We start from the raw sequence: 71,486 nt of genomic DNA, 5'->3' as shown, positions 1-71,486 counted from the left end.
ATTTCCCAACCGGGACAAATCAATATTTTTGTAGTAGTGTTGGTATATATCGATAGATGTTGCTCGATCTGTTTCAAGCTACAAAGGGGTCTTTTGGTCTGGTGCAGGTAGTGAGAGCACTCCACTGCCTAATGAGCTATTCAGATCAGCAGCACTAGAGGATCTTATGGGTTTGGGATGCATTAGGATATGATGTTCGCTAGTATCACCCATGGTGCCGCTGCGCTAGTGCGCCAATGCCACTCGCGTTGCACAGCCTACACTCGCCGAGCCATGTCGCCATTCTCATTGCTGTCCTCCGGGTGGATGCTCTCTGGGATCCCAAAGTATGGGCAAGCTAGCAGGTGGATGCTCAAAAGGAAGGCAGCATTTGAAGACCATGGATGAGACAAAACGGCCAGTTGTCGTCATGGTACAACATTGTCGGTAGCAAAGATATGCCGACGTCCTGATGCATCCCACACCCATACGATTTAGACATGCCAGAGCATCATCAGCTAATACTAACTTCATGGGTTGATTTCTTGTGGCAAACAAAGTAAAAAAATTGCATACCTCCAGGATTGAGTTTATTGTGTAATGTGGAGCCGTGTGAGCCGGTGACTACATATGGTACTGCGTGTGTGTGGCAAAGCTAGTATATGCCTTTTATATAATAACCACATCGACCAGTATTGCACAACAGTCCACCGGTGATTGTAAATTCATCCAGATCAACCACTGCAATAATTACTAATGAAGAGTATGTGTCCTCAGGTACTGCAATAATTCATCGGAGGGCACGCCCAGGTCCACAACATGTGCAGTTTTATCAAGTGGAACCTGAAGACGCGTATCAATTTGAGTAGCAACAGCATGGTTGTGACAACACGGCTGGTCACACTGACGAAACAAAGCTAAATGAAGTAGTAGGCACCATCCTGATGTATCCCATGCCAATGCAAACTTGGTGCAGAGCACGCATTATCAGCTAATATTTTGGTAGATGGATTTTGTTTGCGCTCAGCTCCTCAACTGAGTCTATTGTGTAAACTTGAACGGTTACTGTATATCGTCTCATGGCATGTGCCATTATTGCACATCAGCATTTCACAACAGTTAACCTGCTGTTGTCCTAAATTGTCAACCACTGTAGTTCATAACACTAAACCACGCTTCACCAATCCAGAATGCAGCTTTGGTAGACTTTTTGACGTTGATGTCTTATATATATTCTCTGCATAGATAGTGCTCTGCTTCCGATATGAGTCATCTGAAAATGGACTTAGCCTGATGGCAAGTTGGGCACATTTCTCGCCTCCTGCCTCTGAGCTGTATCTCCACCCTAACATTCCAGATTTCTCCTGAATTCGGTATGTGAAACTGCTGCTGTTGATCACAAAACAATATACCAATCATTTTAGTCTCACAGGTTGGAAGTTGTTATTGATCCCAAAGTATATTAATGGCTAAAATACACCAACAGTCCATAAACTTGTTCTGATATATCATCTAGGTCCCTAAAATTTTAAAATGCATTTTCAGATCCCTAAACTTGTTTAAAGGTGTCACATAGGTCCCTAATGTCTCAGAATGCATTTTAGATCTATAATAAACTTATCCCACAGTGTTATGCGGTCCCTAAACTCTTAGATGCTATTTTTTATTTAATATAAATATTATTTTGCTATTTTAAGTTTTTTTAGGACAACTACTTTAAGTTAATGAAAAAGTCTTTTTGTACTTTAAATTTAATAAATTGCAATTTTGATTTTTACTGAAATGGAAATAATTATCTTAATAAATTTATACAAAGCGCATGCAAAATATAAATAGTTAGTAGAAAATATTTAGGGTTAGCATTGATATCTCCATGTTTAATGAGAAAATTATAATATATATCCACTGATGATATTAAATGATCTAGATTAACTCATGATGTATGATTAATAAGCAGCTAATTTAGAATTAAGATGGTCTTAGTGGTAAGATTTCTAAATGAAGCGGCTGAAAAATTAGTCTAATAATCAATCTGTTTTAAATACAATTAATTAATGACAATGTTTAGGGATATGAAAATGTACTTTAAGAGTTTATGGACCAAAATGACACATTGAGACAAGTTTAGGGACATGTAGATGCATCTTGAGAGAAACAAATATAAATATAGACATGATGAAACCTGAGAAGATCATCAGGATGGTGCTTGAAGTTGGAGCCTAGTGAACCTCAGGGAAGTGTACATCCAAGATGCTCTGGTGCACTACGTGCACCGTCCATTCGTAACACACATGCTGCCTGGAACCGGCCCCAGCCGCCCGGCTACTCATGCAGCTAGCTGTGCAATGCAACATTCTGGGAACTCCTTTTATTTTGATGAGAGTTACAACTACGAGTTTGTGCCATCCAATGATCACGCATCCATAAAAAAAACTTCAAGAAGTAACCATAGCCTTTATTATTTATTTCCATCAGTAAACTCATGACTCCGCAACCTCTGTTAGGCAGAAGAGTTTCATAATGGCTAGAACTGCCTAGGATATATGTAACCTGGCATAGCGGCGTTTGTGGATATACAGTAGATTTTGAATGGCGCCACATCTTGAGAAAGTAGATTATCAGACTTTAGACAGGGTTAGTTAAGGGTGTGCTCTGCATACGGACGCACATCGCTGTCCTACGACATCTAGCCCCGCGTCTGGCCCCCGCGTCAACCCCCCCACCCCGCTCGGGCGACTCGAGTGGCGTCGGAACCCTAGCCGCCGCTGCCCACATCCCCCCTCCTCCCACCCTCGCCGTCGCCGAAGTTGCCGCCGGAAGTCCGCGGGGCCCCTAGGATGGCGGCGGTGGGCCCTTTCGCCGAGAAAGCCACCTGCGTGCGATGGATCTAGGCGGGAGTGGCGCACGGCGGCAGTCACAGAGCTGCCATGCGGCGGCTGCCTTGCGCGCGCGGAGATGGCACCACGGCCGGATCTATGGCCGGGCGGGGAAGCTGTGGCGCCACGGCCGGATCAGCGACCAGAGTGCGGCACGATGGCGTTCGGCGACGGCGGACATGGCGTCCGGTGCAACGTCCTCGGCCGCGCGGCGGAGGTGGTTTGGGCGCACTGCGGCGACCGGCGGACGGCACGGCGGCGGGCTTGCTTGGGCGGATGGCGCCCCTTGTCGTGCCCTTCCTCGGGCAGCAAGCCGCGGGGCCTGCAGAAGAAGGAGGCGTTCTGGCCAGGCGGCGGAGGCCGTGCGGCGTCTAGGGCATCACCGCCGGCGTTCTGCTATGGTTGTGGTCCTGGTATTGCCAGGCTGGGAGAGTGTAGTGGCTTCGGCGGGGATATTCCGGGCAAATGCCTTTGTCGGCATTCTTGCTGGTGGTGATGGCGGCGGCGCCTTTGGGCGTCACTCTCCCCGTTGGGGGCGTCATCCTGGAGCTCCACCTCCACTCTAGATTCTTTAGGTGAAAACCATATCCGATCCTGGATGAGCGACGACGGCGCCATTGTCGTCATGCCCTCCTTGGAGGCGTCGTTTCTTGAGACCCTAACTCTGGCTTGTGGCAATACTGGCGACGTTGATGGGCATGTGGAGGAGGCTTCGCCAACAATCCGAACATCTAGTTTGTAAGCAAACGAGAGATGTGCTGGATCAGTATTGCGTGAAGATATTACAAGATGTATGTGGGAATGAAGAAGAAGATTGAAGTTTATGTTAGAATTAGCCAAACTTAAAACTTCAGAGGCTAATAACCCAAGATCTTTACATAAACTAGGTCATGACAGATCAATGTAATGCGGAAAATGGTAGATCATTATACCAATATTAGTAGTTGAAGCAGCCATTAGCGCCTCCTTAGTTGATGACGCCCGAGCCGTAGAGGAAGTAGGCGTACTTGTTGATGAAGATGCGCGAGCAGGGTAGCGGCGGCCTTTCGGACGCCAACGACACTGCCCTTGAGGGATTGGCCTTCCGAACCCCTCCAGTGCCCTTAGCGATCAGACTATCGTGGCTAGGGTTTAGCTAATGACGTGATTAAAAATGCTAACCACGACCTCATATTTATAGGCACTGTGGGGCTGGGGGCCAGCCTCTGGAAACAGGCCTAATAGGCCTGCTGATCACAACCCATTAGGGTTTTTCATTAAGTTTTCTTAATCATGTTTAGGTGGTTTAAACACTTTCCTTAACAGAAATTTATTTCCAACATTCTCCCACTTGATCGAACGGTTAAGCTAAATGTTCGCATCACACTTAAAGTTCACCCTCAGTATAAAACCGGACCAATGCGTCGTCAGTAGCTTGATGCACTACTGGGACCCCATTACCCACAGTCTCACTGAAACACCTCGGTAGAATGCTTATTCATTATTTGGGAGTTCATAATGGCCCTAAACCAGGACCTAAAGACTATCCACCAAACCCATATTAGTAACGTGCTGCTTAAACACGTTCGGTGGTAAGCCTTTAGTGAGCGGATCCGCTAACATAGCATTAGTTCTTATGTGCTCAATCTTAATGGTTCGATCCTGGCATCTTTCTTTCACAACACGATACTTAAGGTCAATGTGTTTGGAAGCACCACTTGACTTGTCGTTACTCGAAAAGAATACTGCGGACTGATAATCGCAGTATAATGTTATAGGTTCCGTAATGCTGTCAATAACCATAAGGCCCAGAATAAAATTCTTAAGCCACACAGCCTGTCCTGTTGCTTCATAGCATGCCACAAATTCAGCTTGCATCGTCAACGCTGCAACTAAACTTTGCTTAGAGCTTTTCCATGATATTGCTCCACCAGCTAACGTGTAGATATATTCTGATGTAGATTTCATACTATCCACACAACCCGCAAAGTCAGCATCAGTATAACCCACTACTTCAAGGTTATCTGATCTTCTATATGTGAGCATGAAGTCTTTGGTGCCTTGGCAGTAACGTAATGCCTTCTTAACACCTACACAGTGGACCTTTCCGGGATTTTTCTGATATCTTCCAAACATTCCGGTAGCAAATGCCAAGTCAGAACGCGTACAGACTTGTGCATACATCAGGCTTCCGACAGCTGAAGCATAAGGTATGTCCTTCATCTCATTTAATTCCAATTGTTTCTTAGGACATTGGGCTTCACTAAATTTATCACCCTTCGCTAATGGAACAGCTATGGCCTTACACTTATCCATATTAAATCTCTTAAGCATTCTCTCAATATATGCTTTCTGAGATAATCCTAGTACTCCTTTGGTCCTATCTCGGTGTATCTCAATGCCCAGAACATAAGAGGCCTCACCAAGATCTTTCATATCAAAGTTGGATGAAAGAAATCCCTTTGTCTCATGCAGCATACGTTTATCGCTGCTTGCTAATAGGATATCATCCACATAAAGCACTAGAATTATGAATTTACCACCCTTTATCTTAGTGTAGATACAATTATCTACATCATTCTCCTTAAATCCGAATTTCTTAATCACTTGATCGAATTTAAGGTTCCATTGTCTTGACGCTTGCTTAAGTCCGTAAATGGATTTCTTTAGTTTGCATCCCATGTGTTCCTTGCCCTTCACAACAAAGCCTTCCGACTGTACCATGAAGATAGTCTCATCCAAGTCACCATTAAGGAACGCAGTTTTAACATCCATCTGATGTAGCTCTAAATCATAATGAGCCACTAGCGCCATGACAATTCTGAAAGAATCTTTCGTAGACAAGGGGAGAAAGTTTCATTATAATCAACCCCTTCCTTTTGTATAAAACCCTTAGCTACGAGTCTTGCTTTGAATTGTTCGACATTCCCTTTAGAATCACGTTTAGTCTTGTAGACCCATTTACAGCCTACTGGTTTGACTCCATCAGAAATATCTACCAGATCCCAAACATCATTAGAACTCATGGACTTAAGCTCTTCTTCCATGGCCTCAACCCATTTAGAACATGATACTGCCTCCCTGAATGAGTTAGGATCATCAACTTTCCCAATGTCATACATATCTTCACTCAAATATGTCTCATAATCAGGGAAGGTTGTCTGTTTCCTAGCCCGTTGTGATCTTCTTAAGGGCTGAACAGGCTGAGGTTCTGGTTGAGGTGCAGCCTGAGGCTCCTCGACAGGATTTTCAACTTCAGCATTAGGCACCACTTGCTCGGCTTGTGGTTCGCTCGCAGGCTCAGGAGCTACTACAACTAGCGGAGTGGCGCTAGTACTCTGAACAGGAGACGCAATCTAAATAGATGGTGTACTCTAAACGGAAGGAACAAACAGCGGCACTAACTGAGGTGTTACTGTTTCTTGAATAATCAGGATGGGAAGCTCAGCCCGTATTTCTTCAAGATTAATTTCCCTCCTCGGAAAGCTCACACTGATTCCTGAATCCTCAAGGAATACAGCCTGTCTGGTCTCAACAAACTTAGTGAAGCGATCAGGACAGTAGAATCGGTATCCCTTAGACTTATCAGGGTATCCGATAAAATAGCAGCTCACCGTCTTATCATCTAATTTCTTTTACTGTGGATTAAATAACTTAGCTTCGGCTGGGCAGCCCCACACACATAAATAATTAAGCGTTGGTTTCTTTCCAAGCCACAATTCATAAGGTGTCTTAGGAACGGACTTGGAAGGAACCCGATTAAGTATGTGTGTGGCTGTCTTTAGCGCTTCCATCCATAGTTCCACAGGCAAAGTAAAATAACTAAGCATACTACGTACCATGTCCATAAGTGTACGATTGCGACGCTCAGCTACTCCGTTTTGCTGTGGTTCGCCCGGCATACTGTACTGGGCCTTTATACCATTCTCTTCAAGATACTTAGTGAATGGTCCAGGTACTTGGCCGAATGGAGCATGTCTCCCATAATATTCACCACCTCGATCCGATCTCACTAATTTAATAGTGACATTATGCTGATTTTTCACTTCAGCCTTGAATATTTTAAATTTATCTAATGACTCGGATCGATCACGAATGGGGTAAATATAGCCATAACGAGAGAAGTCATCTGTGAAAGTAATGAATGAGTCAAAACCATCAATAGACTTTACTGGGAACGGGCCACAAATGTTAGTATGAATTATTTCTAATAGGCCCAAACTCCGAGTAGCTCCTTTCTTAATCGTCTTAGTGAATTTCCCTTTAATACAATCAATGCATTGTTGATCTAACTCAGAAAGATCTAATGAATGGAGTATCTCTTTTCTAATGAGATGCTCAATTCTCCCCCTTGAAATGTGGCCTGGACGATAGTGCCACAATTTCGAAGAAGTCTCATCATCACGCTTGCGCTTATGCATTACATCATTCACATTCAGTACAGAATAATCATCAAGAGAGAGCAAATAAAGATCGCCTTGCAAATGACCAAGGCCAACACTTATATTATGAAACTTAATGTTGCACTTAGAGTTGCCAAACTCACAAATATGTCCCGACTTATCTAAACGTGAAACAGAAATAAGGTTTCTCTTCAAACTGGGAACATAAAGCACATCTTTTAAATGAAGGTTGAAGCCGCCCGGTAGCTCCAAGTCGAAGCTCCCAATGCCTTCAACCTTGACCTCATTGCCATCAGCCACTCTTAGGCTTCGCTCCCCCTCTCTTATAGTTCGGATCGAACTGAATACCTATAATGAATTGGAAATGTGCAGAGTGGCACCTGAGTCAATCCACCAAGTATTAGGAGAAAAATTTACTAAGAACAATTCATCAATGAAAGATACATAATCAATAATTGTACCTTTGCTCTTCAGCCAGTCCTTAAAACCATGGCAATCTTTCTGCTCATGGTTAGGTGACTTGCACAGCCTCTTCTCAGAAGTCTTCTTATGCTGCACAGCCTTGCCCTTATGGCCCTTAAACTTCTTCTTATGCTGCCTGCTGCTGCCAGACTCAGCCTGATGCTTGGGAGTGTTGCTGACGCTAACACACCCAAAGCGCTCGCTGACCATGTTGACAGCATCCTTCATCCTTTCAGCTTTCTGCCTTTCTTCTTCCTCAACACAGTAGCTAATGAGCTCAGCCATGCTCCAAGTCGCCTTCTAAGTGTTTTAACTTATTTTGAAGGGACTATACTGTGTAGGAAGTGAAGTCATAATGTAGTGCACCAGAAAACCATCAGAGATAGCCATATCCAGTGTCTTCAGCTTATTGGCCACGTCACACATGCTCATAATGTGCTCCCTGATTCCACTTTGCCCATCATACTGTGAAGTCAGCATCTTCATAATGAGAGTGCTAGCATAAGTCTTGGAAGAGATCTTGAAATTCTCTTCCACCTTAGCGAGATATTCCTTGGCTGTTAGATCATTAACAGCCTGGTCCTTATCAAGAATAGCACCACAGATGGCAGGCGTGATCGTTTGCTTAATGATCATAGTTGCCAACCTATTACATCTCTCCCACTTCTCAATGGCAGTCCGATCACCATTGGGATCAGTGGGCGATGCTGGCTTATCCTCACGTAAGGCGAGATCATACTCGCACACAGCAATGGCCACCTGAATATCAATATACCAGCTGGGCTAGTTGGTGCCATTCAGGGGCTCAATGGACTTCAGGTGATCACAGTGTTCACTGAAAATCATGAGAACAATAACATCATTAAATTCACAATTAAGATGCTCATAAGAAGTATGAAATTAACCCTACGATGGTCTGATCAAAATCATACATAAATTTCAATTTGTATCACCGATGGGGAAAACAAACAAAATTTATCATTAAAACTTGTAATTAAAACAACGATGGTCAGAATTAATTACAAGTGCTCTAAATAAACTTCCCGATGGTTCCATTTAAATAGAGTGCATCATAATTGCTCATGGTGGATAAACATAATTTTCAGTGAATAATTAAAAGCATAATTAAAAGTATTTACATAACTCATGGAAAAATAATAAACATAATGCTGGTAATAATAAGTGCAACAGAAAATTAAATAAAGCCTTTAAGCATAAACAGAAATTAAATTAATCTTAAAACATTAAAATAGTAAAGAAAAGGCTTTATAACTCATATTGGGCTCAAGACTCATTAAACAGCCCACAAACTCAATTTGGCCCGTGAACTCCTCCCCCCGCGCGCAGCCCATTAGCGCGCATTGGCCCAGTTCGGCCCGCCCGGCGAAAACCCTAATGCGGACGAATCCGGACCATTCATCAAGATCTGATGGTCCACAACTGATTTGGTCCCGTATATAAAGATGTGGAGGCTGGTCCGAAAACCCTAAAATCCTCCTCACTTTCCTTTTCTCCTCACTCCCTGAGCAGCCGCTGCAAGGGCCTTGCTCACCGGCCGTCTGGTGCTGCACACGCGGACGCCTCCTCTTGCGAGTGCTGTCTGCTGAGGCACCTGCACCGCGTGTCCCGCGCGCCATCCGGCCGCTCCACGCACCACTGCGCGGATGCGCCAGAGCCACGCCGTGTGCCCAGCGCCGCCTCCTCATGGCGCGCACGAGCGCCAGCTCGGCAGCAGTCCGTGTGGGCCACGGGCGCCATGGGCCCACAACTCTGGCCCGCCGCCAGTCAGGGAGCCATGGCTGCCGCCCGCACAGGCAGGCCACGTGCTTCCACATGCGCGCCCGCCGCGTTGATGAGGACTAGGCCCGATCTTCCGAGAGGTAAGGGTACATTCGATTGGTGGAGATCTCGACGTTGATGATCCGTCTTCAAATCAGCAAGATTCAAACCCTACAACCGCTACACTACTGCTCTGTTGGTTATCAACCAAGCACAACTTGATTGACCTCGCCAAGAAGGTTTTTCCTGCAAGCGAATCGAAGAACACAAGCAAGAAGATGTAAACAACGCAATCTGATATAGCAAATATGGATCAAACGAATCAAAGAGGGGTTCAAGAACTCGATTTCAAAGGACTAATCGACACAGTGGAGGAGATCAAGAATGGGGCCCTGGATCAATGTATAAGGACTTGTCGCCACAGATACAATGATGATGTCTATGTTCCTCGAAGGAAAACACAAGAAATAAACAAAATCTGATCATTCTAGGCGGCAGCTACTTAGTTTATACCCTAAGAGACGTCCTAGGGTTGCTGGTGGTGGCCAAGGGGGCATCCACCACTTCGGCCACTTGGGCCGACACGGTACATGGGACAACAGCCCAAAAGATGGCAGCGCAGCGCCCTGGCAGATTCTAGATGTCACATTGTTTTGATTATTCCTGTTGATTCCTAACAAATTTGGGCCTGAAACCAGTGCCATTGGAATATCCTTGAAATTATCTTTCCATCCATATAAAGAACGTCCAAAACGGACTCTGTATACGACCTGGGCGTCATTTTTGGTGCGGGCTGCTCCTGGACTCCGAGGTGGACTCGAACTTGAGTTGTTTTGGGCCTCTACCTTGGGGACTCGAACCGGATAAGCTTTGGGCCTTCTTCTCGACTTGGAAAACCTTGTTGGAATCCTTCATCTTCACACCATTCACCATGTTTGGCCGTATGCATACTTGTCATGTCCTCATCATCCTTCCCTTCTTGAAACAAAAGTCGTCCTCTGCGCCAATTGTACTCGAAGCTGATCCTGCAGGCTCTTTGATCAGAATGCACATGATCTTGGACAAGAAAATCCTTTTCGACTCTATCCTACAAAAGATTAGTACTAACGAAAGTTAGCATAGGAATTGACAGCATATGAATATCAGTAGTATTGGATTCATTTAGTTGATTAGAATCTTGCACAACAAAAGGAAAATTCAGATTTGCACAAATGTAAACCCGATGTATCAAATATTTTCCATTGTTGTCATAATTGCCAATAGCATGATATGTATGTCTAGAGCACCATGGCAACTCAGCATGTTCAAAAAGTTTCTCCTCCAAATCACTAAGATTACACAAAACATCAAATTTAATGTAACCCAAAGTTTTTAAAGAAGATATTAGTTTGACCTCATCGTTTGCACTAGCAATATGAATAACATGTTTAAATTCAGCGCAAGTGTGTGGTTTTAAAACATGTATAGCAGAAGTATTATCACACAAATCATCTTTATCACAAGAAAAATTGAGGAAGTTATCTTGTGACAAAAGAAGATCAAGAGGAGGTTCCACTATCAATTGCTCTATAGAAGCATGATTCGTGGAAAAATTTAGCACATCGAGAGAAGTCTCACCATCCGTGAGTGTAGCTGTCCTCTCATTACCTTTGCTCTCATTTTCAGCGGGAGTACTAGGTGAATTGTGAGATGAAGATTCTGATTTTTCACATGAGGTTGTGAGCTCCTCATTTTATTTCCCATCATCCTTGTCCTCTTGCATTTGTTCAGTTTCCTGCAAAAGGCTAGGCATAGCAGGAGATACAACAATGGACTGATCCTCTAACTAATTCCCCCTCATCATAAGAGTTAACTACATGAGATGGATTAGCAAAAGTTTCTCTCATAAGAAATTTCATGTCATCACATGTTTGAGGTTTATCTAATGGACTTAAGCTCTCCCACCAAGTTAAAGCAGAAAGTCTCAAAAAACTGGATGCATTTTTTACCTTCCTCCTTGGACACATAAAGCGAGTAGCAAATATGTTATCTATGGCAATCTCCCACTCCATGTATTCATCCGCACCTATACCATCATAGGTCGGCGGATATGAACAACCTGTCATTATTAGAAGATAGCAAAAGACAACACAAAAGTTTTATCCCTATCAACTAGCAACTACTGGGTAGTGGTGAAAGTGGAATGCAATATATCAAGCGGCTTACCACCATTTTGCAAGTGTCTTACCAAAGCCAACAGACAGCACAATCAGTTGTCAAGCTTGGGTGTAACAGTTGCAAGGTGAACCTGTGCTGACAGAAGTAATATGTGGAGTTTTGGGAAGCCACAATATGGTAGCAAGGAATATCAATATTTCAATTCAGAATTGCAAGACTGAAAAGTAGTCCCAAGATAGTTTATGTCGCAGGCCTAAACTTGTCTTGGATCTAGTTCAAACGAGCAACGAATGCTACTTGCACAAGGACTCAAACGATGCAAGCTATTCTGAATTTTTTTTTCAATCTTTTGTTCTTTCTTTCTCTATCTTTCTAGGTGCAGCTTTTTTTTCTCTTTTTTCTTTGCACCTCTTTGCCTTTTACTTTTTTTTGGTATTGCTGCAAGACACAAAATTAGAGCTGAAAATATATCTACTTTTGCAAAGACCCTTGTTTCTTTTTCTCCTCACACCAAAAACACTAACCTATAAAATCAAAGTGCACCTCACCTCTTGCTTCTTGCACAAGAGTTGCACAACAAGAGATATATAAATGAAATCTGAATTGTAGTGCACGATGACAAGCACATACCCAAATAGACCACAAACAAGACCTAGACCTAGTGAACACGATGACACAACGAGGGACTAAAATTTAGGAAAGCAAACTGAACTGAAAAAATGTGGGGCACAAAGGGGTTATAGGACAGCAGAAACAAATTTTTTTAGGGATTTTTGTAGACTATAGGTGCTGAACACGAATGAATCTAAAGGAGGAAAACACGATAATACCTCACGGGCAACCTGGAATCTTGATACCACTTGATGAGGACTAGGCCCGATCTTCCGAGAGGTAAGGGTACGTTCGATTGGTGGAGATCTTGACGTTGACGATCCGGCTTCAAATCAGCAAGATTCGAACCCTGCAACCGCTACACCACTGCTCCGTTGGTTATCAACCAAGCACAACTTGATTGACCTCGCCAAGAAGGCTTTTCCTGCAAGCGAATTGAAGAACACAAGCAAGAAGATGTAAACAACGCAATCTGATATTGCAAATATGGATCAAGCGAATTAAAGAGGGGTTCAAGAACTCGATTCCAAAGGACTAATCGACACAGTGGAGGAGATCAAGAACGGGCGCCTGGATCAATTTATAAGGACTTGTCACCACAGATACAACGATGTTGTCTATGTTCCTCGAAGGAAAACACAAGAACTAAACAAAATCCGATCATTCTAGGTGGTGACTACTGAGTTTATATCCTAAGGGACATCATAGGGTTGCTGGTGGTGGCCAAGGGGGCGTCCACCACTTGGGCCACTTGGCCCGACATGGTACATGGAACAACAGCCCAAAAGACGGCAGCACAGCGCCTTGGCAGATTCTGGACGTCACATTGTTTTGACTATTCCCGTTGAAGCTCCTTTAAATTATCTTTCCATCCATATGAAGAACGTCCAAAACGGACTCCGTATGCGACCTGGGCGTTATTTTTGGTACGGGCTGCTCCTGGACTCCGAGGTGGAATCGAACTTGAGTTGTTCTGGGCCTCCACCTTGGGGACTCGAACTGGATAAGCTTTGAGCCTTCTTCTCGACTTGGAAAACCTTGTTGGACTCCTTCATCTTCACACCATTCACTATGTTTGGCCGTATGCATACTCTTGTAATGTCCTCATCACGCGTGATGGGTGTCGGTCGGCCCAGCGCCTCGCAGCCGCCGGATGCACGCGGGAGCAGCGCCGCCTGCGTCATGGCTCCGCCGGCCGCATGTCAATTGCCGCTGCCGCATCTGATGCGCCGCCCGCTCATGGCGTGCGCGCGGCTAGGGGCAAGGCAGCGTGCCTCGGCTGCCGGTCTTGGCCGTGCGCCACGCGGGGTCCCTCGCCGGTGGGTGAGTGTGTACTCATCGCGCGCACGGCCGTCAAGGGTTCCTCGCGGTGCAACTGGTCGGACCAGTGCACTCCTGATGCGCACGACTGGTGAGTTTGAGGTAAGAACTCATCCATTAGGCTTAGGGTTCAACTTGAGATTTGGGGATTTTCTTATGCGATCTGAAAATTTGCCATTCCCCTTCTTCTACATGCTTATTGATGCATCTAGTTTCATGAATCAAGAGCTAATTTGCGGAAATTAACTTAACAATGGGCTAAAATGGGAGAAACTTAGTAGCCGAAAACCCTAGACCCTAATTGCATTACTTAATCATGACATTTAACTTAATCTGATGCATTACTTAGGCATGATTGCATCTAATTCGGCACTTAACTCATAAATAGATCAAGATTTAATTAAAACTTGACATAAACTGAATTAGATTAGATCTAATCTCGTGATCAGGAACATAATTAACCATGATTTAGATCTAATCACGCGCATAAACATCACTGCATGCACAAACATTTCTGCAGAATCATAATAGCAGTAACCAAATGCATCTAAAACTTGAGCCTTTACTTAATGTGCAAACAGATCTAATCTGCACAACTAATATGCATCTAAACCAACAGATCAGAAGCATAACATGGCTTGAAAATGACCGTGCATGACTAGGTTAAGATGGCTCATGATACCGATTGTTAGAATTAGCCAAACTTAAAACTTCAGAGGCTAATAACCCAAGATCTTTACATAACCTAGTTCATGACAGATCAATGTAATGCGGAAAATGGTAGATCATTATACCAGCGTTAGCGGTTGAAGCAGCCATTAGAGCCTCCTTAGTTGATGACGCTCGAGCCATAGAGGAAGTAGGTGTACTTGTTGATGAAGATGCACGAGCAAGGTAGCGGCGGCCTTCCGGACGCCAACGACACTGCCCTTGAGGGATTGGCCTTCCGAACCCCTCCAGTGCTCTTAGCGATCAGACTATGGTGGCTATAGTTTAGCTAATGATGTGATTAAAAATGCTAACCACGACCTCATATTTATGGGCACTGTGGGGCTGGGGGCCAGCCTCTGGAAACAGGCCTAATGAGCCTGCTGATCACAGCCCATTAGGGTTTTTCATTAAGTTTCCTTAATCGTATTTAGGTGGTTTAAACCCTTTTCTTAATAGTGAAGATCACATATTATCTTAACATAAACGTATGCTGCATGAGAGAAAGGGTGGTAAATTTTCTTAACAATGAAGATCACATATTATCTTAACAGTGAAGATCACATAAAGTTTAGCCTTCTAATTTTCTTTCTTTATTTCATAGCTTTCTCTCTTGTTTTTGAAATTCCTTATTTGAGGTTTGGAGTCTAAAAACTCTTGTAACATTTGGCCGTAGACATTTACTATGAATGTTCAAGGCTGGAGTTTTCCTTAATCTAAAAAAATCAAACTTTAGACATGGTGAAAATTTATGAGCTCCTTTAGCATCAAAATTTTGAGTGAGCCTGTGCAATCCCCCCCCCCCCCCCCCCACCCCACCACACACACGCGCACCCACACATCTCTACGTGTAGCTCCGCCCCTGTGTGAGCAGTGTATATCATGTAAAATTGTCACATCAAGCACGACGATAATAAAGAGTGTTTGCTGTGTGCGGCCTCTTGGAAATCATGTGTACACTTATACACCCTCCGTGATAAGTGGAAGAACAACATCTATTTATACTATAAAAAAAGAAAACTTTTGAAAACTTTATTCATTTGGATTGGAACTATCATACCCCTCATGTTGGACCTGCCTATCACGTTGAGGGAGGTGGAAAGCAGCTACAAACCCTTAAAACTAGTGAGTTGGAGGATGTTTCTGGCTAAAATTGATTGTTTTTTCACCAACCACAGTACTACTCACCGCATCCAAAATCACCGCTGCTGCACCCTGCGCCCGAGCTCCCTGTACTACTACTTCATCCGATCCCCAACCACCATGGACCCTACTACTGTAGCTGGCCGTGGCTAACCACTTCCATTACTCGGACGCCATCTAGCTCCAGCTTCCTTATTTGCTCTGGTTGATGAAGCAAAACGGTGCCGTCAAGACAAAAAAAGAAGAAGCAAAAGACCAGCTTTTTATAACTGTGGTCTATTAAGGGCCAATGAGATGTATATACCGTGTTGTTACTAAATTAAAGGTATACAAGCTATCTATCCACCGCAAGGTAGATAGGAACCCCAGCAATAATAATAGCAGTGCAACACCTGGCCAAGGCCATGCACAGGAAGTGTAGCAAGACAGCAAGTAGATCAACAAAATTTTCAGGCCGTCGAATTTGCAACTGGTGCGGCCAATCGTTGCTATATATAGGGAATCACTACCAGAAAAGAGGTCATCGGTCCGGCCTAAAAGTACCAGCTGCAATTACAACCGGTACTGATGTGAGCATCAGTACCGGTTGCAATTGCAGTCGGTGCTTTTAGCTTGGACCGATGGCTCAAGGTTCCTAGAGAGAACTTTTGGTACCGGGTTGTAGCACAATCCGGTACAAATGCTTAAGAATCAGCACCGGTCGGTACCACTACCCGGGACCAATGAAGGAAAGATGATTTGGTACCGGGTGATAGCTTGCACCGGAACTAAAAACATGACTTTTGGCACCGGTTGAAAGAATCACCCGGCACCAAAAAAAAATGGCCGCACACTCACCCTCCTGGATATTTTAAAGTCCCTGGCATCTCATCTCTCGTTCCTCATCTCTCTCATCCTCTCGATCAAATCAGGGGCGGGGCACAGCGGTGGCCGCTGCGCCGGCGCGCGCGCAGCCGTGGCGCGCCGGTGCTGCGGGGCGGCCTGGGGTGGGGCGTGCGGTGCGGTGGGCGGGGCGGCGCGGGCGTGGGGTGCGGCGCCCCCTCCCCCTGCTCGGCGCGGGCGTAGGGCCGGTGCGGGCGTGGGGTGCGGCGGCCCCTCCCCTCCCCTCGCGGCGCCCCCTTGCCGTGCCTCCCTACCGCGCCCCCTCGACACGGCGGCGGACGGGTGCGGTGGTGCGGAGGCCCTCGCCGAATCCACAGCTGCGGTGGGCGGATCCGCACCGGTGGCGGCGCGCCATGGCGGGAGGGCGGCGGCAGCTGGCGGAAGCGCGGGCGTGGCGTGGGCGGAGCGTGGCGGCTCCTCGCCGACGGCGGCGCGGTGGCCTTCCGGCCTCTCTCTTGCTCCTCGTCCGCCCACTGCCCCAAATCCGGTCTCTGTTTTCCCGCATAGCCTGATGCGGAAGCCGCGGCTGCTGGCCAAGGTGCGGGAGGAGCTGGACGCGGTGGTGGGCCGGGACGCCGTCGTGGAGGAGGCGCACCTCCCCCAGCTACCCTACCTGCACCCGGCGCTCAAGGAGACGCTGCGGCTGCACCCGGCGCTGCCACTCATGGTGCCGCACTGCCCCAACGCGGACGCCACCATCGCCGGCTACCGCGTCCCAGCGGGCAGCCGCGTGCTCATGGTGATTTTTTTCTTACTTTTTTGAAATAGAGATGCAATGGATTGTATCTATCTTATGAGATTGTATCTATCTTGTGAACGAGCTCTGAATGCTTTGTGGGATCCATGAGTATTTTGTTTGGGTTGATTCAATATTTTGTGGTTTAGTTTTTCGAATGAATCGTTGATTCTGGTAGTGGAGGATGGCAGTTGATTCTGGTAGTGGAGGATGGCAGGGGAACGGGAGAAACGGAAACAGGAGAGGATGCGAGCGAACAGGCTTAGCGGCCTTTGGCACCGGTACCGGTTGGAAATACCAACCGGTACCAAAGGGCTGCCACCTTACGTCAGCGTGGCAGCCTCTTTGGTACCGGCTGGTCTTTACAACCGGTACCAATGGAAGCCTAAGGCACCGGTTGAAAAACCCGGTGTCTTAAGGCAAGGCCATTGGTCGCGGTTGCGGGGCACCGGTTGGGAAACTGGTGCCTTTGGCCCTTCTTAGCCGGTGCCCAAGGCCTGTTTTCTAGTAGTGAATAAAACGGATTGACAGGAACAAAAATATACAAATATTTATTTTTACACAGATTTGGATTTGGATATGACACGAATAGTCTTTATTTCATAGCTTTCTCTCTTGCATCAATTCTTTCCAATAGGGAACTATGAACCAAATAGATCTTTTAAAAATTACTAATGGCTCCCCCTCCTTGCATCTCTTGCTTGCTGGTTTCTTTCCAGATGGATCCTTCCCAAAAACTGTTACAATATCTTTTGGACACTCTAAAATTTCCTCTCCGGAAAGTGGAGTAGGTGCTGGCCTAAGTTCAGTTGAACCAAATTTATCAACATCAAACTTAAATGGATGATTTTCATGCAAGAACCTATGATGACCCATATAGCAAGCCTTGGTACCATTACCAAGTCGAAATGAACATGTATAGGAGTGGCAATCAGGACATGCTGCTTCACCAGATGTTACACAACCTGATGCATAGCCTAAACCTGGAAAATCAGTGATTGTCCACAATATTGCTGCATGCAGCTGGAAGAACTCCTTCTTGGAAGAATCATAAGTTCTGACTCCATTTTCGAACATATCTCGCAAATCATAGACAAGGGACTCAAAATAAACATCCATATCACTACCAGGAGCGTGCCGACCAGGAATCAACAAAGAGAGGATGAAGTTTGATTGCTTCATGCACATTGATGGTGGAAAATTGTATGGAATACAGATACTAGGCCAAATGCTGTAGCTAACATTCATGCCCCTATATGGATTAAAACCATCGGTGGCAAATGCTAAACGGATATTGCGGCTATCTGAAGCAAATAGTTGATGTTTATCATCCAAGTCTTTCCACAGAGGAGAATCAGCTGGATGCCTAAGTACATCATCCTTTGTTCGCTCCTCATCATGCCATCTTGTTAGCTTTGCTGTTTTGGAAGTCAGGAACAATCTTTGGAGCCTTTTCTTTATTGGAAAGTAGCGGAGAACCTTGCTAGGAACCTTATATACATGTTTCCCATCTAGAGTCTTCCTGACTGATTTCCACCTTGAAACCTTACATTTTGGACATGAATCTGAATCTACATGGTCCTTCCAATACAGAATGCAATCATTTGGACAAGCATGAATACTAATGTACCCAAGTCCTATCGATTTAATCAATTTCTTAGCCTCATAGTAGTTTCTAGGTAGAGATGAAGCCCCAGGTAATGCGTCATTGAGTAGATCAAGTAATAGGTCAAAACTTTTATCAGTCCATCCTCCAAGAAGTTTGATATGAAGCAATCTAATGAGGAAACGAAGATTTGTATAATTCTTGCATGTAGGGTACAGCTCTTGACTATTTGCTTCTACCAACTTATGAATCTCTTGTAGATCATCACTAGGCTGCTGAATAGAAGAGTTGCCTTCAAAATCCCCTCTATCATCTAATCCACAAGCTAGGTCTCTAAGCAATTCAGATATTTCATCTTCTTCACTAGATTCATTGTCACTATAATATCAAGTGCTCACGTACATCACTTGCATCTCTCCAAAATGAGTTAATACACTTTCTGCAAGGGCATAATATTTTGCCTCCTACGGCTGAATTTGTAAATGCGTAAACTAAAAAACTGTTCACCCCTTGCAAATATGCCCTTGTGTGCCTACATGCAATTTATTAAGTTATGTCACATTTTTTAACTTCACACGACTTTCACATATGTCAAATAGTTGTGATGTACCTAGCCTCACTGTTGATCCAAGTTTTATCCATCCATCTTTATGGAGATCAAGCTGCTTCTAAATTATATCTTTTAACACTAAACAATTGCACAATAGATAGCACAACAACATACAAACAGTAAGCATGAAAGGCAATGCAACAAGCGTTAATAGGTACTAGAGAAAAAAACTTACCATTACACACAAGCTCCTTCACCAAATAACTTCTCAGCTACAAAGGTTGGCTGCTATGGGTGTTTTAGATGCTCCAAAACGATGTGCGAGCTGCTGACAATATTGTAGAGGCAATCCAATATAAGTCTACATAAATTTAACCATGAGAAAGAAAGATGAGTACATGGATTAGTATATCTTGCAACCAAGTACCATTTTATATCAAAAAGAATGACATAGCTTTATTACCTTAGTGGGACTTCAGAAGGCAAGCAATGCAGCAGGCACCTCCAGATAGCACCGTTGGGGAGGATATAGGTTCAAATACTGAAATTAGGAAGCAACACATAGATCCATAAGCAGATTCAAAATAAAAGACCTCAGCAGCAAGGATACGACAATATCAACAAACATTGAGCTAATAAGGATGCAGTTACTAATGATACATCTGAAATCAAGTCTTATCACAAAACTGTATAGAAGTGATGGGCTAAATGAGCACACAAAACTGCATTTATGTAACCACCAAATGAATCATCAAATAAATCATAGATAATTATCTGAGATTTTTCCTAAGGTAGTTCAAACCCATGTAATGATCCAATCCACTACAGCCAGTCGATCCAAACCCTTACTAAGTTGTCATTCCACGCACCAAAAAATTACTCCATAGCATAAACATTAGTGAGTGGACACATCCATCCCAAAAGCAAGCTAATTCAAAACCAAAATTACATCATTGGCACGAAGGTTGCTCTATGCAGCCATATGGGTAGGTTCTGTCGAATCTAGATCGACCGATTTCAAAGCCCCACTCGACCATATATGCAATGAAAAACAATCTAAACTACTACAATCGCTCGATTAGACCCAGAGCAATGAATTTACAAGAGAAATCCCATAGATCCTACCAAATCCTAGCACTGAACAAGAGAAATAGAGGGATATACCAGGGATTACGAGAGGATCTGTTGCTGCATGTAGAGTATGAAGCCAACAAGCTGCTCCTTGCCTCCTTCACGATGTCCTGGCTCAGCTGGGGTAGGACAGAGGCGGCGCGCGGCAAGGAGCGGACTGGGGCCTCTGGTCGCGCACGCGAGGGCTGACCGGGGAGCGCGCGTGAGCGGAGGGGGGTGAGCGGAAGGGGCCGCGAGGGTGGATGGGGGTGGCGCACACGAGCGGACGGGGGGAAGGAGCGGCGCGCGTGCGAGTGGACGGAGGGGCGGCACACGCGAGCGGAAGGGGCCGCGAGGGTGGATGGGGGCGGCGCACACAAGCGGCCGGGGGGAAGGAGAACGGCACGCGTGCGAGCGGCGGCGCACGCGAGAGGAAGAGGGACGGCGCAGCGAGCGGACGGGGAAGGGAGCGAACGCGAGGGTTCAGGGCAGCGGCGACGCTGCTTGTGGTGGGGGCGGCGCTCTGTAGGCCAGAGTGAGGAGATAGGGTTTTGGTTGCATGCCGCTCGAGCCCAAAAATAAATCCGTTCCCGCGGGCGGCCGCATGAGCCCCGTGCTCCAAAATTTGTTGCATGCGCGCGGAATCTAAATAAATTGGAAAATGAGTGGCGCTAAAATATATAGTATTACTTTTGCCGACTGACTGCCCGATGTAGTATAGAGATTTAACAACAGACCATTCATGGATAAATACGTACACCTTTGCCGACGAACAGTTTGTCGTTAAAACAGGAATTACCGACGGGTCGTTCATCGATAAGTTTTACCTACGGACTGTCCATCGGTATTATTACACTTTTAACAACTGACTCACGTCGTCGTTAATGTGTGTTGTTGTGTAGTGCATGACGACATGTCGACATCTATGAATTGAACAAAACCACAAATCAACACACTAGCTAGTCTCACCTTTTGGAAGTTCTTATGGATCTCGAGCTAGATTGTAAGAAGTATTGAATAAACAAAACACAAATCAACACACTTATCTGTGTTTTCTTTTTTTCAAAAGGAAAAAGTCCATTTTTGGCCATCCAACTATTGTCCGAGTTTGATTTTGGCAATGTAACTCTAAAACCGGATATCCTTGACCATCCAACTCTCAAAACCGGTCAGATTTGGCCATCTTGGTGGTTTTGAGTGTGGTTTTGCTGACGTGAACGCCACATGGTGGTGGAGCCCACCTGTCTGCCCTCCTCTCCCCCCTCTCTCGGCTACCAGCTAGCTCCTGTGCTTCCTTCGTATCCAACTTGTTTCAGATCCGCATGAAAATAATTGTGACACGATCTTAGTTGGTGGGATCAGTGATGGCATTAGAGTAAAATAGACTCTGTTACCACAGCAGCACATGCTAGAGCGCCGTACTTACGCCGTCTGTTATACCTATATATTATATTTCCAATCCGTTCCATTTCATCTTACTAAACGTCTTATGAGATGGAGAGGGGGAAGAACAGTGAAGAAACTAGATGGGAGTGGGAGGTACCAGGAAATTCATGCATCCAGCTTGGCCAATTCCCCATCTGGGCTGGAGGGTCCAATTCCCGATCTTCCATCAACTGGATCTGAGAACCGAGCTGTCTGCTTCTCCACGGAAGCATGAAGTAGCTTGCTTGTCCTAGCAACTATAGTTGTCAGTTCCATTTGCATTTCTTGAACATTAGGCACATCAGGAACCAAGGGTAAGGGTAGCTCATGAGATCAGAGCACAAAGCACTCTCGTGCACACTCAATTTCAATATGGGATATATGCATGTACGTGCAAGCTCAAATGAATTCAGAATGAGAGGCATCAACAAAACATCTATGGTCAACATGTTTCTACCCGATCAGTTGGGTTGTGTCATCAGCAATGCCACCGGTCGGAGCAGATCAGGTTTTGTTTGTAGCCTTGTGCTAGAGCTCTCAATGCAAATACCATGAGACACTGTTTGAGTGCCCAAACTGTGTTCATCGACTGCAGATCAAAACTGCCCTACCCTGCATGCTCCCTGTGGCTACGTTGACACCATGTTATGCCATGCTTCCTTTTCTCATGGTCCTCGGTCATGCATGGAACTGTAGGTGAATGTTATGCATGTACCAACTACATTGCAGTAAAGGCCTTGTTGATTTGGGTTCTTTGACATGCATGAGTGGTGGAGAAATATCACTTTCAAGTTTTATTTGTGGTGTATTTTTAGAGTTTGTGGTTTGCTCTATGTCTAGAAAAATAATACTCCCTCCATCCCACAAAGAATACAATTTTAGCCTCTAAAATTTGTCCCATAAAGAATGCAGTTCTAGCCTTCAGACCATTAAAAGATTAGAGTTAATTCCATTATAACTACTAGTCCATCAACCTGTGCTCCTGCACGGGCTAGTTAGAGATATCTAATAATTATCTATCTCACGTTCTCTTTAACCAATTAAATATTCTAACCCAATAAAGATACATATTTATCATTATGTAATTGTAATAAATGTGATAGGTTTAGTTACTATTTTTTTTTCTCACTTTGCATCACGCCTCTATATATGTTTGATATGTATTTATCGAACACTTTGTTTGAGCTATGTGAACAATATAAAAATCGGTATTCTTATCTATACATAAATATATGGTGACATACGAACTATAGTTAGTATTTTTATATAAATAATAACATAAGTAATATATTAATAATGATAGAAATAGTGATTTAAAATTTTATATTCATGTGCTTTAAGATGTTATTATAATAATATAATTTTGATTCAGATTTGGGTTATTTTAAGTTTTCATTATGATATCATTGGATAATGTATATAAAATTTTAAAGTGCTATTTGATATTATTTTATAATGGCATAAGTGGGTAATTTTACATGAAGATTAGGGGGTTACTTTAGATTATTTTTTATAATGGCAGAGGTGGGTAATTTAGGCACATGTTTAGGGGGTTATTTTAGTCTATTTTTATAATGACAAAGATGGGTAATTTAATAGAAAAAGATAACGGATCCAATTGCTATAATAATTATTAGAGTTATCGAATTGATGGACGAGTATTTCAAATTTTTGTGAGAATTTATAAGATTTCTCTATTTTTTTAGACTGTCCACCTATGATTCTAGGTGGCTTCACCCGGAGGCTTTAAAAGGAGCCTCCAATTAGTAATAGTAAGATACCGTATTTGAAACGCACCATTACTTCTCGAGAAACTATACAGATGTCATTACAATTTCACATTTGTTCGAAACATGTCATTACGTACCCTTTCGATGTGTTTATGAAAAAATTTGAACTAAAATGCCCTCATCTTCAACCTCCCGGGCTCTCACTCCTATCTCATTTCTCCCCAATCTCGACCTCCGGAGTGGTCGCCAGTCCGCAGCAGCCCCGCCGGCGGCGTTGTTCATCAGCACGTCGATGCGGCTGCCATAGGCGCTGGCGACCTCCTCCACCACACACCGGCAGTTATCCTCATAGCCCAGGTCAGCGGGCGCATCGGGTCGCGGGCGCCCGTGCGGGACTGTCGCGCCCTCCAGCATGAAGCACAGGCCCACGCGGGCCCGATGCTGTAGTCGCCGCCAGTCACCAGCACCACCTTGCCCTTGACCTTCTCCGCTGACTTGTAGTTGTGGCCTCCAGGCGAGGGGTCCATGTGGCCAGGGGCGGCGCCAGGGGTATGCCCCTGTATGCCTAGGCATACCCAAAATTTAGAAAAAAAATATCAACATGTATTCATAGATGTATATACTCCCTTCATTGCACAAAAATTGTAGTTTTAGAAAATTTCAAACACATTACTCATTCAAAAAAATAACTTTGTTACCCATAATTACTTCTACCAATTGTGATTGAAAACTGTATTATTTATTTGGTTTTCTAGATCCTTAATGAATGCATACACATTGAAACTAGAAAAATAATATCTGCTGAATATTGGATTCGATCTATACGTTCTTCTATGCAATGATTTCTTGGTATAATTGGTATTGCTTTAATTAGATGAATCTCATTACAAGCTAAAACTACATTTTTTGTGGGACAAAATTTGGATGCCAAAAACTATACTTATTTTGACACGGAGAGAGTATCATATACAATTTATGGACCCAATTCAACAAAGCATAGCAAGGAAGCCCCAGATGCAAAAGAATCATTCTCTCCGTCTTTGCTCACAGCTCGCCCTGAGCCCCCGTCCCCCCGGCTCCGCGTTCGCCCCAGTGCGCCTCCGGCCCTCGGCTTTGAGCCCTTCGCCTTCGGCCCTCGGCCCTCCGCCTATCCCCTGGATCGGCGTTTGGCAGCACTCCGGCGACTGGCATCCGGCTCTCTCATCCTGATGACCTCCCCAACTCGGCAACGGCAACTCCGGCAGGGGCAGGCCGCAAGCCCCTCGCCGTCCCAGTGTCAGCACCCCAGCATCAGTGCGAAGGAGGCTGCCACCGGTTATTATTCACACCGTTCAACAGCGCTTGGCTGTAGCTACTGCATGTTGAGGCAGCGCAAAATGGCGGTGGCAGCTGTAACAGCAGCCGAACGATGCGATTATGGATTTGTTATGCAACTTATCGTCAACTATATTGCGTATTAGCTTCAATTTTTTTTCTATATTCGGCATACCCAGCCGCAAATTTCTGGCTCCGCCACTGCATGTGGCATGCTCCTTCCTAGGACCCCTACTGCTACAGTGGGAACTGCTGCTGTGACATCATGCGCGAGCCGCCGCCGCCGGCGCCCTCGCTCTACTACCCAAAGGCCTGCTAGCCGCGAGGAATCGAGCGCGGCTCCTCTACTAGCTGTTGGACAAATGCGTGGTGATCTTGGGAGGAGCTGGTGGAAGAGGAGCAGTGCGTGCATGGCATGGTGAGGGAGACACGAGGTGGTGTGGGTTGCACAGGCCGTCGGCGGGGCTGCTACAGTCCGGCGGCCACCCAAGCGGATGAGATGGGGGGAGAATTGAGAGGGGTGGGAGGTTGAAGATGAGGGTATTTTTGTCCAAATTTTTTCATAAACACATCAAAAGGGTACATAATGGCATATTTTGAGTAAGTGTTGAATTGTGATGGCACTGGCGTAGTTTCTCGAGAAGTAATGGCGCGCTTCAAATACGGTAGAGTTATAATGGCACAGATCCAATTAACTCAAAACACTAACACATTATTACGCCTGTTACCAATGATGGTGCACCCTCTCTCCACCCCGAGGAGAATTTATCCTTTCGTCTCCCATCCGCACCCACTTTGCGATTTGGCGCTACTGTGATTTGGCCAGCAGTGGACTAATCTATTTTGGCGCCACGTAAATAGAGGGAAGGCCAGCAGTCTGCCATTTATTGCACTGTAACTTGCGTGTGTGATATTTACTGCTATGCTCAATTACCAATGGATGCACAATTAAATCAACTCGCAAATCCATCCGGCAGCCAGGCTGTCAAAGCAAGTAAATAGAGGGTAACTAGGACATTTTACATCTTCACCATCCTGTCTGAAATTTTCTAAAACTGCACTCTAGGGAGTAGTTCATTACTACCATAGCATAATTAATTTTTTTCACATTTTGATGAATACCCCATCCCATGTCTATTAATGTAAGGTATATTTTTATTTGTAACGTAGTTGGTGGTGTTTTAATTTTGTAGCAATTAATGATAATCATTATAATGCAAAATAATTAAAGGTTAAGATCTAGGTAGAGTGCCTCCTCTGGTGCCATAGCTAATGTCTTTATGTGCTCTAGCTAAAAAGGAACATAACTTGTTGTACATCTTGGTTCGTCCCCTTTTATTATATCTTTCCGTAATCATAACTTGCTGGTACATCTTGGTTCGTCCCAAGGATAGTGGAAAGGTGCCTTATTTCGAGTCACATAGAGTACCGACACCTCTCGATCTTGCCAACTTTTCACTTGTGTCAATATACTAGTGGGAGCAAGACCTGGTCATTTCTTCCCACTTTACGCCTCTTTTCAAGATGAGTCCACATCTACTAGCTTGAGGAGTGTACTCTGCGTGTGTGTGTGTGTGTGTGTGTGTGTTCTGAGGTTGGAATGAGCTGCATAAGGAAAACAAACATGACCGAAAGGTATGATGAATCTACCGAGAGGAGCATGAAGATGGTGCGTTGCGGAGGGAATCTCGCGAGCTGTCTAGTTGATGGAGCTGCATCATGAGGTTTCCAACTGACGCTTAGGGGCTGATTGGTTGCTTGCATGTCGTTCGGCCAGGCTCCGTGGATGCAGGGTCATCGTGTTTGGTTGCCTGCATGGACATGAAAGCCAGGCTGAGTAGATCCAAAAGGCAGGTCAAAGCCTGGCTCGCCGGCAACGAAATTATTACTGGCCATTTCCCGCAAGCCTGGCTCGCACGGTGCATTAATTTACACTGCTAATGATATACTCCCTCCTTCCCCGTTTATAAGGCATGGTGGAACATGACACGGTCTTCTAAACAACACTTTGACCATTTATTTATCATATATTATATCACTTTTGATTATAAACTTATAATCATTGTAAAATATATTTGATTATGAATCCAATCATATGAAATTTGCATTATAAAAATAAAAATTTAATAGTCAAATTATTGGTCAAAGATGACAAGGTTTGAATCTTGATATACGTGTATGCCTTATAAACAGGGAAGGAGGGAGTAATTAGTATGTGATTAATATGTATTAACTGATATTAATATATGTTAAAGAATATTATTAGTCTATGCACTACGGGAGAGCCCTTTTGCCGTGTGCCAGGGGCACACGGCAAAGCCCTAAAAGCCCACGGCAAAAGGTTTGCCGTGTGCCGCACACGGCAAAAGGCACACGACAAACAGCCGTCGGCAAAGGGCCCCTTTGCTGTGTGCCCTGGCTGATCCACGGCAAACTTTCTTGGCCAACTGCGAAGCTGACATGGTGGGGGACGTTTGCCATGTGCCACCTGTGCATGGCACACGACAAAGGCTCAATCTTTGCCGTGTGCCTTGGTCATTGCACACGGCAAAGATTGGTTCCTTTGCCGCGTGCCATTGTATTCGCACACGACAAAGGTCCCTGATTTTTTTTTGTTTATTACGTATATGGTATCCCAAATAATACAAATAGTTCACATATATCATAATAATCATCGCATGCATTTCAAATAAGCATCGGAGGCATTCAATATTATCCATCAGAGGATTCAACAACCACAAGTATCGTTTATCAATAACCACAAGTTCAAGTCAAGTTCATACGGCAAAGTTCATACAAGTCCATACAAGTTCATACGACTAACAGGGCCGATGGCGGCGGTGGCGGTGGCGGGTGATGCGGCCACATCGGCGGGGGCGGCCATGTAGGCGTCTGCGACCAACCTTGTTGCGGTGGTGACGGGTGCTGCTGCTGAAGCCAAGCCACCCATTGAGGCGGTGGCCACACAAACTGCTGAGGCGGCTGAGACGGCTGCACCGGAGGCGAGAAGTCAAGATTCACTGGCCCATCATTGGATGCCGCCGACTGATTCTGCACATAAACGAATATATATATTGCATGTGTTACATAAGAATTAAGTTACGGGCATTCAAATTTAAGCATAACAATTGAGTTACATAAGAATAAAACTACAAGCATTAGCCTAAGTTGTAAGTCATTGTAGATGTATCATAAGACATTATTTTTAAGTAAATCTAGGTTAATGCTAAGTCACTAAGACGAATGAAACCCGATAGGAGTCAAAGCCACTTACGGTAGGAGGAGTTTCTGCCCGACGAACAAGTGAGGCCGGAGGGAAATGTGGAGGCGAAGCACCCATTGCCGAGCCCAGGCTTTGCATAAATGTTAGGGCTTGATCCAATTTTTGCTGCATGTCATCCCGCTCGGTCCTCCACCTCTCCTCTGCCGCCTCCTGCCGTGCTTGGAAGGCTACTTCCATCTGGGCCTAAAGGATTTGATCCCAGGGCTAGAATTCAAAGCGAACATATGTAAAAATGGAGGAACAACGGATGAAACAAAAATAACCTTGACAGCCTCAATCTGAGTCTATGTAGTGTCTGGCCGTGGGCGTATGGCAGGACTTGAGCTGGTACTCCTGGCTCGAATCTGTGAGAGAGTGGGAGTAGTCGCCGTGTTGACTAAGCTGTCGCCAAACCAGTACCGTCCATGCTTCTTGCCTCCTCCCACCCTCATGACGACTTCTCCATCAATGGGCTCATTGATCGCATCAAACTCCGGCCCATGAACTTCTTGTGCCATCGAGGCGTACCCACTGAGGCGGCTGTGGACGCTTGCATTGCTGTACGCTTCGGGTGGATCCTGCGGGTTAAAGGTGACATCGGACGTCGACTTTTCTTTGTGAGCCAAACAGTATGCCTGGACTTGGGTGCAAGGCACATCACCATGTGCCGCCGACTGCGAAAAAAGGAAGATGATTAGAAATTATGCAGAATTGAGTGTTAGAATAATGAAATTAATTCACATGCATATCTAGCCGTGTACGCCTTGAGGTTACGGTTGCCCTGATGGTGCGATGCACCTGGCATCAGCAAACGCTGCTACCGGGCAGCCTTGTGCATCTCAAGCCATTCTTGCGAGCACCACCGGTCCACTATCATTACCCAGCACGGATAATCATTGGCAATCCACCACGGAGGCACATGCACATCATCAATATCTAATACATTTAAGAAGAACAAATGGAACATAGTTGATAACTCCTTAAGATTGAGTATTTACCCGCAAGTATTATTCCCGGGTGAGTCTGATGTCTCTTGCAGGTCCTTTGTAGATCCTCACTTTTTCGATCATGGCCTTGTAGTCGATGACGGCCTGGATGCGCGCCTCATAAAGCATATCGGCCACCAGCTTGTAACATGCTTTGCTAGCCACCTGCATCGCCCTGGGCATCATTCCCTCCTCGCATCTGTAGAAATCCTGCAAAAAACGTGAACAAAGTTATTATTTCAAAACCCGGTGCAATGAATATGATGTATTCGTAAATGTAGTGCCATGAAGACTTACCCATAGTTCGCTCAACACCCGGTGCGCCTTGTTGTCGAATGCCCTGCCTTCCTCATCTAGTCTATCCGGTGTGGCGATGTAGAGCTCCCATGAAGATGCTGGCTAACGTACCCCAGCAATATCCATGATGCCTGGGTAGTGTCGCTTGCAGAGGAGTCCCAGGATGCCATTGGCCATGCGGTTGTGAGCAACACCCGGAACAACTATCGCAAAGTTCCTGCGCAAGTTATTGAGAGATAATATTAGTGTCAATTGTGATTTTGAATATATCAAAAGGAAACGTATTGAAATCTTGTAAACTTACTTACCGTTTCTCGTCAGGTCGGAGGACTGGTCGGTGCTCTAGAGGTATCGGACGATCCGGGAGCCTCGAGGGGCCTCGCTACCAGATGGCAGGTACGCCCAAGTCCTCCTCCTCCTCCTCATCTGCCCCATCCTCCTCCTCCTCCTGCTCCTGCTCCTGCTCGTCCTCCTCAACACCAGCCTCCTCATCCTCCTCCTCCTCCACCTCCTCCTCCACAAGAGGAGCCCCTCTCCTGCTCCTGCTCCTCCTCCCAGCCCTCCTCCCTGCAGCCGTGCCGGAGCCCTCAGCGGCGTCGCGCGTCGATGAACCCGCTCCACTCCTCCGACTTCTCATGCCTGCCCGTCGAGTCCTCTGGGAGGACTCACCTGCCTCAGTAGATCTGCCGCCCAACAGGTCTGTGAGTGACCTCATCAGACCTCTGCCGCACCCCGCCATCGCCGAACAATCTCCTGAAATTAAAATGAGTAAATCAATCAGTAGATGTCATTAAAAGTAGTACAATTAGTATATAAAGTACAATTACTAAAATAAACAAAAATAGTACAAAAAATTAATTAGTACATTTCTTACATGTATTAAAAATAGTCATCATGATCCGGATTAGCCGGATCATATGTCTACCTCAAAAAAAAGCCGGATCATATGTCTCATCATTGCTATCACTTGTGTCGATATAATCACCATCGATCTCCATAGGAGGAACACTGTCATCATCACTGTCATTGCCTAAGCGTAATCGCTCTAGTAATTCTAAGTCATTGACATTGTGAACCTCATCCCCTGTATCGTCGTTATCAATTCTTTCATTGTCCAGTTCCATTCCTATCGCTTCGGTTAAGTCTATCTGATAAGTCCCATCTAGCCCATCTTCTTGAAAGAACTCACCGGCATATGTGTTTGGGTTTATGTTGTAATCTTCATTATTCGGGATAGGTAATTTACCGTGTGGTGATACCTTGTACATAACATCCCAACCCTTGAGACGATTATCGGTTTGGCACGGGTATGAGAGATAATAAACTTGCGTGGCTTGTTGAGCCACAATGTAGACATCGTCTCTGGGATACACGGACGCTTGTTGAACTTCAACTAGCCCAAGATTCGGAGTCCATCTCACAGCATGGGGATCAAACCAATGGCATTTGAATATGACAGGTTTCAGAGGTTTCAACCCATGAAACGTGAGTTCGTATATTTCTTCGATTCTTCCATCAAATCATCACAGATGAGATTTTCTTTGGGCATGGATGTGTCACATGGTTTGATGACAATCATAAGAAGCATAACTACACAACACAAAGAATACACTCACACAAGCTCAAGATCATCATATATTACTCAAACCAAATCTGGGTAAAATTTTATATCCTCACAGGCAACTAGATTAACTAGGTTACGTAATATTCTACAAACATGAGATGGAATGAGGTGACTTTCGAACATCCTCACCTAAGGCTCGACACGCGTGTTGGGGCGGCGGCTCCCGAGTCAGGGCACGGCAGGGCGGCAAGGCGTCGGCGATCGGCGTGACACTAGAGCGGCAAGCCGGTGAAGAGCAGGCAAGACGGTGCGGCACACCGTGGATCTTCAATTGCATGCAAATAACAATTTACAACAAAATTATCGATAAACATTTTTCAAAGTTGTAATGAATTGATGGACATGAAAAACAAATAACTAACCAGCGCGGTGGCACGGTCGAAGGTGGCGGGCGTGAGGTGGACGTGCTGCACCGGGCCAGCCCGGCGGTACCTCCTTGGCCCTGAGTGGGGCTTGCTCGGCGAGGAGGCGGCCCCACTCGTGGGCACCGCGCGGGTGAGCGTGGCTGGCGGCGTCATGAGCACGGCGAGCAGGCTGGGCGGCGTGCCCGCGACGGCGACCAGGGCGGGCAGCGTGGCCGCGGCAGCTTGGGTGCGGCGAGCAGGGCGGGCGGCGTGGACGCGACGGCGAGCAGGGCGGGCGCGCGGCGTCGGCGTGGGCGCCACGGGCTTCGCGTGACCGTGCCCGGCGGGCTACGTGGGCACGGGCCGGGCGAGCGTGACCGGCGGCATCGGCGTGGGCGCTGCCGGCTTGGCGCGACCGTGCCCGGCGGGCAGTGTGGGCGCGGGCGTGGCACCCGCGGCGAGCAGGGCCCGGCGGCGTCGGCGTGGCAGGCGCGGCGAGCAGGCCCCTGCGGGCGGCGTGGGCGCGACCGTGGCAGGCGGCGTGGGCGCGACCGTGGCAGGCGGCGTGGGCGGCGGCCGCTCGACGACTGTGTGTGTGCAGTGAATGGGTGTGTGTGGAGTGTGGAGTGTGTGGAGTGTGCGGCGAGCACAAGGAAAGAGAGGATAAGGGGGGAACCGGTTTGCCGTGAGCCATGATCTGGCTCACGGCAAAGCCCATGCTTTGCCGTGTGCCCCCGATCCGGCACACGGCAAACAAGCACAGCGGGCCTGGCGAGCTTCTGCGCGGCGGCGAGTAGGGCTTGGCGTGCGGGCGCCGTGGGCGCGGCGGCGAGCGCGCCGCCTGAGCCTCGCGGGCGGCGTGTGAGCGGCGGCGAGCGCACGGCCAGCTGAGCCCCGCGGGCGGCGTGGGAGCGGCGGCAAGCGCGCGGCCTCAGCCCCATGGCTGGTGGACATCTTTGACGTGTGCCCCAGGTTCTGGTGCACGGCAAAGACTTTGTCGTGTGCCCTAGGGTCCGGCACACGGCAAAGATTCGTTATTTTATGCTGCCATTTTTAACCAAACCATCTCGAGTTCAACTAAAATTTACTAAATACACTTTAAATATCTTGAAAATCTAACTCAACATTTTCTGTTTGATTATTAGATTGGAAAAATCATTATTTTATGCAGAATTAGCTAAAGTTGAATGTATTTCTCATGATATTATTTAATTGCAAAAAAATTAAAATTATCAAAGAAAATCGAAAAATAGCCAAACTTTGGCAGGGATGATTGTAAGATATGTATTGCATGCATAAAAAGTTTCCAAGTCAACAGCCAAATTGACCGTCACTTTCGCATCAAATCTCGACGGCTCATATTCAACTATATAGATCCTTTATGGAGTTGCTTCGATTTATAAGGAGTACAGGTGATAACTTGTGCGAAACTTTTTCAAATTTTTACCGCAGTGTCCACGTATGAAATCATGATATCATTACAAATTTCATATTTATCAGACTTCATTTGCTTTTTATAGAAATTTAAAACTGTCGGGCCACATGCTCGAGGGCATGGTTCATGATCAAGAACTGCAAATTTTCCATTCATTTTTTGGAAATGGTCTCACATGGGATCTCATGATGTGAATATAATTTTTTTGTTTCATTATTACTCCATGTAAAAGTATTGCAATTCAATCTTCACTTATTCTATGAAATTCTATTTCTTGAAATAAAAAATTTAAATATAGCAAAAGATCAAGAAAAACTACCAAAATATAATTTAGAGTCCCACATAAAATATCAAGTTACCCATAAAAGTTGCAATGGCAGAATCAAGATTTTTGGAGAATATTTTGCCGTGTGCCAACACTTTGCCGTGTGTTTTTGATGTAGCACACGGCAAACATGTAACCTTTGCCGTGTGTTTTTTGTTTGCCGTGTGCTCTTCTGGCGTGTGCACGACATAACTGAAGCTTTGCCGTGTGTCTTTTATTTGCCGTGGGTCAGTCGTCCCGGCACACAGCAAAGATAGGGTTTGCCGTGTGTCCAACTCTTTGCCGTGTGTTGTACCTTCGACACACGACAAAGGCAGAGTTTGCCGTGTGCCCGACATATGGCATATGGCAAAGGCTTTGGTACACGGCAACCAGGCCGTTTCCCGTAGTGATGGCAAAATGAATTAAAGACTATTGGAGTGTAATCATGCAAATAAATATCATGGTGATGATTATTTTATAACTTTTATCTTTTGCAACATACCTTTATATGTTGGCAACCAAACATCATATTTTTGTATCCCGGTTAAAGTGAACTATGCGACCAAACAAGCAACTCTTGCATCCGCAGAGCCTGCCCATACATAGGGAGTATGGTTCTCTAATGCGAGACAGGTTTGCTAGGGAAGAGAATCAATTACGCCCTTAGTGATCACGAGTGCTATGGATTGGAGGCCCGTCGCCGTCGTATACTGCCATGTACAAACGTAAACAAAAAAAAAAAGGCTTCAATCGTGGAGCAAGTGTGGTCACGAGAGCTCCCATGTCACCACATGCACCGGTGCTTCTAACTGCATCGCCCTGCAGTGCCTCTGCTAGCTGCAATGAGCATTGGCAGCTGTGTCTAATTCTACAAATTTGGCAGATGGTGATAAAGGTCAGTCTCAATGGGAGTTTTATGGAGGGTTTCATGACATTAAATACCATCAATTTTGCTGACACCACAATAACAGAAGGATAGAGTTTCATGAGATGTGAGGAGAATTTCATCATCATAAAACCCATCCGGCACGATACCTAGTTCTTAGTCTAGGTAACTGTGCCTATGAAACTCCACTGAGACTAGCCTAAGTGGTAAAAGATCCCATAGCGACCACGTGGCAGGTGGTGGTTACTCTGACCCTCCCTAGCTATCAGAACGCATACTTGGGCGCGACAGGTTAGCTTGGACCAATATATCATGGCTTGCCGCTGCTGACTATTATATTATTACTACTCTATTTCTAGGCCCTATATTTTTACCAACACACAAAACGATGTAGCAAATACAATAGAGAATGAGGTATTATTACACTAATTCTTGTAAATAAAACATGAAATTTTGTTACGATACTACGAGGCTATGGAACTACAAATTGCTTCGACTGAAACTTTTCTTGCGTCCCTTTCAATTCATTTCAATCTGTGAAACAGAATTTTCTGTATAAATAATTGGAGCTAGCTTTGTCTTCATTTTTACCATGAGTTACCACTAAATGTGCCAAAAATGAAAACAAAATTATATACGAGCACCTGAGATGTTGCTTTCTTATCACGATTTTAGGCTGATGATGGCTACTTGAATTGGGTAGGAGCAATGGAGTCATTGAGACACAAGGAAAAACAAAGAAAAATGTATTCACCCTACCTTGATGTTTTGAGTTCTTTTTTTTTTACACAAACCCATAGGACTTCTGCGTGGAATATATTTCCAGCTTTTCTGTTCGGCCAACCAACTCTCTTTCAAGGATGGTCGGAAATCTACCGATGCGTTGCTGATCTAGAAAAAAAATATATAGCATCATAATAATCTTTCATGCCAGGTATTATGAACCTACTTGTATTGAGGTCATCGCCCTAGGTGGTAGAGCTGGCCCGTTAATGGCAAGGTAACGCATGAGAAGATAATAATGTTCCTGGCCATGATCCATGGCAGGTGGGGCCTGCATGCGTGCAACGCGCACATCCAAAACCAGGAACAAGTCATTAGACATGTTTTTTATCATTATTTATGTTTGTACAGTTCAAGGAGTTGTTAAAAAAAGGTTTCAAGGCCTGCAAATTCCTAACCATACGTGTTAACTCAAAGCAATAGTGAAGCCTTCTTTCATATATAGAATAGCAGAGACATGCTCGGAAGGATTTGAATGTGATCAGTTTCTTTAGTATGTTCTTTACAATACTGGGTTTGTACTTGCATCTTATCCATGTTGAATGAACCCAAAGTACTACAATTAGGCTGAAACTATCCACTGTTGACATTAAACCAGGCGGGAGGGGGTACCTACTTTTAACTGCCCCAATTTACTGGTATAAAATGGCATGAGGATACGATATAATGCTTGCAGGCCACAGGAACAGTTAGGCTTGAGCATTCTATACAGCCCGCACCATATATATAATATGATCAGTGTATGTGTAGGGCTGTAGGCTAGCTGTAGACATCATCCCTACATCACGTTCTGCAAAAGCCAAAAGGGGATCATCCCTGGACCCGCACCTGCTGAACTGAGTCAGTCTGTTTAGCCAGCGAATAGCGAGCAGATGCAAGGGATTGGGAGGTCTCAGGATACCATTGAGTGGCTAGCCAGAGGATCTCCAGTGATTGTCCGTTCTGCTCCTTTACAAAATGCACACTAAAGGTTTGCTCCCTGGAGGGCATTTAGTACAGTCACGTCCATTTTCAGGAATATCCTTGCTTATACTTGCATGCATGCTCCAAAGAGCTGACTCGGATATACTCTTACTCTTATACGCCATGGAAAGGGAGGGCTAGGAGCGCCCGGACGTTGTGGGCGTGACACGTGTGTCCTGGAGAGAGAGGAAACCCGACGAGGAGCATGGATTTGGCTCATACGCAGCAATCAGCCCATTCGTGTCCTGAGAGAGGAAGCCTAACACGGGATATGGATTTGGCCCATACGCAACAATCAACCAATTCCCACGCCCTCCAGCGTACTTCTGTTCCTGCTCTATACGCATACTAACCATCAACCATTTTACTCTATATTTTCAAGTAGGCGCAGCGTAGCACGCAATTTACCTAGTACTTCTTATCTGTGCTAGCTCCGTTACTAGCCCGAATGTATGAGCCGGCCAATATTGTTGTGTGTTTTTGTCGTAATGTGCACCTCTATCCTCGAGCTGCTAATCTCATGCTTGAAGTTTTGAAGGAATATAGCCAGTGCCAGTAGAAATTCCCCATTCGTAATAGCATTTTCTACTAGTACAAATTGGCAGTTTCCACTGATGGGAGGACACTGGCAGTTACCTCTTCGCTGGTAGAAAGGGGTTATGAACCGCCATTAGAAATTTTTTGTGTGTAGGTTCGAGCCACATGTGCCATATTTAGAGCTACTGCTACTCATAAGAAAAATGATATGGTCTTACCCTGCACCAAGGATTTGGTACAAACTCTGTATGACCTCAAAGACGTTGTTTTCCTTATTTCACTTTTTTTCGTTTTGTATAGTGCAAATTGTTGTAACAATAAAGGTTGTACTAGCTATTTTTTTTGTTTCAACATGTGGAACAGAATAAGATTCTTTTATGAGATGGATCAACCAATTCAATTCACAAAATCAAACAAAAAGGTGAGTCAGAAGATCATGAGCCATCCCACATCACTCCGTAAGAGAATTGTGGAACACGGTAGAAGTACGGCCTGAATAGTATATATAATTGGACGATAACAAGAATCTAAAAAAGAGAAGTCTAGGCTATATATCTCTGAGTTGCAACCTACTCCATCCGTTCCAAATTATAAGTCATTCCAAGAATCTTGGAGAGTCAAATCATTTCAAAGTTTGACCAAAATTATAGAGAGAAATATAAAGATTTATGACATCAAATAGGTATATTATAAAAATTTAACTAACAAAGAATCTAATGATACTTAATTGGTATCGTAAATGTTATTATCTTGTTGTATAAATTTGGTCAAACTTGAAAAATTTTGACTCTCCAAGATTCTTGGAATGACTTATAATTTGGCACGGAGGGAGTATAAAACTATATATATCAGGAAAATCCTTGCACTCAAGATGGTATAATAAGACCATGGTTTACAAATCAACGAATGAAGCCTGCTATTCCCCACTTTCACTCGAATATATATAGGATAAGACGCATCAGGAAATTTAGTTGTCCAATGAAGTTCCATTCTTCTACACATATATTTACTCCACGACCAAGGTGATATCGAAGCACAACCTTACTTTGTGGCTGCCGCATAGCATAACCCTACTCGTTAGTCTGCATGCCAACCACAAACAACTACCTCCTAATGACGTCGTTCATCAGCACAAAGTTGGGGAAATAGCAAGCCCTATTGAATGCATGGCGTCAAAGATCAATCACAGAACAATATGATTACAATAATCAAAGGAATTTACATGGGTAACTTCATACATGACCCATGTCAACTATAGGTTTGCTCCACTACTGTGTGGCTATCAACAACTAAGGCGACTGATTCACAGGGTCAGCTTCACGAAATGTTTCATCAAAGCATGTCTCCATAAAGCATGAAAAGAATGGACGACCACCTGCGAGTTGTTAGTTGTGACATATGTAAGCTTCTAAATTTGCGGTAGCCTTATTAGAACTGTTGCTGCATATGCATATCATCATCGGATTATGACTTGCTTCAATAATCGCTCCTTTTTTGTGTTCAGGAAATCCCTTACTGTAAGGATTCTTGTCTAACACCAGGAAACTGTCTCTCCGAGGCTGTTCTGAGACAGCGTTTGATTCTGCATCGCGTTTATTTGTCCTTTTTGGATAAATGAAAAATCATTCCAACCTCTACGCACGCATATATGACTGTCCTTATTAGCAGAGCCACGGACCAAAGTAATTTCAATTTTGAAATTGGTGCCACCCTTAATTACATAGAAATCGCTAACCTTTTTTGTCTTAAATATAAAAAAACTAATGTCATTGATGACCTGGACAAATCCAATGAACTATCAACAGTTTGCATACAAATTTCAATCACATGTTTTTATATTTTCTAAGCAATGATCATCGAAGTACTTCAGTACTACCAACTTGAATCAGATCCGCATGAAAATTGTGACACGATCTTAGTTGGTGGGATAAGATATGATGGCATGAGAGTGAAATAACTCAGTTACCAGAGCAGCACATGCTAGAGCGCCATACTTAATGGTCTGCTATACCTATATATTATTTCCAAGCCGTTCCTCCATTTCATCTTGCTAAACGTCTTACGAGATGGAGAGGTGGGAGAACAGTGAAGAAGCTAGCTGGGAGTGGGAGGTACCAGGAAATTCATGCATCCAGCTTGGAGTGACCAATTCCCCGTCTGAGCTGAAGGGTCCAATTCCCGATCTTCCATCAGCTAGGTCTGAAACAGAGCGGTCTGCTTCTCCACGGAAGAATCGAAGTAGCTTGTTCTCTCCATATATAACCGGCTCGATGCTGAATGTATCTGCCACCACGACGGTATCACGCATTGCGGTCTACATGGCACCATGATCTGTGGAAGCTGTGGCACCATGGTACCCTGGCAAAGCTGCCCGGCGCAATAAGCGAGTCCAGACGTCCCATTTCAGTAGCATGGGGCCAGGATTGCTGACTAGGAAGCGAGCTGCCTGCCAGACTCAATCCAAACAAGCCCTCAAGTAGCGCCGGTGGAGCGAATGGTCAACAGCTGTATAGACATCAGGATTAAAAATGTTGGTGGATTATGACAATTATGGTCACTACTGATGACTACGTAGTGTAACAACTAACAACTATCCCTATAAAATTCATCGAACATATAGTCCTATGTTTAGTCCACCTATTTGGATCATCTAATGGTCTAATAAAGTTTAGTCCATGGATCCAAACATGACCTAATACATATTACAATAAGCATTTCTTAATGCAAGATTGCTTGCTCATGTTAGCTAGCAGTATGCCCATTGCATGAAGCTGCTCTGCTATACTGCCTCCATCCGTGGGCTTTCCTTTGTTTTCTATGAATGTTTCATGGCGTCATTCTTGCAAGTAGTGTTATCTGATGGAACATAATGGTCACTGTAATCTTTGCAGGAGAACCAGTACCACCATGCAAAGTTGCTGTAATAATGCAGCTCTGCATGGAAAATACCGCACTCTCGGAATACCTCATATACTAAAATCTTCCTTAGAGGACGCAATTCATATATTAATGTGCTTGACTTCTATCAAAAACTTTTTTGTAGGGTTGTGTGTCATTAGGACAGAGGCCGGGAATGTTTCAAGGCGATGTATCATCTCGATGTATCAAACTTGAAATTAATAAAGTTTCCTTTTTCTAAAAAAATATTAAAGTAGGTAAGTTCGCTTGGGTTTTACGTTGCTACTCTCAGATGTTTTCTGTGTTTACCCTATATTGTGCTCTTCTTCGATCATCCAAATCATTGCTTTGTGTCCTCTTTACGTTGGAATATGCATAGACAACGATGCAATAAAAATGTTGAATGATGATGCCTGTGTTCAACCATTGATGGACTTGTCAACCCTGGCAAATGTTCCATAATCAAATGAATAAATATCCATAAGATAGAGCACGTGAACCTAGGAGTCCGTGGACCTGCAAAATTTGGATGGCAAGTGTTCCAACTGCTGATCGCTTGCATTCAAAGGGATGGATCCTGCGAAGCTATTGCCAGTTCGAATTGATTCCAGATTTCCAAATTTGTTCAGCGTGATCATCAATTTATACAATTAAAACTAATGTTTTGATGAAAAATGTAATGTAATCATCTCCCTGTATTAAGTTAAAAAAATCTCATTGTTTTAACATCAGAGCATTAAAAGCTGATTTGTTGATTTTGAGACAGCATGTAGAACTGGGTTTCTATAGTTTTGTACACTGTTACCGCAAATGTGTTAGCTTATGTTGGCTTGTGGAGTGAGGACGTTCGGAATTCAGTTCTGAAGTCATTCCTTTGTTGAGCGAGTTTTGCTTTAAGCCCATAATTCCAACCAAAAAAATGCATTCCTTAACTCTGGCTCAGTCCCAACAGAGTGATGGGAGCATATGTTAATTCAAAAGCTAATGAGGTCGTCCATAAAATGAATTCAATGGAAACATCAACTATATTTAGCGAGTCATTTATGATCTACAGACATAATAGCGCAAAAGATTATGATGCTATCTGTAGTTTGCGAGTAGTCCTCAAGCCCAAGGATGCTGCCTGTAGGACCGGGCATGGCGTCTCGACTCCAAAGTCAAGTTGACATAATTCACAAAGAGCAGACAATTTCAAACACCTCCCGTACTAGCTCTTTTCAAGCCCCAGGACTGTCCCAGGTGCTCATCTCCTTATAAATGGCATAGCAATGGTTCAATTTGAATAAGAGACGACGTGTGTGCTCAAGTTCCTTTTTTTTTTTTGCGGTTCTCTCGCAGCCCTATATAATGTCGTGCTAGGGTAGGCCTGGAGCGTTCCATTCTAACTTCACTGGGGCAGACCATTTGCCAGAAACTCTTGGTCCCTGCTTGCAAGGCAGTTTTGCTCACATGCGTGGGAATGGAAGGTGTCCGGAATTTACCGAGGAAGCTCGCCTCTTTTGCTTGCTTCTGCATTTTCGTGGTAATGTGTCGTATGGAGAAGCACTTGAGTCAGAATCCACAGAGAAGCGCAGCGCGCCATTCAGAATTTCAGATGAGCAACATGAGAAGCATGCTGAGAATCTGTCCCAGACGGTGCCTGCCTCTGTTCGGACAGACAGGAAGTTAGTTCAGTTTACTTGGTCATCTGAACAAATCAGATCTTCAGTCCCTCCAATTCAATCAAGTGTGGCTTTCGTCTTCGCACTGGTGCGTGATCATAGTACCAGATGCAGCAGATACTCGAAAGAATGAATCCGATGTAAACCTCACAAATGATGTGGAAATGCACATGTGAATTCCGCTAAATAACTAGTACCGCTCTGCTTCTTGCAAGCCATTCACCAGCACTTGCAACCTAACCTTTATCACTCAGCTGCTCGCGTCAACAAGAAAATATAGACAGATAATGCCACTACCACAAACCCTACAGGCAAGAGCAATATCTCCAAAGTCTAGAGCAGGAAATAATGGTATGTTCAGGACAACTAACTCTACACGTATTAGCGATTTATATCTTTTGCTGATGTGATTGCATACAAACACGATACAACAATAAGTCCAGAGGGAGTAATATTTTAGAAAATCATACCACCTGCTGCTAAACCACATATCAAAGCTGCTATCCATTCTCAAACAAATTCACCCAGCTATTCACATACAATGGGAAGAGCTAAACTACAGAAAACAACATTCAACTCTACGGGTCATTACAACAGTTCCAATCTTACAAATCATACATACAGCACATACTAGTAGAACAAGTAAAACCTTAGCTTCGAGATTCTACTGATGATCTAATGAAAGACCTTCTCCACCATACCTGGAAAGCTCTAATAAGGTTCGGACACTCAGCTCCTTTGGTTGCATAGAACTGGAACCATTCCTCGAACAAACTCTGTTGCTGCCTGAGAGGGAGGGTTAGAAGGCCTCGCCCTAAATTCTCTTCCAGTGATCTGATATCTAGACCTTTGGAACAACGCTGAAGCCAGCCAAAATCCAACAGCATTGTGCTGAACCATCCCTGAAAGAGAAGGCTTCGTATGTCGCCACGGCACTGCACTTTTCCTTTGCCAAGCACAATGAACACGCAGGCTGATATTCTGCTTAGCTCATACCTGATCATCGGTGATGCTTGCTCATGCATCCTGATGAGCCGGTCATGCTTTGCCCACAGTTCTACGAATTCTTCTGCCATGTCATTGTTTACAAGAATGTCTAAGAGCCAGTTGAGGTTTTCTGTTTGGCTAGAGACTCGCTCAATCAGTGGTCTACTCCCTCTAAGTACCACAGCCTGACCTGTGTGATATGTTGATTCTATGACCTCTTCGAAGAGATTGACCAGTGACTCCAAACATGAATAACAGATCTGGTACAGGCTCTCCTTGTTTAGCCCTGATGAGTCCTTTTGATACACTGAACTTTTGCTTAGAAGGCCATTTACCAAAGATTGCATGTCTTTTCTCGCCCCATTGTTGGTGCTGCTAGTGACAGATTGGATAAGCTGCACCGTGAGGTCATCTGAGCTTTTCCAGCTGTGGGGCCGCAATCTTGCTATTATATCATGGGATATTTCATCATCAAAAGTTAACCTTGAAAAGAGATTCTTCAGCTTCTCCTCCTCATTCTCGCTCCAGGGAACAGCTTCTATGTATGCCAGACACGATTTGATTCCTCTATTGAACACAATTGAGGAACATACCTGCAATTTAAATCATAGTTTTGTTAGCAATGTCCAGAGGTCATACCTGCAATTCAAAAGATAAGTAGACAGGGAAAAAAAAAGGTGCCAAAATTGACATACTGATAACCCTTAAGATTTAGTCCCCTGTTTATGTATTTCTGAGCTGGTGTGACTTGAAGTTACTATCGTTGTATATAAATTAGATCCATATTAGCTGAAATTCATGCGTAGCCAGCTGCAGTTGTATCTATTAACACTACTTTAGCTAAATATTTATGATTAACATTTAAATTACTCCAATAAGTCCAAATGAATTTACTACTTCCACATATGAATAAGCTTGGGAAATGACAAGAACAAATAATTATCACTGCAAGAAGCTTTGCCAACATATAGCCCCTTGTCCACTGAGGAATATATAAAGTAGTACAGAGAACAAAAGAAATATATTCACAATCAGAATTATGGTTCTATAATAGCAGAGAAATAGCGACGTAACAATAAATTAGTATGCTGGCCTAAATGCTATTAATTAACATTAAACAGATGTTTAATAGACATAGGAGGAAAAGCCAGCTACTTAAAGAGGCTCCTTTTTTCATGAACCGGCAAGAGAGCTGCCATTGGTATATTTAGGAGAAAAAAAAGGAAGCTACAAAAACAATATAACCCCATACTAAGGCAGGAAGAACAAGAGAGTTAATAATAGATCTACATATATCCTAGGAAAGAGACATGCAACACACTCAGCTAGCCAGCCAAAATGACGAAGGACTACAAACTAAACCTCTGTTCACAAAGCGGTGCTAGCAGATGCCTAGGCACCAGGCAGAGTAACGCTAGAGTGGATTAGGACTTGATCTATGTACGAAAGTGCAACAAATTAGAGATAAGGAAAGATGAATTATGGTGATTGTACTCATGAATCCATGATAATGCCAACTTTTTTGCGGTAATACGCTATATTTCCTTTATTTAAGGATGCACTACTCCAACTGAACGGAAAAAAGTATAACCACCTAGGAAAGCCCAGGCGCTAGGTGGAGCATGATCGCCTGGCTACCGCTTAGCACTTTTTGAAATAATTCACTAAAGTATCATCCTGAAAGCCCTTCAGCGCCAGCCGAGACACATAGTGATGTTTCATCCCTACTCAAACAGGCTCCATGGGCTATAGAACAGTCATGGACAACTGAAAAACATTAACTTTTACATTGCGCAACAGGATTTTCAACTGGTTAAACAAGTAAATAACACCCTGTCGCCTGTCAGCAGTTTAGGTACACAGATTGGAATTAGAACATAAGTGCCATAAGGTCAAATTGAATTATTATAAGTGCTTCAGATGGCACCACTACCTTATCCTCCATCTTCCAAAGTAGAAATGTTCATAAACAAAATTATACCTGCAGTAATTAACTCATTCACACAACATGACTTGCATAAAAAAATAAGGTGTCAAGCCTCTATAATGTTACAAAATGCACAATTCGACTAGGAAAAGATGAAGGTCACGATTTTGATGAAAGCATCATTAGGTAACAACAACAACAACAACAATGCAATATATCAAGGCCTAAAATCTGTGACAGTTATATTAACGTAGGTTAATTAATACATCTATGGCTTCATTTATGCTAATAGAATGCGCAAATTTTTCACAATGCAGCAGCAAGGCTGGGGAATTTATGGCAAGAATGGCTCCACACACTACTTCCACCCACCCTCCATCCATCTGTGAGAACACTTGATGCACTACTATTGATACCACATATGCATCTGTAAGAGAATCGTTCAATCGCCCCAATTCTATGATAGTGAAATGTCAATAGTCAGACAGTCAATACCAAATCCCAGATACTATCCCACTGGTGCATTGCAACAAAAAGTCCTTTAGCCCACATTACACGAGAAGTCTTCCAGAGACTTATTCCAGTTTCTCTTCCTCACCTCCAACACATCGATGGCGCGTGACACGCCGGCAGCTGCAAGCCACCGCATCGGATCCGGCTCGTACATAAGCTCCACCGCGACCCTGAAAGCATCCAAATTGTCCACCCCATCCACCTCGATCCTCTTCCCGCCACCACCCGCCACAGCATCCTCGCCCGGCGCCATGGCGGTAAAGAAGGCGCTGCACCCGCACAGCACCCTGGAGTCGAGCTCCATGTGCACGCACCTCCCGTCCCTACCCCGGAGTAAAAGCCTCAGATCCAGCGCGCCACCGCCGCCGGCGCCGGGACCCTCCTCCCGCATGGCCACCAGCGGCGCCGCCGCCGACACCGACGGCACCGCCGGCGGCCGCTCCGCGGGGACCACGGCGGCCGCGCCCTCGTCCGCGGGCGGCAAAGCGGGGAGCGGGAGCGGGAGCGGGAGGGGCGGCGGGGCCGCGCCGTCGGGGTCGATGGGGGAGACGCGGCCCGGCGAGAGGATGCGGCGCGGGTCGATGAGCCCGCCGAGGCCCGCTAGCCTGGACGAGGTCGGCGAGCCGTGGAACGACGGCGCCGACGGGGACTTGGGCGGCAGCTTCCGCCCCGCGGACGGCGGGAGCGGGCGGAGGTCGGGGCTGTCCGGCGCGCCCGCGAAGGAGCAGCACCAGGCGCGCGGGCGCGCGCCCCCGCCGCGCCGCCGCTCCCCGCGCGGGCCCCGCGCCGCGTCCGCCGCCATGTACGTGCCGCGACGCGGACGCGGACGGGAGAGATCTGGAGCTGGGGCTGCTGCTGGTGGTGGCCCGCCGCGCTAGGCTTCGGATGGGGCGGAGGAGGAGGTGGTGGTGGTGGCAGCCGCCATGGGGTGTTGGGCGGAGAGAGGGTGGGAGGCGACGGATTCGAGGAGTGAGGAGCTCGCAACGCAGTCCAGTGAGCTCCCTCTCCTGCTTCCTCGTGTCTGTTGTGTCTGCGGCAGTGGCAGTGGGAGGCCTTGCCAGGCTGGCGAGGAGACAGGCAGTGGCAATTATTTTGAGACCGTCTAAACTCTCTCCGTACAAGTTTTATTGAGTGCTGTTAGAAAAAGATAGAGAGGGGCTAAGCTAGATAGTACAATGGGTCTAATGCTCTGGATCAGGATGACACACGTCCATCAAGCTTGGATCTTGGAGCTTTGTGTTTCTCCATGGTAAACTTATGCGAAACACTTTCAGTAATCAGTTCAGACCTTACAAGCTTAAATAATGGCTCAGCTCTGTTTTCTTTTGAAAAAGTAGCGTCCATCAATTTACAAAAAGTAACATGTGACTAATGTAGGGGGCGTGCACACAAGTTCCTTCACTCTAAAAGATAAGGGGGAAAAAGTAAACTGAGGTTCCAACAAAGAAGACAGCTAACTAACAACTGGCAGAGCATGTGACCGACGTAGGGGACTCGCTCTAGCCTGGATGTGGTCGCAAATACAATATTGATGCAAGCACAACCACATGAATTAATCCCAAAAACATGTGAATATCCTATTCCTCACAAAATTACTAACATCTGACAGAGACTGACATAGCTTTCTGGAATACTAATAAGATCATTTGCGTTCTGAACTATGTAGAACCGAGTTACTATGAACCTGTAATACATTCAGTTTCATTTTTGAATCTAATCATTTTCTTGGGTCCGGGCACCTCCAAGGCTCCAATGCCTCACTGGCATTATTATTGAACGTCCCAACCATTACAGGGAAGATTCACAGAGAGCCATCGCCCTCTCCAGACAACAACCCACCTTCACGGCTTCAGTGCTGTGCTCCAGCTTCGGGAAGCAAAGGGGTAATTGCAGCGAACCGAAAAGTGGCCGTAATTCATTAGGATGATTAAAGAGGCAATATACACGCTTCTGGGGTCGAAGAACTGGGCAGGAAACAGGGGAATCCACATGGCAGAATTGACACTCCCATTGGTGCCCTCTGGTCAAGATTCCAACATCATGCCCCGAAGAGGCGAAGCTTGCCTTGACAAAATCAAGCAAATTTTCAACATACTTTTCCTCCTGTTTGGGGCGAGGCCTTGTGGAATTGCCTGCAGAACTGAAGATCAGTTGGAGTAAGTGGAACAGTTTCAGAATTAACCATTTCTTCTCTGTGGAGAATCTAAGCTTACCTCTTGTGGTCGCCACCATTTGCTCTAAAGGCTGCCACATCATGGTCCAAGCTGCACATGAGAAACAGAAGAAATACCACTGAAGGTAGTTGAGGAACACCCAACACTGTCGTAGTCTTGGGTAGTTGAACATCGAAGTGATGCTTCTGGATTCCAGCATGTATGAGTACCATTATTTACATACATGGGACCAGAAGACAGCAACTGCGTTCAGAACTCTAGCATGTCAACTGAACTACTGGGCACATGGAGTATTTATAAGTTGAGCAAACTGGATCAACCTCACCAAAATAAGAAGAGCCCGTTCTCATCTACTCCTTTCCGTCCAGAGCAAATTTGCTCAACGGGTAAAAGTCGTATTGTACAACTTGGATCACTAATGATGCAGTTCCGCAGGCTGCAGAAAACGAGGACCAAATGAATGCTTAGTGCAAAGAAGAGTATATATAAAGTTGATGTCGTATTCTTTTGGAACAGACCAAAGTATAACCAGTTATCTTGGAGTATACAATGCAATAAGTTGAGATCCAATGCTTGTATAATTGATTGTATCAAATTGAAGATCCTGATTAGTTATTTAAAGGTATCAGAAAGTGCATGCCCTCTTTTGCAAGAAAAAAAAATACATGCTTTGAAATGCATAAGCAGATTCAGGGCTCACAAAGTAACCGCATTTTTCTAGACTGAATTTGTTATTATTATTGTGAATTTTATAATACTCTGTTTTAATCCTGAAGCAAAACAAAGTTATTTAGTGATGTCAGTCTGCCACCATTGATGATTAAAGTGACAAATGGGCAAAATCAAAAGGCTGGAGTCAGAAAGACAGGAAACAGGATGATACCATACGGATGGCTTCCTCTAAAGACAAAAAAGCTGCGATACCAAAGCACTCAAATCTTCTGGATTCAGAACAACCAAGAAAACCATGTGTTCATGTTTATGTTTAAAAGTTTGGTCATAAAAAGTTGTAAAGGCAGGGGAGCGTACCTACAACTTGAAGATTCAAACATTAGACCAAACTTTTACTCGTAAAATGGAAAACAAGTAAATTTTTACTAAAGAAAAGTTGTTGTCATTTTGGATAAACTATTTTCCTCGAAGAATTCAATGTAAGTTTTTGTTTGTGGATGGAGGACTGCCGGACTTTTGTCCTCTCACTAGAAAGAGAAGTTCAAATTCGTAAAATACCCTGTTTTCTTATTTGATCTCCATCGGCCTTTAACAGTTTTCAACACATCATTTTGACTACTTTCTTAACTATATTTTTAAAGACAAGTCTAGCTATATAATTCTCACAGAATCAATTTTGAGACTTTCAGTGTTCAAAGCAAAATAATTGAGGGCATACTAAACAGAGTGGTCACTAAGGCGTGCAGCTAACAGCACCTACCTGAAACCAATATGAAACCCAAGCGAAACTGACAATAAAATGAAAATTCCTTGTAAACACTGTGATGACAAACCATGTGAAGATGGGAGCATGGTATATGGTTGTACTGTACAAGCTAATGCAAGTGCAGAAACAACAGAAAAGACATAATTCTATTTGATGATATGGTAACTTGTGTTAGCACCTTCAGAAATAATCATCAGTGACCTCTCCACAGGAAGCTGTTTAAGCATTTTTTTTTCTTTTCATTTTTGCATTGATCCAATAACATGAAAGTAGCATATAAACAAGTTTGTTGGTACAGAAATATGTACCATATCATGCTAGATGTTAGGAGGGGTATTGGCCAGGATGAGGTCAGACTAGTAAGTTCATAATTGTCATATTCCAGAATAACATGCTTGTTTGTATGGTCTGTCATTGATTGACTGGTTGGCTGCTGGAAGCATATGAATATTAAAAGTTAGTGTATCTGAAATAAAGAAAAAAAATAACATGGCACGGAGTTGGCACATTACACCAGCAAGGCAACGAATCCAAACTCAAAACTCAAACAGTGTTTGCGGATGCAAAATGGCTAAAGACTTATCTTGATTCTTTGATCCTTAATCCTAGTTTGCAAGTACTCATAGCTATCCACTGAACAGAATCAGAAGTTGTTCATAGCTCTTCAGACAACTTTTTGAAAAGTTTCATGGAAGTTAAACTAAACAAATTTTGGAATAGTAGATACTTAAATACTCACTGCATATTAACCTACTAAAATGTTGAAAGACATATCACCAATTTGATGGTCGAAGATGCAATGAGCCTGGTTGGTCATCAATAGAAAATAATCCTCAATATTTTTATGTTACTACTTAGCAAAGCCTGAAACTAGGTTTCTTCATGTATGAATTTATAATAAAGAAGACTATTTTATGTGAGTGACTTACTGTGCTTACAAAAATATCTAAGATGCTAAGTAGGCTCCTCTTGAACACTGGCATAAGATCGACTCATGTCAATGTCAGCCCTCAGAAATCTTATATAAAAGTGATCCAGTGTTAATTCCCAGCCTGGTAGTTGCTGCAAAAGTGCCTACTATTTTCCGATTTTCATTCAAGATTGACATATCTGGCCAACTTAATACCACTGTAACTCACTAGAGGTCCCCAGTTCCACAATATTGCAGATCATTGGCGACAGCTGAATCAGCTTTTCCTTCAAATGTCAACTGAACAGCAGTACAGCGCACAACCAACCTGGCAACATCATGAATACTCAACCTATCGAAGAATGGTCCTTTACTGGCCATGGATGCCATTAATCCTTCAATTGTTGATCTAATCACAATCTTGGCAACAAAGCTCACAATCCCCGATTGCCTATTCAAAACAAGGCCTACCAAAGAATCCAGTCTGGAGTTTACTTTTTACCTGTAAGATGGCAAATACTCAAAGAAAAGCTTTATATTACTAGAGTGTGCTGCAATAACTTATCCAAGGTGTGTCATGTGGGGGCGCCACTACAGCCGAAGATCTCGGGCTCAGGAGATGCAGCCGCCGGCGGCAGATAGTTAGGCGCAAGTTTAGGCATGCACGCATGCAGATCGTGCGTAAGGATCAGCTACAAATCAGGGGTTTGTTCCCTCTTTTCAGCAGGCTATGGGCCTATTTAAATGATGTAATCGCTACACTTAAGGGGGAAGCAATCAGTTATCCCTAATCTCCTATTCTCTCTCGTCTTCCTCCCCCTCTCCACCATAGAGCGCCTGGGCAAAACCCCCAGCGCCATTGCCGGCCAAGGCTACGAGCTACGTAGCCGTGGTCCTCCTGTCTTGGGCACCAACGCCCTTGACAACCTGGTATCAGCTTCCAGGCGTTCCTCGTCTACCACACCACCGCCAAACCCTACCGCGCCGCTACCGCCTTTTCCGTCCATCAACTCCATGGCCGAACCTACCTTGGCGGAGCTTGCTGCCATGATCAAGCAGCTCGCCACGAACGTGGAGTCGCTGCAGTCCAAGGTTGATGGGCTCCAACAGGAGCGCACCGATGCGTCGTCGTCTGGTCCCCGCGCGCTGGTCACCGGCGAGCACTACAACGATCGCCCACCCAGGTTTCAGAAGATGGACTTCCCCAAGTTCGACGGCAAGTCCGATCCCCTCGCCTTCCTCAATCGTTGCGAGTCGTACTTCCGTCAACAGCGCATCGCCGAGGAGGAGAAGGTGTGGATGGCGTCCTACAACCTGGAAGATGGCGCCCAACTCTGGTACATGCAGCTCCAGCGCGATGAGGGAACACCGCCATGGCGCCGCTTCTCCGAACTGCTGAACACTCGCTTCGGCCCTCCCCTGCGATCCAACCCGCTGGGCGAGCTGATGGCCTGCAAGCGCACTGGATCGGTGGTCGACTTCCAGGACCGCTTTGAGGCGCTTCTCCCGCGGGCAGGCCATCTCTCCGAGACGCAGAAGGTTCAGATCTTCACAGCCGGTCTGCAACCGCCGCTCAGCCTCGACGTCGAGATCCACAACCCGCAGACTCTCGTCGTAGCCATGAGTCTCGCGCGTAAGTTGGAGCTCCGCGACCAGTGCGCCGCGGCGTCCGCGCCTCCGCCTCGCCAGAGGGGGCTGCTTCCCACTCCACCGCCGCGCCAAGCTCTGCCCCCTCCGGGGCCACCGGCCGCCACGACCACACCGACCGCCGTCGACGGCCGCCAGGTGAAACGCCTGTCGCAGTCCGAGATGGAAGAGCGCCGCCGCCTCGGGCTCTGCTTCAATTGCAACGAGCGCTTCAGCCGCGGCCACAACCGCGTCTGCAAGCACATCTTCCTCCTCGACCTGGCGGACGACGACGACGGCGACGAAACTGAGCAGTCCGACCCCGACGCCGCCGCCGATGAGCCGCAGATCTCGGTACACGCGATCGCCGGCATCCGCACCAGTGAAACGATGCAGCTAGGCATCTGGCTCGGCGACGTCTCCCTCCTGGCCCTCCTGGACTCTGGCTCGACCCATAACTTCGTCGCCGCGGAGGCGGCCTCGCGCACGCAGCTCCGACTCCAACCCGGGGGCAAGATGCAAGTCACCGTGGCTAATGGGGACCGCGTTCCCTGCCCTGGCGTATACCGGGCCGCGCCATTCTCCATCAACGGCGAGCCATTCGCAGCGGACTTCTACGCTCTTCCGCTCGCCGGCTACGATGTGGTCCTGGGTACGCAGTGGCTCGCGACCCTCGGGCCCATCTTGTGGGACTTCGGCTCCCTCACCATGTCCTTCTGGAAAGGCGACCACCAAGTGCGCTGGCAGGGACAGGCGACCTCCCCAAACCTCGCCATCCGCTCCTGCACAGGGGACAACCTCCTGCCGGTCCTCCTCGACGCGTTTGCCACGGTCTTCTCTGAGCCGTCGGGTCTGCCTCCCTCACGCTCCCGTGACCACGTGATCACTCTGCTCCCCGGATCGGCCCCCGTGGCGGTGCGCCCGTACCGGTACCCGGCCGCGCACAAGGATGAGCTGGAACGACAGTGCGCCGCCATGCTCACCCAAGACATCATCCGTCGCAGTACATCGGCGTTCTCCTCTCCAGTGCTGCTGGTTCGCAAGCCGGACGGCTCCTGGCGATTCTGCGTTGACTACCGCGCTCTCAACGCCATCACGATCAAGGACGCCTACCCGATTCCGGTCATCGACGAACTCCTCGACGAGCTCTTTGGCGCGCGCTTCTTCACGAAGCTGGACCTCCGTTCCGGGTACCACCAGGTCCTCATGCGCGCTGCAGACATCGCCAAGACGGCGTTCCGCACGCATGATGGCCTCTACGAGTTCCTCGTCATGCCTTTCGGATTATGCAACGCCCCGGCCACATTCCAGGCACTGATGAATGACATCCTGCGCCCGTTCCTCGCCCTCTCCACCATAGAGCGCCTGGGCAAAACCCCCAGCGCCATTGCCGGCCAAGGCTACGAGCTACGTAGCCATGGTCCTCCTGTCTTGGGCACCAACGCCCTTGACAGGTGTGTGCTCTGAATGTCGGATGATGGCTATCAAACCATCCAGAGTTTCATATATCAGTTTTCTTTTTTGGTGCCTTGTGTCTTTAGCCAAAAACTCATGGACTGTTCCAACCTGGATCAAGCTACTACCAGGTGTTTTCTCAATTCCCCAGTCACGCATTGTTTTGCGTGCATCCAACACACTGCCCCACCTTCCCTCTAGAGCACTACAATTGGAGACCAACACTTGATAACTGGAATTAAATGGTTCTATTTCAACTACCTTTGTGCTGACATACTCTGTCAACTCTGCATCACCATGTGCAATGCAAGAACTAAGCAAAGTTACCCAAATGATAACCCCAGGCTTAAGAGGCATGCTTTCAATAAATTGAACTGCCTCTTGTAACTTACCAGCTCGACCAAGTAAATCCACCATGCATCCATAGTGCTCCATTCTTGGCACAATCCCATAGTGCTCAACCATTTGCTTAAAAATGCTCCAACCTTCTTGCAATAAACCTCCATGAGCACAAGCAGCAAGTGCAGCAATAAAGACTGTGTCATCCAGTTCGACTCCTCTGCACATTTCATTGTAGATTAATAGGGCTTCTCTAATCTGTCCATTGTATGCAAAACCAGAAATCATTGTTGTCCATGTAATGATGCATCTTTTTTCCATTCTGTCAAAAATTGAGCGTGCTCTTCCTACATCTCCACATTTTGCAAACATGTCTATGAGAGCATTTCCTAGAGCGACAGTTATATGAGTGTAGCTCTTACTAATGTAAGAACTGACCCAGTTGCAATATTCAGCACTGCCCAGCTGGGCACAGGCCGAGACAACACTTACTAATGTAGCTTCATCGGGCATGAATCTTCCTTCAATCATCATCTGCTGAAATGTGTGCAGTGCCTCATCATACCTCGAGTTGTGATTGGACGCTGTTATCATCGCATTCCACGAAACCAAGTTCTTAACAGGCATAAGATCAAACAACACTTTGGATGAATCCATATCCCCGATCTTTGCGTAAGCAGACACCATCGCCGTCCATGAAACCACATCCTTCTGGTCCATATCGTCAAAAAGCGATCGTGCAGCCTCCACATCACCGCTCGTTGCATACCCCGAGATCATCAGGTTCCAAGAAATGGCATCCCGGATCGGCATCCTGTCAAAGACGGAGCGAGCTGACACCATTCTGACACCATGTCTCCAGCCCTCATGAACCCGGACACAACCGTGTTCCATGATACGACATTCCTCTCAGGCATCGCCTCAAACAACTAAATCGCCCCTGCGGCGTCTCCGCTCGACATGTACACCCCAACGATGGAGTTCCAGGAAACCACGTCCCTATCGGGCATTCCGTCGAACACTTGTCGAGCAGTGCCGACGTCCCCCGGGTCGCCGCACCTGTAGTACACGTTCAGGAGCGCGTTCTGCACGACCACGTCGGACCCGAACCCGCACCGCACGATCTGGCCGTGGACGCACCGGCACGGCGGCAGCCGCCTCAGGGACTCGCACGCGCGGAGCAGGAACGTGAAGGTGAACCCGTTCGGGGCCACCCCCGCGGCGCGCATGGCGGCGTAGGCCGCGAGCTCGTCCTCCGCGGAGCCGCCGCCGCGCCCGGCGAGGCGCTCGATGAGGGTGTTGTGCGCGACGGTGGATGCGGCGGCCCCGGCGGCGCGGAGGATCGCGGCGGCGGCTGCTTGGCGCGCGCGGGACGGCGGAGAGCGCGGCGGAGACGAGGGCCGGGAGGAGGCGCGGTCTCGCGGCGAGGCCGCGGGCGAGGAGCTGGGCGTAGGCCTGCAGCAGGCGGCGCGGGGACTTGAGGCTCCGCAGGATCCGCAGCAGCTCCTGCTCCATTGGTGTGTGGTGGACACTCTGCTTGGCACTTGAGGCTCTTTCCCGCGGCTTTTTGAATGGTATGTCCATTGGTCAAGTGTTTTCAAACTCCACCTTTCTTCGTGTCGTCCTGAGCGAGCTTTGCCTCTAATGAACTCAAGATTGTGAATGAACTCAACTCCTTCATGAATCACAAGGAAAAAAAATGAAAATAGATCCCGAATCATACAAAACTGAGCGTGGCTCCTCTAAAATCACAACATCATGTGAAACATCCGAAAAAAATTGCTATTGCAACATGTCAAATACATGAAAATAGAGCTAATCTGTACATGGAAATAAATTAGTTGGGAAATACATGTCAAAGACACCTTATGCAACATGGAAATAGAGCTAATCCAGCAAAATAACATGTCGCAACATCTCAGTTTGTTTATTTCAACATCATTGATGATTTGTTTGCGGCATATGAAATCGCCAATGTCAACATCCTTGAAACATTGTGGAAGCTCATATTGCAACATCCTAAACCATGCGCCGCAAACATTGAAAATCAAGGTTATCTAGAATCACCCTGTAGGATAGATTTTAATATGTAAATTTCTATCCAGAATCCTAGCAAGGAAGTTATTCTCAGCGGGATTCTACAAGTTTTAATCCGTACAAATTTACTTCCCACCGTATAATCGTTTTGTCTCATAGAATAATACTTCTCACACAAAACTAACTCTTAAAACAAAAAACTCTACACCAAGCTTACGCAAGCACTAGGACACAGGGGTGGTAAACAGATCATAGCTCAGTGATCTCTTCATAATACAAGTTGATCCTTGTATATTTTTAGCTTAAAATTATAAAATTGTGTCAGATGAAAGTCTGGTCATTTTAAATCCGACCTTACATTATATTCAAATTTCAAAGCCCCCTGATCAGGAATGTACTGACTGGGCCGGCCCATCAGAACGTACCGAGAAAACCAAGGCCCATTATTTTTCAAAAGAAAAAAAACAAGGCCCACGCCTTTTCTACTCTGTACCCATTTCATCTCGCCCCCGTCGGTGTCCTCCGTCCCGTTCGCCCGCCGCGCCGCCGCCCGCCGTCCTCACCCATCGCCCCAAAGCGGAGCCCCCACCGCGCGACGGCGCGCCGCGTCCTCCGGTTCTCTGAGAGGCGCGCCCGTGCGCTCCCGGTCACCACCAGGTAAACCTAGGCCTTCCCATTAGCCGCACCAGCCTCCCTTCCCCGGCGGTTCTCGCGTCAGATCTGGATGTTGGATGCCCGCAGATTTCGCAGGCTTGGTCGATGGCGTCGCCGGGGCCGTCCTCCCCTCCGCCCGCCCGCTCCGGGCGCCGCCGCCCGCCCGTCGACTCGAACGCCACGGGCGTGCTGCCCCCGGACGTGCTGTTCGATGTCCTGCTGCGGCTGCCCGCCAAGGAGCTCTGCCGCCTCCGCGCCGTCTGCCGCTCCTGGCGCGAGCTCACCTCCGCCCCGCTCTTCATCAGCGAGCACGCGGCGCGCCACCCGCTCTTCCTGGCCAATTACCGGGACGACGAGGCGCACATCCATATCGTGGATCTGTCCGGCAGCGTGGTGAAGCGGATACCCAACGCGGACGGCCACCGGCTGCTCCCCACGCGCCTCGATCTGGCCTGCGCGGCGACGGTGAGCAACCGCTGCCGTGTGCTTGATCCGGCTACCGGAAGGGTTCGCATCCTGCCGGAGAGCCCCGCGCCGGAGCATGCAGATCGAGAGAATTTATGGTACACCAATTTCGCATTTGCGAGGATTGGTTCTACTGGAGAGGACAAGGTGCTACGGATGTTCCCGATGTTCAGCAGGTCGACCCTTCTATGTGAGGTGCTTACCATCAACGGTGCTTCTGGTTCTTGTTCCAGCCATGCGCAGTGGAGGGCGAGGCCGAGCAATGATCACTTTGCCGGGCAGTTTGCCACCGTCGTTGGTGAAGTGGTCTACTTTAAGGTGGATATTGTATACTCGTATTACGGTTCTATAATTGGTGTTGTCAACCTTGGCATTCCTCTTTACGAGATCCATTCCTTTGACCTTGGGAGAGAGGAATGGAGGGGAACTCTGCGAGGGCCAATACGTGTCATCTTTGGAACCGATGAGTATGATGATGATTTGGATGACTACTCTTACATTCGGCATGAGATTACTCTAGCTGATCTGAGAGGCTCCTTAGCTCTTGTGAACTACCGTAAGTGCAAGCACATCATGAACCTCTGGCTTCTGAAAGACTTTGACAATGGTGTCTGGGTGAAAGAGTATAGGATTCAGATTGAACCTATTTTCTCGACTGCCGAGATGTGTGTAAAGGCATTGTTTATGTTAGATGATGGAAGGGTAGTCATCCATTTCCCAGTGACTGGACTGCTGTTCATGTATGATCCAAGAACCAACACTTCTGCACAGGTGGAGATGCGGCAACTTGATGCGCTTGCGATGTACACTGGAAATCTGCTGAGTTTACAAGTTGGTGACATGGTGTAGTGTTGCAACAGCTGCTACTTGCTACACTGTTTTGCGCTAATCAAATCCAAATTTACATGGACCTTGTAAATGTAAGACATTTCATCCGTAGTTTAATCATTTTGCCTTGAGCAGTTGAGCACTCACTTTTCTAGTTTGAAGAGCATTCAAATGCGCTGGACACCTCTGTTTGAACTATGTGTTACCTTCTTTGACTGATGTCTGATGGTACATTATTTGTGTTTAGTAATTCTTACTATCAGGATTGATATATTTTAGTTATTGCCTTTTCGCAAGTGGGCTGCTGGCCGCTATGCTTATTTTGGTGTAATTACTTTCTTTAAACATGTCTGAAAATGTCTACATATTATAGATTGGATAACAACATACTCTTACTTCACATGAAAAAAATCAAGTTCTCTTGTAAACTTGTACGAAGTGTCTATCTGGAATTGCAAAAAATTCGTGAAAAAAGAGTCAAGGCCCATCTACATATTAATGGATCTGAGCCTGATCATTCTGGTGCCTGGCTCCGTCCATCAGTTGCATCACTTCTTCAGTTCCCTGAAACAGAAGAACCGCCTGTCAACTCTAGACATCTACGCTGGTTTCTATGATCCTACTTGTTTTTATTAATTTTTAAGATGCACAACTAGAAGGTGTAAAATGATTACAATGGACTTTAGCTTGCTTTTTCAAATTTTGTTAAATACCTCAACTGCTTTTCTGATAATTGACATGAAGTTTTGCATTTTGCAATGTATTATGGAAACTGTAACTTCATAACTAATGTGAAGCACATCGCTAAAATTGCCCAATACTCCTTTGGTAGTCATTTCTAGAGGCATCTAACGGAACTATATTGTACTGCACATTTCACCAGTTATCAATATCACATTTTGATTGATGCACTTTGGGTAACACGAAGATTAAGTTTCCATGCATCCTCGTGGACTAATTGTAGCTTATTCTGTCTAACATTCTGCAGCTTTGATTGGCGCAAGCAATTGATTTACATGTGCAATTATTTTCTTGTGCTCAAAAACTTTAATCTCTGGCCTTTCTTTTCATGGATCTTGATATTCTTCTAAGTCTGAAGATAAAGATTGTGTGTGAAAAAAATTGATGCTTGCTGAAGATAGTTCTGTTACACTTCGATTATCTAGATGACCCGTGCTCAATCTCTATGGTTTAAAACTTGGACACTTGTGTTTGATGTGAGGTACAACTGTGAAATTTTGTGGCTTGAGAGGTTCACTGTCCATCATAAATACTTGTTTACCAGCTTGACACTATCATTGCTTTCACTGGTTGTCAAGTGTTAATACTCTTGTAATGCACTTTGTTATAACCTTAATGTATCTACATGCCACTCTTGTATTGCTGGATGTAGAATATATACTATATACTATTAGCAAATATTTACATTTTGAAATTCTTTTCAAGGATGCTTTCTTTTTTAGAATATGAAGCTAAATATTGTGTAGGTAAACAAAGGGCCTCTGCAAACCAAGATTGCAAGGATTGACTCTGCAAAACCTTAAACCTGGACTGCTGATGAAGGTAGAACTGCTGGCTTCAATTGTTTCCTCGACAGCCCGTTCCCATCCTCTTTGCCTGAGACTATTTTTTGAAAAGGAATTTGCCTTTGCACTTTCACACCTTTCACACTCAATGCGAGGCTGGAAAGACCCTTCAGCTTCTGAGGTTTTGTGTGTAAAATCCAACATCACTCTCTAGCTGCTTTATTCGTCAGTTTGGCACCATCATTGCTGCTACTAAGTATCTGAAGTGCTACTCTCTTTATGTAAGTGCGCTCACCATTTTGTAGTGTTGCTGTAAAAGTTCTACTCTGAATGCATCTCCATGCCATTTGCGCCTGTCTGTGATACCCATTTTCAGACAGGACCTCTTCTGAATTGACTACAAGTTGATATAAATCAAGGTTTCCTTTATTCTGTATAGTTCCCTGGTAACTGAAGACCTCGCAACATGATTTATCTCCTGCTGTTGGTACCTGAATGCTTTTGCAATTCAAATCTGTAGGTCTGAAGCTGAGATTGTCTTGATGTTTTTTTTTTTTTGAAAACGAGATTGTGTTGATGTTGGCATGCCTCTTTGATATTCTGGTAAAGCAATGCTAGGATAAAAAGGTAAATTCCTCCATTGCAGGCCCATCTAGTTACCAATATCGCGGGCCCATCTAGTTCATAGGTTAGCTAGCTGAGTGAGAAAAAGCCCAGCGCCAATCACTCTCTCGACCCCATCGGCCGATCCCCTGATCCCCTCAGTCCTCGGCGGCGCCGTCCGCCGCCCTGCTCCGCCGTCGATCTCTCCATCCGCCGCTCCAATCGGCCGATCCGAGTAAGCAAAGCCCCTCGCCACCACTCCAGCTTGTCCATTTCCGATTCCTTACTCGTGGACGCGTAACCTTGTTGATGGCTCTGCCCCCGTAGGCTTCGGTGATGGCTCCGCCGCGGCCGCGCTCCCCGCCGACGACCCGGGCCATGCTGGCGCGCGCCGCCGCGAGCTCCGACAGGATCCCCCCGGACGTGCTGTTCGACGTCCTGCTGAGGCTCCCGGCGAGGGACCTCTGCCGCCTCCGCGCCGTCTCCCGCTCGTGGCGCGCCCTCGCCTCCGACCCGCTCTTCGTCGCGGCGCACGCGGAGCGCCATGGGGAGCCCCTCTTCCTGGCCAAGTTCCGGGACGACATGACGAGCGTCTACGTCGTCGATCTCTCCGGCGGCGTCGTGAAGCGGATGGGGATCGCCGCCGGCGCGGGCAGCGGCCCTTACCACCGGCTGCTCCGCACGCGCCTGGACCTCGGCTGCCTGGCCACTGACTGGAACAGATGCAGCGTTCTAGACCCGGCGACCGGAGCTGTTCACGTCCTGCCGGAGAGGCCGGCGGAGGAGCATGCCAATTGTGTCAACTTGAGCAATCCTTACACCTTCTTCGCGCTCGGCCAGGTCGCCTCCACGGGAGAGCACAAGGTGCTCCGGATGTTCAACCGGCTTGGTTTCCACAACGGCGGCCAGCAGATCTTTGAGGTGTTCACCATCAATGGCGGTACCGGTCATGCGCGGTGGAGAGGACGGCAGGGCCCTGGTCTCTTCATTGACGAGTGCAGCAGTGTTGTCGTTGATGGGGTTGTCTATTTCTTGACGAGCAGAGTTTATGAAGGTGCCCGTTGCGGGATTCGACCGGACTATATTGTGTCGTTCGACCTTGGAAGAGAGGATTGGAGGAGAGATCTCCGCGGCCCGATAAGTAGCAATGTTGGATATGCGAAGGTGTCACTTTACATGAGACGCCAACTCGCTTTGGCTGAGCTGAAAGGTTCTCTAGTTGTTGCAGACCACCGTCTCCATCCGCTTACCATGGACCTATGGTTTCTGTCGGACTTTGAGAGTGGGCTCTGGGTGAAACAGTACCACATTTGGATTGAATCGTTAAACTTGAGGTCAGCAGATGAGTACCATCTTAAACCATTGTTGATGTTAGATGACGGGAGGTTGGTCCTATATCTGGCACCTACAGGATGGATGTTCATATGTGACCCAGGAACCAGCACTTTTGCCCAACTGGATATGAAATGTCTTGATTCAGTTGCTGTGTACACGGGAAATCTCTTGAGTTCAGAAGAGGGTGAGAGGGTGTAGTATTGTCAGGGCTTCATCAATTCATAGTTACCCTTCCCCTAGCTTTCAGCGTTGAATGTTGTATGAATGTTGCTAATGGTGGATGGGGTTATTGTACATCTGTGAAGGTGGCTGATGTTCCCATTTCCCTATCCCTCTCTATTACTTTAGAATTAAGGCATGCTTGTGCACAAATATTTGAGCAATTTATCTAGGTGCGGCGGTACATGTTTCTGCAGCACCAAGAGTTGTGGGCATGTATTGTAGCTGTGCACTTTGTGTTACTTTGAGCAAATCTTGAAATGCTTGTCTGTATTACTGAGGCTCGATTAATTATTGTCCATGATATTATTATCTGTGTTATATATGTCTGATATTGAAAATTATGTACATGTCTTTACTGAGACATTGCAACACCTCCGCACTGGATATGTCTTTGCCCATCAGATATTTGACCTTAATAGGCTCCCGAACTACATGAAGATTTGGTGACCAAGAACCAGTGGCACCGACTCAACATGCTGGTTATCCTGGGGGTGCCTATGGAAGATTTAATGAAGGGCAGCTCTCTTGCCATTCGAGAAATAAAAAATGCACCCCAACTGTTTGAAGTTTGAACTAAGGAATTACCATGTTTGATTGAGGGGTATCCCACTAATGGGTATCACAATAATATACATGTAATTTCAGGCCTTTCCTAGGCAGACATCGATTGGTATGATAGCCTGTTCATTTTTCTTTTATGGACCCCCTTTGTGAACATATCTGAAGCAACTGCAAGTGATGATTTGCAACAGTGCAATCATGTTTCTTTGGCTATCAAATCCAGTTTTCTTCAGTTTACTGGTACAAAAGAGCTATATATGTCTTCAACTCTGGACATCCAGGTATTATTCTTCATTGCTGATCTTGCATTTTTATCGTTTTTAAGGTGCACACTTAGTTTATTGATTGCCATTAAGGCTAGCTTCTTCACCTTTCTTGTCATAGCGGTTGATCTCAACAGCTTTGTCTATAGTAGCTGAGATATTATAAGTTAGCAGTAAAGTAATTAAAAAGGCCCATACTCATTTTTGGCTCATTTCTATGGCATGATACTGAATATATACATTCCACACAATACTTTACTTATTGGCATCACTTATTCTATCCGTTCATTTCCGATATAAGGAGATTGCATTTCTCTCTTAATTGTTTTGCATTAACCATAGCTTATTTTATTTACTCCCAGCACCTGTGACTTGCATAATATATTTTTAGACATGTAGCATTATCTTTCTATGCTCTAAAGCATGATGTGGATCATATGTAGCACAAATTTACATATTAAACAGTGAGCCTTTTTCTTCATGGATCTCAACATTTTTCAGAATATGAAGCTGAAGCTTGTATTTGGAGAAAAAGGCTACTACAAGCCTAGATTGCACCATAGAACAAAATTCCACTGTAGAGACTTTGATGGTTGCAAGGTTATAATTTTGCATAACTGGCTGCTGCTGAAGGGTGTTTTAAATTGACCAGATAGCCTATGGCCAATTTGATCCTTGCCAGAAAAGCTGCACTTTGTGCTTTTCGCGCTCAAGGTAAGAGTTTTTGACCCTTAAGATTAAGAGGTTTTGTGGGACAACTAGACAGCCAATGAAACTACTCGTTGGCTAGTTCACCACCACCATTTTACCCCAACGAATTATCTGAAGTATTAATCTCATCAGTCTTTTTGTACAATTATAGAGTTTCAGCCTGAATGCCATTTGCAGTTCAGAGCTAAAGGGACCTGAAAAGTGCAACTCACTTAGAGAGTTAACTAGCTCAAGATTTACTTGTTTTGTTTGGTTCCCTGGTTACTGAAGATCTGGCAACATAATGAGCCAATTACGATGTGGTACCTAAATGTTATTATCCCTGAAATCTGTAGGTGCCATGCTGGAATCATCTTTCCTTTGGCATGTCTCTTCGAGTGAAGTGGGTAACTGGCATCATTATATTTTCGCTTGTTCGGTACAACATGCTGTTGAGACTAAGATGCTTGTACGAGGACTAGTTAGATGTGATATGCATAAACCACAGGAATAAATGGAAACTTTGTGGTGGGTAAGTGAGAAGTGAAGCAGAGAGTGCTATTGTTTTTGTGGCAACTGTCATAAAATTCTGTTTCGCTAGGCTGTGTGCTATGAAAGAAGAAATAAGGAGAATCAAGCATACACAAACTGTGTGCTTTGTTGGATTGAGCCATGTCAAAGTGAGTTCATGCTTTAGTGACAGCATGTAGTAAAATTATGCTCTATTGCACAAGGGGGTTCCACTTACTACTGAAGGTAATTATTAAGTATGCAAAAACTGTTTTATTAATATTGTTTTTCTATTTATTTTGTGAGCTTAATTAGATAGATAATATATTTGGAATGAACATGATAAATAAAATGGATAGGTTTAATAATGTGTTTTTTGCAGTCAAATTGGAATGTGATGTGATGGTCAAAAGTGGGCCAAACTAAAATCCTATCGCAACTTGTTCACAAGTTTATTTGTCTGAGATTTCGTATGAGTTGCTTGTATGAAAGTATACCCTTCATCCATGTAAGGGACCGTTTGTTTGTATTTCTGCCTAGTTTCTAGCCAACATGTATGTTTTAGCAACACAGTCATGAAACTTTTTATAGTAAAATAAATAAGTTCACTCTAAAAAGCATGTTGCCCACTTCATACGGATCAAAAGCAGATCAGCAAGACCATCCAAATGCAGGGCTGATTGCTTGTGATCAAAACCATATCTACAGGCAGCTCTTTCAAGACAAATCAATCACTCAATGCACTACAAGAAAAGTGAGTATCAGTGATGAAAATCATTACAACAAACGCTAGGAATGCCATTGAATAGCGGTTATTCTGTGACGATTTTAGTATTTTTGTCAATAAGTTCAAGCGATGGGTAATTTGTGACGAACATGAATTTTTCGTCATAAAAGATACAACATCTATGATGATTTCAAATATTTGTCATGGAACAGCTAATCATTTATGACGATTACTTTTATGACCAATTCGTTTTTGTCACAAAAAAATACTAAACTTGTTTGCTGTTCAAAATTAATGTGAAATAGGCCCTTAACATGAATAGGTTCAAAAAAGACAGCTAATCATGTTTGAACTCGTGTTGGGAAAATTTTATTTCAGATGGACCTATGTCTGTATTTGGATTGGTAGTCATATATTATTCTATTTGATCCTAGTGAAAATATTTGGTTTCAAACTGAACTCTGCTGTGCTATGAAATTTTATGTCGGTGTTTGGATGCTTAATATGTTAGAATCAATGTTTCTGTGTTTCTGTACAAGATCGAGACTATGCATACAAATCGGGAATGGGGAAACATTCTGAGTACGAGATACAAGTATTTCGAGTCCTAGATCTATTACAAAATGAGAGAGAAGGGAGAAGGGGACGCGCAGACCGTCGGCCGGAGGTTGCGTAGAAGAAGCAGGGGCTTGGTGCGCCATGTAGTCGATGGCGCAGAGGAGGTCGGGGTCGGCGAGGAGTGGATCTGGCGGCGGCGGTGGGCGGCGCAGGTCCCGGCGGCCTTCGGGCCTCCACCAGCACTGACTGACGACGGGGTTGGCGGAGGAGGACGTCGTGGCGGCGAAGCTTCCTGTCGGCCGAGCGCAGCCCTAGATCGGTAGGGTTATGGGAGGGGTTTCTGGCGGCGGCAAAACTTAGGTACCGTGCCCCGGGCCCCTCCCTTTCTTTATATAGAGCTGGCGATGGGGGCCCACCAGCCATACTGGGCTGGGCGCCCCGATCAGGTCGCGGAGAGAGAGAGTCCGGCCCGATCTTTTGATCGGGCAGCGGAGATCAACTCCAACATTCTCCCCCTTGATCTCTTATTGTTCTTATTCTTGTTCTTTATCTGAGTTTGGTCCATCTCATCGCAGATCAGTATATCGGGCGTGCCTCGTCATGACAATTATTACTGTCAGATTAACAGCCACGATCACCTTTCCGGTTTGAAACGAAATCTTATTCTTGGGCCCTCTTTGTCCAGGAATCATAGGCTTTCCCTTAAACCCATGCTGGCTAAGTGTTCTCTGAACACATTAGGTGGTAGGCCTTTTGTAAGCGGATCCGCTAACATCTGATTCGTTCTGATATGTTCTAGGCAAATTGTTTGATCCTGGACTTGCTCCTTAACAACATAAAACTTGATGTCGATGTGTTTGGCAGCACCACTCGACTTGTTGTTATGAGCATAAAACACTGCAGGCTCATTGTCGCAGTATAATTTTAATGGTCTTTCTATGCTGTCTACCACTTTCAATCCAGGTACAAATTTCTTTAGCCATGTGACCTGCCCTGAGGCCTCATAACATGCCACAAATTCAGCATACATCGTGGAGGATGCTGTAACTGATTGTTTGGAGTTTTTCCATGATATTGCTCCTTTTGCAAGAGTGAAGATGTATCCAGACGTGGATTTTCTATCATCTACATCTCCTGCAAAATCTGAATTTGAATAACCTTCTATTTCTAAAGTGTCTGATTTTCTATATGTTAGCATGAGGCCAGTTGTGCCCCTCACATAGTGCAAAGCTTTCTTTACCATCTTTCAGTGCTCTATGTCTGGATTACTCTGGTATCTGCCAAGTGTCCCGGTAACAAAACTCAAGTCAGGGCGCGTGCACACTTGTGCATACTATAAGCTTCCGACAGCTGAAGCATAAGGCACTGCCTTCATTTGTTCGAGCTCGTACTGGTTCTTGGGACACTAATGTTCCCGAAACTGTCGCCCTTGACTATTGGAGCAGGTGGGGCTTGCTCGCATGCATACCATATTTCTTTAATACCTTTCTAAGTATGCCTTCTGCGATAATTCTAAAACATGTCTTCTTCTATCTCGGTGAATCTTAATTTCTAAAACGAATGAAGCTTCACCAAGATTCTTCATGTCAAAATTTGAGGACAAGAATTTCTTTGTCTCTAGTAGTAGATTAACATCACTACTAGCTAGCAAAATATCATCCACATACAAGACGAGAAAAATATATTTCCCATTCTTAAATTTCGCATAAATGCAATTGTCCTCTTCATTTTCTTTAAATCCAAACTTTCTAATTGTTTCATCAAATTTCAAATACCACTGCCTTGAAGCTTGCTTTAAGCCATAAATTGATTTCTTTAGGCAACACCCCAAGTTTTCTTTGCCTTCCACGACAAAACCTTTCGGCTGTGCCATGTAGACGTCTTCGTATAGATCCCCATTTAAAAATGCTGTCTTTACATCCATCTGATGCAATTCTAAATCATAATGCGCCACTAAGGCCATTATTATTCTGAAGGAATCTTTACATGAGACCGGAGAAAAGGTCTCATTGTAGTCAATTTTTCTCTTTGCGTGAAGCCTTTTGCCACGAGTCGCGCCTTATATCTTTCTATGTTCCCTCTGGAGTCACATTTCGTTTTGTAGACCCACTTGCAGCCTACTGTTTTGGCTTGTTTAGGAATTTCTTCTAAGTCTCAAACTTTATTGGTACTCATGGATCTCATTTCATCTTCCATGGCTCCAAACCATTTGGATGAATTTGCGCTTTTCATGGCTTCTTCAAAAGAGGTGGGATCAACCTCATTTTGTATTTCTTTGCTATTATAAACTTCGTAATCATCAGAAATAGCTGGTTTTCTAATTCTTTGTGGCCTACTCGGGGCCACTACGACTAGTATTTCTTGCACGGGTGGATGTTCCTGCTCCCCCTCATCCATGACAGTGGGTTCTATTTGATCACGAGGAACAAGATCCTCATTTTCATTTTCTGCCACGTCAGGAGAATTGGCAACAGGTGTTGGCACTGCAGTTTCCTGCTCTGTAGGTGCCGCAACCACAGGCAACGAGAAATATGGCTCTTGAGTCATCATAGTGGGAACAAATACTCACTTCTCTTCAAAATCAATTTTTCTAGCTGCCATGCTCCCCCTGATCATCTGATCTTCTAAGAAGGCAGGCTGTAGAAACGATACTCTTTCGATTTTTCTGGATAGCCAATAAAATGACAACTGACTATTTTGGGATCTAGTTTCCCAATGTTTAGATTAAACACTTTTGCCTCAGCTGGACAGCCCCATACGCGAAAAATGATTAAGCGAGGGTTCTTTTCCTGTCCATAATTCATATGGTGTTTTCGGCACCAATTTTCTTGGCACACGATTAAGAGTGGAGATGACAGTTTTTAACGCCTCCATACACAAGTTAATCGATAGCGTGGAGTAGCTCATCATGCTTCTTACCATATCCATCAGGGTACGGTTCCTTCTTTCAGCCACTCCGTTCTGCTGAGGCTCGCCCGATGTAGAATACTGGACAACTATGCCATTTTCCTGTAAAAACCTCGCAAAAGGTCCAGGAACTTGGCCATACGGGGTGTGTCCCGTAGTACTCTCCCCCACGGTTTGATCTGACTATCTTAATCTTTAAATTATGTTGATTTTCTAGTCCTGCTTTAAATATCTTGAATTTATCCAACGCTTCTGATAATTCTTTGATTGGATAAATGTAGCCATAACGCGAGTAATCGTTTGTAAATGTTATGAAAGAATCATAACCATCCACAGTAGTGACAGGGAACGGTCCACATTTGTCTGTGTGAATTATTTCTAGAATTCCCGCACCCCGTTTGGCACCTTTCTTTTTGTTCTTAACATATTTTTCTTTAATGCAATCGATACATTGTTCTGAATCTGAAAATTGTAATGGTGGAAGAATTGATGCTTTCACTGAGCACTCTATTCTCCCCCCTCGAAATGTGGCCTAAACTACATTGCCACAATTTCGACGAGATTGCATCGATTCTCTTGTTTCTTATTAACATTCATAGATGATGAGGCATTCTTATTCTCATGGAATTCAGCATTCACTTTCTCATGCAATGATAGCAGATATAACTTGTCTTGTCGAAAAGCAAGACCAACACATTCTTTTTTAAACTGTACTTCACACTTGCCATCACCAAAATGACAATCAATAGAGCCATCATCTAATCGGGATGCACTTGTCATATTCCTTCTAATTTGTAGTAGGTGGGAAATGTTTCTTATTGTTCTGATATTTCTTGTTTTTCTGCTAAACATGAAAGATAGGCTCACCTCCTTTGGCGGCCTTGATTGAATGCATATGGTAAACAACTTCTCAACGTTCTAATTTTCTGGCTGAGTGTTCTAACTGACGTGAAAAGTCGAAAAGTCCTTGGGATTAGACTTGAACACCAGCTGATTTCTCAGTAGTGGTGGCACATTATGGGATTGCCATTCTTATACCATATGAAATGGAACATCTGATAATCACCAGGCACTTGCGGTTTGAAATATTCCATCGTGTCTGCTGAATGTCCCATGTCATGGGCTCTCTCGAATAGCCCATGCATCATCTGCTTCATTCTGAGCCCTCACAGGGTTTTCTGATTCTTATGGTGCTAGCATTATGATGGCCAAATCTATAATAGCCATCCCCAGAGCAATTTGTGATTTCTGAAAATCATTTCCCATAGTTCTGGACATTTAATTCTGAAATGGCATTCACATATGACATATCGTTGGATCCCAAAATTCGGAAATTTGAGTACAAATTCAAGATAACAATAACGGCATGTTTAAATTTAACTTTGGTCAAAATTCAAACATATAATATTATGTGCATTAAGTCTAAATCACCTTTGGGCAGAGATAGAGAAAATGCATAGAAATTTCTGGTCAAGATTATAATATTGTAATATCAACTTTGATCAGAAATTACAATATCATAAAGTACAAAAAAAATTCTGAGAAAATAAATTCTATATGCCTCTATATCAATTATCTCGTTGATTCAAATTAACATAGAGACAAAAAAAAATAATTCTTGCAGTGGAAACATGTAAGATTCTAAAAATTTGGAACCACAATTCTGTAATTTTCTGCTCTGAAAATAATACACTTTGGTGCATTTGTATACAGAAAATAAATTCTAAGCAAATTCATCAAAAAAACATATTCAAAATGCTTCTGAATTTAAAAAGGGAAAACTCATTTATTTTACTGTTCATTCAGCCCAACAGCAGAAATGGCCCGCGGCCCTCAGGCGGCGGACGGCGCGCCCAGCGCCCAGGCCGCAACCTGGGTCTGGTCCAGGAATTCAGCCTGCGTGCGCCCCCTGCCTGGGCCGGTTTTGGCCCGAGTGCCGGCTGACAGCTCGATCCGACGGCTCCGCGTGGATCTCGCCGGATCAAAACCCGGCACCGGCGGTCACCCCCCTCAAACCCTAGTTCATTCCTCTCCTCTCCACCGTGGGCAAAGTATTAGTAGCATTATCATTGATGAGTAGGTCATCACATGAAGTAGAAGCATTGACCTTCTCAATAGTTTCATGAGCAAAGTTCTCAAAACTTGGGTCAATTGCTTCATAGGCAAATTCAAGTTCTTGATACTTGTGAGCCAACTCCCTATGCTCTTGTTTAAGCTTTTTGTGACTCTCTTCAACTTGCTTAGCGAGTACAAGTGACTCATTGTGCTCTTTGAGCAAGTCATTGTACTTGCCAAGCAAGTCGGAGTGGGCAAGCTCTAACTTGGCATGAGTGCTCTCAAGAATCTTGACTTTGCCCTTTTCCCTCTTGATGACGGATGTATACTCATTAATGAGGTTAGTGAATTCATAAGGGTCAAGTTCTTCATCACTATCATCTTCACTATCCACCTCACATACCTTGGTGTTACCTTTTGCCATGAGGCACATAGGAGGCGGAGGTAGTGGTGGTTCTTCATTTGTGAGGGCGATGGTGACGATATCTTCTTCCTCATCACTTGACTCTTCACTTGATGAGACATCGGTCACCCACTCTTGTTTTTCCACCAAGAAGCTTCTCTTGGTATGCCCTTTCTTCTTTGGGAAGGGCTTGGTCTTCTTGTCATGGCTCTTCTTCTTCCCAAGTCTCTTGTTTTTGTTCTTCCTTTCTTCTTCTTCATCATCGCTTGAATCATGGCGATGCTTGCTCTTGTTATCCTTGTTTCTTTTGTCCGGCTTGGGGCAATTTGGACGGATGTGACCTTTTTCTCCACAATTGTAGCAAATTTTGTTCTTGACATCCATTGGTCGGAACATTCCCTTTTTAGAGTCAAAGTTGAAACCCTTCTTATTGATCTTGTCATTCAAGCGTGTGAACTTTCTCATCATGAGAGCAAGTTCTCCATCATCTTCAACATCGGATGAGCTTTCATGATGATCATCTTCTTCATTGCTTGAGCTTGAATCTTGCTTGATCATCTTGAGTGTGGCAGAACCGCCTAAATTATCCCGGCTCAAGTGCGTAAACCATCACCATAAAGGCAACATTAGCTTAAACGCACTTCAAACGGAACAATTTTTGGTCTGTCGGGTAACGTCCCGATACAACCACCGAATCTCGGATCGAACAAGCATACCCCGCACGAAGGCGAGTCCAGAGATATTACAACCACAATTTTACAACACAGGCATATTAAAGATTACAAACCAGTTCAAAAGATTATTACAACACCAACTTAAGTAAAACAGTTATACAAAACATAAGTGTAGAATCAGAGTTTAAAACAGCGGAAGATAAAACACGACGGCTACAACACGTCGCAAAAAGGATACCAGGCTAGCCCAGGCATGGTATCACTCGTCATAGTCATTGCCGGCCGAAGACGTATCCCACTCTACGGATCAGCCAGGAGGCAACGAGCAAGGATAGGTCAAGCTAGCGATCTGATCCTCAAAAGTCATACCTGAAAAAGGGTTTCAACAGCAAGGCTGAGTATTCTAATACTCAGCAAGACTTGACCGACAACGGGTATAAGAAGCCCACCTTAGCTAGACTATGCAAGGCTTTGTAAGGCTCTGGTTTTTTTCCTTTGCTGAAAAGCAATAAAGAGTAGGTCCTTACTTTCAAGTTTTAGCTTCAAGATTCTAGTTGATTAACCATTCTATGTAAGCATCTACTAACCAAACATGGTGGAACTTCTAAGCAAACATCAAGATTAATAAGGATATTGTTGCTCTTATTACTCTGTGTGGCAAAGAGATCAAGCAGTCTCATTTCATCGTGAGAGGCGGACGATTCTGAATCGAAATTCAACCTTGCAAGGGTAACCTAGCACACACGTCTGGAATACCGTCGGGTCATTCCCAAACAACCGTTGACCTTTCTTTCCGGCTTGTGGATAGGAACACTCTCCCCGACTACAGGGCTCCAAGGTCCAACCGTGCTCGGTCCACCCTTGTCCCTAGAAGTCGTGGTGTTGCGCAACATAAAATAAAACCTATCTCTAAGAGAGAGTGTCAGGTATATCCACTCCCCGGTCCAATCGGCTACTAGGCTTGCCGCGTACCATATTTACGGCATGCGACTAGTACTTTCAAAAACTTAAACAGCACTACCACACACCGCGACCTTAGCAAGTTCATCAACACAGACGGGGTATCACATAAGGTCATGATATCGAACACAACCCCGTCCGTAGTCCTTATATTGATAACAGAAAGTAAACAGGAAATTCCTATAAAGCTCGCGAGTGACAGGCAATCACTCGACTTTTACCGGTCCTATAAGCTTAGCAATTATTCGAACTCAAGTCTAGTGTTCAGTACATAGGTTCCTAGGATCATGCATCTAGAGTTTCAATTCAACTCCTATGAACTGTAAATGCACAAGTAAAATAATACAGTAAATGAAATTAATTTGAAGTATAGGTTATGTCCGGGGCTTGCCTTCTCGGTAGTTGCTAACTATTTCAGCGCTAGGCTCTTCCGAACTTTGGTTCAGGGCTTCAGTTAGTTCCGCAGTGTTCACTTGAGCTTCGAGATCACCTCCGTCAGACTCCGGAATCAACTCGTACGTCCCGTCTGACAAAGTAGTCGTATCTATATGTAATGCAAGAACAACATTATAAACAAACATGGGCAATCGTTTATAGAGTAGTTAAATAACAAATTTAACTACACAAGGCATCATGATCAACAGCACAAATGAAGTTGACTAACTTCATAAACAAGTGGGGGTGATTTCCTATACAATTAAGTCACGGTTTACAAATAAATCAACAACTCAGAGTACAAATAGAAATAAATTATACCAAAATTACACTAAACAGAACATGAACATACTAAGCTACCCTGCAAAAATCATATGAAGACATGTAACCATTTAATCACAATAAATCATTTATGCAGGCAACACCTAGCACAAGCTTGAATTATACAGACTAAAATATAGCAAAGTAGAAGCTCAAAATTTAACAGGAGATCTACACAAGGATGATTTATCTACTGTGAATTTCTCACGATTTTAACTATACAGAAATAATTCTGAGAAAAATAAACAAAACAGACATCAGTTTAGAAAGATTAAATTTTAGCTCCTGTTCTAGCCATTAACTGATGCTCAAACTTCCTGGACAAGTTAAGATATTCTAGATGAACACTCAGGAATATTTTCAGGATTTAACAAGAACAGAAACTATTTATCATGATTAAAGTCTACTAAACAAAGATTAAATCAAATAAATAGCTACACAAGAGAACTGATCATGAAATTTTTATAGCAAAGCTAATGTAACATGATTCAACTACCACAAAAATTTCAGAGCAATACAAGCTTTTAAGCATCAGATAAGAAAAAGATTAAAGAACAAGTATTTATATACCTATTAACACAAAACCATTTATACAGCAAAAGTTTGCAACTAAAGACTAACATATTATG

The 71,486-nt window shown here is 45.0% G+C and overlaps 6 protein-coding genes and 1 pseudogene across 7 annotated transcripts; 3 read left to right on the top strand and 4 right to left on the bottom strand.

The window, feature by feature from the left end:
• Positions 1 to 8,008: 8,008 nt before the first annotated feature.
• LOC120695068 lies at positions 8,009 to 13,431 on the bottom strand. The gene is made up of 2 exons (XM_039978389.1): positions 13,285 to 13,431; positions 8,009 to 8,458 (listed from the first exon to the last, which is right to left on the bottom strand). Exons 1-2 carry the CDS (start codon positions 13,429 to 13,431, stop codon positions 8,009 to 8,011), a joined length of 597 nt encoding a protein of 198 aa, XP_039834323.1.
• A 2,607-nt stretch (positions 13,432 to 16,038) lies between these two features.
• LOC120695067 (non-homologous end joining protein Ku-like) lies at positions 16,039 to 17,063 on the top strand. Its single transcript, XM_039978388.1, has 2 exons — positions 16,039 to 16,048; positions 16,330 to 17,063. The coding sequence occupies exons 1-2, from the start codon at positions 16,039 to 16,041 to the stop codon at positions 17,061 to 17,063; spliced, it is 744 nt and encodes a 247-aa protein (XP_039834322.1).
• A 14,569-nt stretch (positions 17,064 to 31,632) lies between these two features.
• LOC120695066 (translation initiation factor IF-2-like) lies at positions 31,633 to 32,225 on the bottom strand. The gene is made up of 2 exons (XM_039978387.1): positions 31,991 to 32,225; positions 31,633 to 31,871 (listed from the first exon to the last, which is right to left on the bottom strand). The coding sequence occupies exons 1-2, from the start codon at positions 32,223 to 32,225 to the stop codon at positions 31,633 to 31,635; spliced, it is 474 nt and encodes a 157-aa protein (XP_039834321.1).
• Positions 32,226 to 41,180: 8,955 nt separating this feature from the next.
• LOC120666088 (BTB/POZ domain-containing protein At2g13690-like) lies at positions 41,181 to 45,237 on the bottom strand. Its single transcript, XM_039945875.1, has 2 exons — positions 44,267 to 45,237; positions 41,181 to 42,334 (listed from the first exon to the last, which is right to left on the bottom strand). Exons 1-2 carry the CDS (start codon positions 44,981 to 44,983, stop codon positions 41,405 to 41,407), a joined length of 1,647 nt encoding a protein of 548 aa, XP_039801809.1. The 5' UTR covers positions 44,984 to 45,237; the 3' UTR covers positions 41,181 to 41,404.
• Positions 45,238 to 51,669: 6,432 nt separating this feature from the next.
• LOC120666079 lies at positions 51,670 to 53,645 on the bottom strand (annotated as a pseudogene).
• Positions 53,646 to 54,655: 1,010 nt separating this feature from the next.
• On the top strand, positions 54,656 to 58,082 carry LOC120666056. Of its 2 annotated transcripts, XR_005671533.1 has the most exons (3): positions 54,656 to 54,817; positions 54,902 to 56,199; positions 57,595 to 58,082. XR_005671533.1 is itself a non-coding variant. In XM_039945848.1 (2 exons), the coding sequence occupies exon 2, from the start codon at positions 54,920 to 54,922 to the stop codon at positions 56,126 to 56,128; it is 1,209 nt and encodes a 402-aa protein (XP_039801782.1). In that variant the 5' UTR covers positions 54,656 to 54,817; positions 54,902 to 54,919; the 3' UTR covers positions 56,129 to 56,389. The 2 variants fall into 2 exon arrangements, 1 of the variants encoding a protein (XP_039801782.1); XM_039945848.1 differs by lacking the exon at positions 57,595 to 58,082 and having other exon boundaries at positions 54,902 to 56,389.
• Positions 58,083 to 58,332: 250 nt separating this feature from the next.
• Positions 58,333 to 60,099, top strand: LOC120666068 (F-box/LRR-repeat protein At2g43260-like). The gene is made up of 2 exons (XM_039945863.1): positions 58,333 to 58,471; positions 58,564 to 60,099. The coding sequence occupies exon 2, from the start codon at positions 58,573 to 58,575 to the stop codon at positions 59,767 to 59,769; it is 1,197 nt and encodes a 398-aa protein (XP_039801797.1). The 5' UTR covers positions 58,333 to 58,471; positions 58,564 to 58,572; the 3' UTR covers positions 59,770 to 60,099.
• Positions 60,100 to 71,486: the final 11,387 nt, after the last annotated feature.

Source organism: Panicum virgatum, chromosome 2K (assembly GCF_016808335.1).
Source record: "Panicum virgatum strain AP13 chromosome 2K, P.virgatum_v5, whole genome shotgun sequence".
In the NCBI taxonomy this organism is placed as follows: domain Eukaryota; kingdom Viridiplantae; phylum Streptophyta; class Magnoliopsida; order Poales; family Poaceae; genus Panicum; species Panicum virgatum.
This window is presented reverse-complemented; position numbering and strand designations above follow the sequence as displayed.

Bases quoted from the DNA above. Each gene is read 5' to 3' on its own strand.
- LOC120666068 (XM_039945863.1), top strand. From the start codon at position 58,573: ATGGCTCCGCCGCGGCCGCGCTCCCCGCCGACGACCCGGGCCATGCTG.
- LOC120666056 (XM_039945848.1), top strand. From the start codon at position 54,920: ATGGCGTCGCCGGGGCCGTCCTCCCCTCCGCCCGCCCGCTCCGGGCGC.
- LOC120666088 (XM_039945875.1), bottom strand. From the start codon at position 44,983: ATGGCGGCGGACGCGGCGCGGGGCCCGCGCGGGGAGCGGCGGCGCGGC. The intron at 42,335-44,266 runs GTGAGGAAGAGA...TTTAAATTGCAG, and splicing joins GCGCCATCGATGTGTTGGAG to GTATGTTCCTCAATTGTGTT.
- LOC120695068 (XM_039978389.1), bottom strand. From the start codon at position 13,431: ATGACGCAGGCGGCGCTGCTCCCGCGTGCATCCGGCGGCTGCGAGGCG. The intron at 8,459-13,284 runs GTTTTCCAAGTC...ATTGATATTCAG, and splicing joins AGATGAAGGAGTCCAACAAG to GTGGCCATTGCTGTGTGCGA.
- LOC120695066 (XM_039978387.1), bottom strand. From the start codon at position 32,225: ATGGGGCTGAGGCCGCGCGCTTGCCGCCGCTCCCACGCCGCCCGCGGG. The intron at 31,872-31,990 runs GTGAGCCAGATC...GCACACACACAG, and splicing joins GGCAAAGCATGGGCTTTGCC to TCGTCGAGCGGCCGCCGCCC.